We start from the raw sequence: 62,737 nt of genomic DNA, 5'->3' as shown, positions 1-62,737 counted from the left end.
TCGCGTATAAACTATCTTTTTGTTGAATAGTCATAAAATGAACATCCGTTTTCGACGTAAGTGATTGCAATGTAAATAATAATGTGTCAAACTGGAACATGCAGACGATTTAAGCATGCAGCAAAGGATTATTTAACAATGTTAATCAGTGAAACGTTACATATATTTTGGACAGACATAGGATAGCATCGTTCTTTTGTCAAAAACCATGCTAAGAATATTCTGGAAACAGAAGGATCAGATTTCACAGATCATAACCGTGTAAATGGGTTAGTGTTTTGTTTTCTAAATAAAACCTAGCTTATTGTATGTTTTTTAAAGTACACTTAAAACTTAAAAGGTAAGGACAGTTTAGTTATTGTTACTCTTGGTTTATTTTTGTTACAGTTAGATTTAGTTGACAATTTCAGATCATCACAGTATTTTTGTTCGGGGTAGTAAAATAAATAACACATGGGTTTGTGAGTAACAGTAAAAATATCATCCCTCGTAAAAATACTGTTACCCTTGGCTACGCCTCGGGTAACAGTATTTTCCTCGGGATGATATTTTTACTGTTACCCACAAACCCATGTGTTATTTATATACTAATGTCGTATGTTTTATATGTAGTTTCGACTAACTTTAATCGATCACCCCGGTTTTTTTACGATTTCATGTGTGCAAGTTAGCACAAGTTGTGTCCATAGTTACGATGTAACGCCGGCCGGAGCAACCATTATTCTAAAGCTTTGCCTGACTTTATAGTGCCCCTAGTTTTGCATAAAAATACGCTTAGTCGTAAAGATATTTTTCCGGGAAAGTCCTTGACAGTAGCGTAACGTCTTGATGTCATTTCCGTCAAATTTCACTACTGTAAAGCTTCCGGTTACAAAGTTGTCATCAAATTTGTCAATAGCAACAGAGTGACATGACGTCAAGGGAAAGCGTCGCTGATATCATACGCGGGATTGGGTAACACACCAAAACAGGTACGGGAAATGGGAGAAACTGGCTTTAGACACAAATTAGTATTTCATTTGCTTATAAGTGGAACGATCGGTTCTGGAATGGTGTGACTTCAATTTCAACAGAACATTCGACTTGCCGAGCAGGAGTTGTTAGACCGAAAAATGTGGAAAGAGTTCTACCTCTAGTTATGGAAGATCGTCGCTTAACTATAAGGGCGATTGCTGGGAAACTTGTTGTTTCGCTGTCTGCCGTGTATAATATTCTTACAAATGATTTAGATATGTCTAAATTAAGCGCAAAATGAGTGTCAAGATTAATATCGGATCATGACTAGACACGTCCTGATGACTGTTTTGAACCGTTTCTGAGTAGGTGATTCGTTTTAAAACCACATTGTAACGCTTGATGAAACTTGGTTGTAGCACTACGACCCTGAATCCAAAATACAGTCATCCATGTAGATATCCCCGCAGGCACCACCCCAAAAAAGCTAAAGTTACCAGAAACGGCGGCAAGCAAATGCTCGTATTATTCATGGATAGAAAGAGCATGATTCTGCAACACCAGATTCCCGACAGGAAACCCATTAAAATAAGTTAAAAATGATATTAGACATAGATCTGTGGAAAAATCATCAATATTGCAAAAACTCAGTATGCTTGCATTTGCGTATTTTAGAATCTGAGGAGGGATAATCTCGCACGTGCATTAATGAAGAAACGTCCCGTTTACCATTCGGGAAAGGGATTCTCCACCACTGGATTTGTAGTGAAATAAATTTTCTAGTGATGCATTTTTTATATATTTTATTAATTTCTATTATCAACTTTTACACGGACTTCGCGAATAAAGTCGAAACAAAGATTTTGTCAGTAAACCATCGTCCGACCTCTACAAGGCACAATTAAAGTAGGTATTTGTATAACGTGCAGAGATAAAATATTCCAAACAGAGACTGAACTAAAACAGTGTCATCCCATTTAAAAATATTTAGTCCACATTAGCCATACACTAACAAAATATCTTACCTTTCATTTATGCTTTATCTAACATGAACAGTGCAATTAGTTTTATTATTATTATTTACAAGCCTTTTAAACACAAAGTTTCATTTTTTGTTTACACTAGTCTTGTTCCACATTTCACACAGTTGTTAACGTAATGTTTAACACTATGTTATACGCCGCCGCTTTGTCATTATTAAAAATTTTTTTTTATCTATTTCACAAATTTATCATCCTCCAATGTTTATAATTATGCCTGTTTTTATTTGAATCAGTCTTGACAGTTACGTACAAACAAGTTTATTAATAAAAAAACTTTTAATCACATGTAGTCAAAGCGACTAAGGGATTCATACATGTACAGATACTATCAGTTTTAGAATAAAGAACAAGTGATAGTTCTGCTATATTCTTATATGCTCTCACGTGTACCTCCTGAACCTTCTAATGATTATCAAGCGTTAGTATATTAATTAAAGACCTTACCTTTACATATTTCTGGAAATAATGTTGATCCTAATTTACCAAGAAGGTCGTACTTCTGTATCACAACACTAGAGTAATTTTGAGTCTGGGCTAATTTGAACCTTGATTTCATGTTTTTGTCTATTTGCACAAAATATTTGTAAACTTTTCCAACTGAAAAATCAATCTCCTTGTAAAAAGTATAAGGGATATCAACTCCGTCAGATATCCAAATGATTACATTTATATTTTCTGAGTTGACATGGAAGAACTGACTGATGTCAAATGTTAGAAGTTTACTTGATGCTGTTGTTGGAAAGTTACTTCTTGAATTTACGTCGAAAGTGAAAACAATTGGCGGTGGCTTACGCATTAATTCATCTCCAAATTCATCATATAACATATTAACGACGGAAAATATTTTAACTGTACTATTTTTCGTATAAAGCATTCCCCCTAAGAGAGCCTGTACGTCCATGAACTCAATTTCAAATTTATCATGATAGTGTTCATATATTATTGCTATGTTTCTTTTGTCTGTATTACTGCAACCTGTAAATAATAACATTTTATTTATAATAAAATTAAGTATGGAATTTTATACCCGAATCAGTATTACCTTATATTTACTTTATGCTTTTCAGTGGATTACTGATTTATCCGTGAAAATTATATTTAATAATTTCACAGTGAAAGTTATCAAAATATAATTTCACACTTTTCAAAGATGAGACTAGTTTTTTTAAGATTTTCCCCATGCGGTACCTGTATTTTATTATTATTGACAATTCTAACATTGTCAGGGCTGTTTAGAGAAAAGCAAAGCTGCAACTGATAAATAACTGAAATTTCAAAAGTAATAAAAAGAAGAAAATTTACTTCAATTCATTCAAATTATCAATCACTAAATATCATCTCTAAATTTTTGTTTCATTTTTACAATATGAAAAATACAATTCCTTTCACATGCAGAACTGCTCTTAATGACATTTGGGCATATTTAAGTATCCTACGAGCAATAACTGCCTAATAACTTGAAAAGCAATGACAGACATCAGCCCGAAGAATAAGTAAATAACCCAGCGTTCGTAAGTTTGTAATGCAGCCTTTCAAAAAGTCCATGTGTTCCAATTTCATAGCCGCTTTTTTAATGTTTACACATCTGTCAACACTTATTTATTGTCTGTTATAATCCTCAAAAAAGTTTTCTTTCATCTTAAAAGGTGTATGACTAACAAATCCAAATGATATCCCTCTGAATTAAACACAGTTAATTTCCTCCCATGGAATACACAACTTTTAAAAATGGCGGCCGTTTACACAGAGCCAAGTCTAATATAAATTTGCCGTAAGTAACAGAAATATGGATGGATGGTTTGACTTTTTCTCAAAATAGAATTGTTTGATTTTATTATTAAAACAAACAATCTTTCATATTATTTGGATAAAATGAATAATATCATCACCATTTAACGTTGATTGTCGAACTTATTTTAAGCCCAAGGCTTCTTGTGTTTTATGAGAAATTCGACTAAAAGAGAGGCTACCAATGGGGTAAACAGATTTTAATATTAAAGTTAATTTCAAGAAAATTTCGTTTTAACTTATTTTTAAGCATAAAATAAAAAGAAAATACATCATCTCCACTTTGAAGAGAGTATCAAGATGAGCTAGAAGTACGGTCAATTGATTTGAGAGTTACATTATTTTTTATATTGTGACATTATCTAAGCGATCCTTTTTTGAACGAAAAATATGTCCAGTTTGAGTCACATAATTATTAGATATATTAATGGCTAAATATTGCTAAATTTTACAACAAAAATGTAGACTTCTTACAAATTTGATAAAATCAAAACAACATGGCAAAACTATAATTCAACCAGTATCTGTAGCAGAAACTTTTATAAATTGTTTCAAACATCTTCTTAATAAGTAGTCTTATGCGTTATTGTGATTAAAGCGCTTTCAAGCGAATGTTTTAAAAGATTGAAGTAAGGTATATCTATATACGTTCCAAACATTTTTAATGGAAACTATCATTTAATTTGAACTTGTATGGTAAGCTGGATATCATTATCTATTTTTCAACAATAATCAATAGGGTAATTTTGAGTGATTTAGAGGTTCCTTATTTCTTAAAACAGCCCTTAATTTTATACAAGTTTGAGTAAGTGTCCACTCTTCCAAAACCATACGGTAAATATTGTTTACATTTTGCAACAGTTACTGAGTTATCTCAAATGTGTTTGCAAAAAAAAATCTCAAATTGTAATAAATTAGGTTTCAGAAATATTAAGGTGGGCTATAGAGACCACTCATATTTTACGCTTTCGCTCAAGAAAAGCCATTCTCGTTAAATTTAATGAGAACAACCTACTTACTGATTAAAAGCTATCACATCGTGTCCTTTATTGTGTAACAAATCAACTTATGTGATAAACAGTTACAAAAAAATGCTCATGAATTAGAATCTATGATAATGAATAAAGTTTAAAACTATATAAGCCGCGTCACGACAAAACCAACATAATGCGTTTGCGACCAGCATGGATCCAGACCAGCCTGCGCATCCGCGTAGTCTGACCAGGATCCATGCTGTTCGCTTAACAACCCTTTTACAAGTAGAGAAACTGATAGCGAACAGCATGGATCCTGATCAGACTTCGCCTCAGGCTGGTCCAGATCCATGCTGGTCGCAAACGCACTATGTTGGTTTTGTCGTGACGCGGCTCATATTTTATTCCAGTTTTCTTTACCACAATGTTCTTCATCTGCTCCATCACCACAATCATATATTCCATTACACACATACATATACGGTACACAATAACTGTTTGGACATTTGAAATAATATCTCGGGCAGGTGAAGTTGTCTGAAAATCATACACAGATTCGTAACCCGGTATTAGATTTAAGGAATGCTGGGTAGCATTGTAATAAATGTTTGTATATAACGCTAACCAAACTTTTTATATAAAAGATGCACATTCTTAAATATTTTTAATTGAATCGAACAGAAAATTAAATGAATAACCATGTGTGTGACAATTTCTGTACTTGAAAAATAAAAAATTAACATATTATTTTTCGAAATTAGATTTTAAAAAACGATATACCATTAAAAGTAACAGGTTCCATATGAATTGTTCAATATTTGTCGATATAGACGTTTTCATGAATTTATCCTGATTGGTTATATTTTGAAAATCAGTCTTAAAAGCTGCAATTAAAGCTTAAAACTTGATCTGATTTATTAAATAATTATTGATATATTTTTTTATCAACTCACATACCACAATTTAGAAGATGGCTGAATGATCGACAACCGGTTATTATCCCTTTATTGTCTCTACTGTAAAGGCATTTTATTGATACATCAACTGCATCAACATGACTCTGACAGAAAATCCTTGCGGTGGGATAGATACCCGCTAAAATGATGCCAGATATACAGTAATATATCCATTCAGTTAATCGTTAAGACGAATGAACAGTTATTAAATTGCTTTGGTTAGTTTCTCCAATTTCTAGAATAATGGTTTAGTTTTTTTTATAGTTTCAATTAACTTTTTGTGTAAGATTACAATAATTTCCAAAAAAGTTTAAACAATACAATATCTTTGCTCAGTTATTATTAAATATTGTTACCTTTCTTACACACAGCTTGACCAATTTGAAACCTGTTGGGTTTATCTTTCACACTATCCGTCGTTTGTATGATAAACGACCCATCATTGAACATCTGCATCATGACGAAGGATCCGTTGACAGGTCTGAATCATAATTTACGAATGGTCATAAAATGCGTTCAGAATATAGAATTATGATTTGTGTCGTTATTCTTAATGGGTGCTAACGTGTGTCAAATTATAAATTAAAATTCTAATAATAAACGTTTTGAGTTTCTTTCTTTATTCATTACCTACATCTTCTACACTACTTACATGATAAAGGATTTAAGAAACTAAAAATCCAATAATTTGACATTGAGAGGCAGAGACGGTCCATGACACCCCACATTTCATTTAGGTTGCAATCAAACATTTTATACAAATGTATTTACAAAATTCATGTGAGCAGCTTATTGATATAATCATATGTGTGTGTTTAAAGAGACACTTTATCACAATTAATGCTCACTGTCCATTACAATTTGTTATTTTAGCACATTTGGTCTATTCAAAAAGTACTCATTTTCAAATTTATTTCTCAGATAATATTGCACAGGCTAGGACATTTAAGTAATGCACGGAGTTCATCTTCCAACTAACTTTGGGCAAATATTACAGTGTCTATTCTTTCAAGGGATTGCTTTAAGTTTATGTTAAGAGCATCCTGCCAGTTTCTACAGATAATTGTTGTGAAGACAACGTGATAAACAATTCATTGTTTGTACTACATAACTTTGTGCTCTATTTGAGTATTTAATATCAGCATGTTGGAACAAAAATTTGCAATGTGTGATTGATTTGAATTATTCTATTCTTGTCAACATTTTAATTAGATTTATAAAGATCTTGTTTTATAAAGAAATCTTGAAAAAAAATACATACACTTTTCCTTCAACGTTAGAAGTGCTATCTCGTGAGGGAAGCTCATATTCAAACACGTTTATATGGTATGTCAAATTTTCAAGCTCGGCTACTCTGATATCTTCGCGTTGTGGGAGCTCCGTTATCTTAATGATTTACAAAAAATAAGTACTCAAAATATATATTAAATTATCACTTTATATATTAATATTTTGAACAGTTAAAGTCAAGAAGATTAAAATGACTAAAAATAAAAGCAGAAACATAAAAACATATAGGAGGAATGATCCAGACATACCCGGAATTAAGGCATTAATTTAATAATATAAATAAAATGTTCATATAACAAACACTATATATCCTTATTTCAAGGACTCGAGAATTAACAATTAAACAAATTATGGCCACCACATGAATATGTTAGCAAGAATAGTAATTCACATACGGCGCAGTTTAAACCTTGTCACAACTCCATAAGCGTTAACGTAAAAAAACATACTAAAATATTTTCAAAGTATTTGCCGATGTACGCAGTATAGGTCGATGCTTTATTACCCATTTGGTTATTAATTATGTTCAAATACCATAAGGTGTCCTTTGTTCGGAAAATCCCGGATGTAATCCACCGAAAGTGTGCTAGCAACTTAAACCTATGACTATTTAACTGTCGTTTGAATTTATTGTGTGTGTGTGTGTGTGTGTGTGTGTGCGTGCGTGCGTGTGTGTGTGTGTGTGTGTGTGTGTGTGTGTGTGTGTGTGTGTGTGAGGGGGGGGGGGGTGCGGGGGTAAAATCATACGCATCTTGAAGTGTGCTACATTTCCTTATATTATTTAATTTCATAAAAATGTGCATGATAAAATCAAATAAAAAAAATAAGATGTAAGAAAAAATATATATTTTTTGGTTTCGTTTTCCGACGCTTATAATTCCTGTATTAGAAAAGCAAATGAATCCATCGGCTTTGATTGACTTTATTTCAATAAGAATAAGTTTTGGATAAATTTAATAAATACTTTAAACTAATCTTAGATACATCCAAATCATCAATTAGATTTTATTTTAAAAATCACATCAAAATTTTTGCAAGGCTGCACACGACAGCAAATTTCTTTTATCTTTCAAAGCCACGGCGACGGAGAACGTTAACGTCATGCGCATTTTGTTATCCCGCCAACGATATGTATTGGTATTATCTCAACAGCTATATTTCCATCTATTAGGCTTTTGTTTGACTAACAAAATGCTTGTGTTCGTTTTTCTTTTGTCATTTTAGTTGTTTCTGAAGGATACTATTCGGACTGTCGACAAATGTTTATTCAAGTGTCGCTTTCCTGATGCGTTAATGGCGACGATTTTGAATAAATAAACGTATTCACCAAAAACCTGCAAATATGATTGCATAATAATCCAATGTTCAAATGATGTTAAATTTTACCATGATTTTCACGGTTTTACACAAGCCTGCGGCAAGCGTTGGTCAAGATCAATTTTTGCATCCAGCACTTTTAAATGTCATCGAATGTCGCGCCGCTATAACGTTTCCATGGTTATATAAGGCGATCTAAGACGGTACTGGATGACATTAAATCAATGATATTTTTCAATTAAAAAGATGAATCATCAAACTCTGACTAGGTATATATTAAATGAAGAAAACATGACATTTGTCAGAATTATAAACTAATACCGTGTAATTCTGCATCTTTCCTCGTATAATCATATCTAATATAATATACATGTATTATACTACAATATATATAACTTTCATAATAAATATACAGACTCAGATTTAAACACGCTGATGATTACTTATATTGATAAGACTTTTTAACAAAACTTCAAATTCCACTTAAGGTGAAGAATTCTTCTGCGATTAATAACATATGCATAGATAGATAAACAAACATTAATGAGCCGCGCCATGACAAAACCAACATAATGGGTTTGCGACCAGCATGAATCCTGATCAGCCTGCGCGTTCGCGCAGTCTGATCAGGATCCATGCTGTTCGCTATCAGTTTCTCTACTTGTAATCGGGTTTGTAAGCGAACAGTATGGATCCTGATCAGACCGCGCGGATGCGCAGGCTGGTCTGGATCCATGCTGGTCGCAATCTCATTACGTTGGATTTGTCGTGACGCGGCTCATTTGTAGAAGCATCTTATCCGAAACCCTTTTAGTCCAGTCATTCTAGCTCAAAATAGAGCCAAACCTCAAACAAATTGCAACAGAAAATATTTTGAGTGTTTTGAAATCCCAGACCTATATTGTATAACATATCAAAAGTCTAGAAAAATCTAAATTGGAGAATGTTTTCAAAAATTGAGATCAAATATATGGGTATCATTGTATTTATTTTTTTAATTTGAACTCAATGTAATACACACATACAATTTTCCAATCAGTTTTATATATAATATGCATAAAAATATAGCTTAATCTATCCCTATAGTAACATAAAGTAATCAAAAAGTTGTTTTTGTTTAAAGAAACTACTTTTACCTTTCTAAAATTTATTAATTAACTTAAGTGGGTGGGGTAATATTATATTTTTACATTGCTGTAGATCAACAATTTATTGAAAGCTCTATGTTATATGATATTAAACAGAAAATACATAATGGTTTACGTACATGTGAAAACTGTCAAGTTTCAACGTTTTATGAATTTAATTTACATTCCATCAATATTTAATGCATATATTGAAATATTTATATTAACATTGTACAGCTAGTGGGTGGGGTAATTTTATACAAAATAAAGAAACATTAAGGAAATCTATATTATCTATGATAATAATATTGAGTTTTATATTAACTTGAATACTTTCAAGCACATCTGTTGTATTTTTTTCTGAGTCATTATATAACATCATGACATTGGGTCAAAAGAGGTGACATTGACCTTTTGGAAGGTCAATTTCAAATATTTGATACATTTGAGCATAAAATGTAAAAAAAAATATTTGCAAATTTTAATTTGTAAAATATCTTCGCTAAGCATAAGCACAAGAATGTCATGACTTTTACAAAGCGTCACTCGCTTCTGTAATTTCTGGTCGACCAATCTTTCACTTTTTATCACTAGATGGTAGCACCTGAAATTCTTCTGATATATCTTTTCCAGTTCTGAAATTAGAGGAGCATTAACATGTTTGATGGTAAAGAGCATCGGCTACAAGCAAGTCATGAACCTGTTCTATCCTTACTCTCACTGTATCAGATAAACAGTCATTCCTCTGCATACATGTATAATAATATTCAAAATAGTAGGTTCTAGTGTCCTTACTGGCTAAAAACATCACACTTCCTTGTTTTACCCTTACTTATTAAAGATTGACCACAATATAAACAATCTGTTTTGTATGAAAACTTATCAGTCATTGATCACAATGGTGGTATCAGTGTTCTATTTTTCTGTCTTAGTGTCTCTTTTAGTGTAATGTGGGTTACAGTACATCTTTCTACACTCAATGTGAATATATTATTCTGATTCAACTTTTAAACTGTCATTTTATTTCTCACTGGCAGCATTTATTCCCTTGCATTCTTTTTCGTTGCCTTTAACTGTCTTTGTATGATCATCAAACAGCCGTTAACAAATCCGACAGGAGTTCATCTTGAAAAAAAAACACAACAATAACTGATATTGTAAGATTTATAAAATCTGTTTTTTACATTATAATGGAGTTTGATCCAGAATTACCCAAAATTTGTTTATAATTCTGATAACTTTTTATGTTTTCTTCATTAGATTTATAAATGCGCAAAGATCGATTTTTCTTCTATTTAATTGCCAAATATAATTGATTATAAACATCCAGTACCGTCTCAGGCCGCCTTAAATAACCCTGGATACGCCACAGCAGCGCAACTCAAAGAACACGACGTTCGTTGAAATTTATAATACACCAAAGTGCCCGACACAAAAAGGGATCATGTCCAATATTTGCCGAAGGTTAATGTAAAGCCTGCTAAAATTTCACGTCGTTTGAACATTGTATTATTGTGTAATCATTTGTAATTGCAACGTTTATTTATGCAAAAACGTCTTCATTAAGGCGTCGGAAAACGGCACTTTCATAAACATTTGTCAACTGTTTAGACAGCCTACCATAGAAACATCTAATATGATAAAAGAAATTCGACACAAGTATTTTGTTAGTCATGCATACAAAACTTTTTGAGGGGTAAAGAAGTTTTTTTACCAGACTGTTGGAGTAATTTTAAAGATAAATACACATCTTTTGCGGCATAGAAGAATACGCGTGAAGTTAACGCTCTCTGTCGCTGTGGCGATTGAAAAATAAAAATATGCTGTCATATGCGGCCTTGCACAATTTCAATGCAATTTAAAAAAATGAATTCTAATTGACGCTTATATGCTGTTTTTCATACTTTATTTGTTTTATTTTACATGCACGTTTTATCTAATTAAATTAAATGAATCATATATTTAATGCCTTCAACTTTAAGATGATCATGTGTATGAATCACAGCAATCAAAGCAATTAGCAGTTGAATAGTCATAGGTTTAGGTTGTTAGTACACTTACAGTGAATGGCATCGGGAGGATTCCCTATGTATAAGAACAATAGAACATCAACCTTTTTTGCATAATAAGACAAATCCTATGTTTGCTAGTCGTAAGTAATCCCACACCATCGTACGTTTGCTTATGACCTGTCGTGCGATTGTCAATGATGACTGGTCTTACGATAATCGCAGAAGTAAATTTATACGTGCAAAATGGTTTTGGTCGCAGACAATCGCTGATGATCGTCAGTTTTACAAGTCGCCGGTGGTCGCAAGTAATCTTAAGCTCTAGTGTGACTGGGGTTTTAGGATGACGTAATTTTACAGTTATGAATGAAGTTGTAATTTCATACGCTGTTGTTCGAAAATAGTTTCGGTTGTAATGGCATAAATTCCCATTTAAAATTAAGATAAAGAATTCAAAATATAATGTTATATCGTAAAATATGCAAGAAAAATATGTGACATATGTTTGCGGTTCGGATCGGAATATCCGTCCCTCGGTAACCCGCCCATGTGCGGTAACTCGGCAAGCCTCGTTACCGCCCAAGTTATTATTTTTATTTTCTAAGGTTTTTATCTAAAATTATAAATATAAAATACCTGCTGGTTAAAGTCTTTGGAAGTAATGTAAAGATAAAGTCACATATTGAGTTAAAAAATGTCACCTTTAGATTTTAAGCATTTGTAATGCCCATCCGTGCATGCATTCAAAAATATTTGTACTGATATGTTACTATATGGAACTTATGACACACTTTAAAAGTTTGCTTATATGAAAAATATCATTAAAGTGATTTTGTGTGTCTCAACTATGCATCTTTACCTTTAACTCGTATACATCACAGTGTCCTCAGAACACATGATCGGGCATACCCATTGGCTCTGGTGTGTTGATGAAATCTGTAACATAGAAATTACTTCAAGTTTGAAAGGATTAGAATCTTATTTTCATATTTACGTGAAATAAGGTTCTATAGAATTCACAGATGTTTTTATTGTTACATGTATTTGCTTAAATTTTGATTTTCAAAAGTGATAAAATTATACTATAGTCAACTTAGGTGTGCATTCCGAAAGAAATACTAATATATCGCTGTGAATTAATCTTATACAAGTAATGCACTTTTTCAAATTCGCGCAGGTGCTATTGTATGCATAAAAGATTTTCTTTTAAATTATGGATCAACTGTGCATGTTTACCTTGAACTCATACACATCGCCAATCATGAACCATAACTAGAAATCACGTTTGTTTATTGATAAATTTTTCATGTCACCTTTTCATGTATAAATTTCTTCTATGTCTATTAAAAACTGAAAATAATTTCAGATATATTGAATTATGCATACGACGCTCTATTTCCTCCATGTTTAATATTCACTTAAACTAGTAAAAGATAATGTTTGATATTTGTGTTATATATGTAAAAATATTACAAATGTAAGCACAGGAAAGCAAACTTACTCATTTAGTGTACATATAGTTTACTGGATTTTTTTTATTTTCAAAATCAAGCATACATCAAAGAAGACTTCCTCAAAGCGGTACCCCTGAAATAATAATAACATTACATACATTATATATGTAAAACAATTTAAAAAAAAAACTATTAAAAAATACAAAAAAACACCTTGAATACACATTTAACAATAAAACATGATTAAAGTATTCAAAACTTATTTAACGTAATTCGTCATAAATAAAGTGACGTTGGCGTTCCATAGTTTAAAAATACTGTCGAAATTAACTTGTTATAAATACACATTTTAGGGCGTTTTTGAATGTTTACTAAGACAGGAGTTGATCAGAGTTGTGATTTATATAAATTAAACTGTTTTCCATGAAAAGTATAATACAGATCGCTTGAAACACCTGTTGACCTTCAATGGATAAAGAACTGGTAAAACAAGTAATAATTTTCAACAAATACTCATAATAAACCTACGACCCCACATTAATAATTCCTATTATGATCTGTAATCTTTTAAGGAAAATATACTAACCCACTTTACAGTGTACTTTACTGACATTTATTTTGTTTACACTTATTTTGTTGTTGTTGTCGCCATTATGCAGTCGCTATTCTGAGTATCGGAGACGCTTTGTTCGCCTATGGAAGACCGTTATCGTCAGAAAAAAATCACAAAAAATAACGCGATAAAAACCCGTTTTTTTCTATGTTGCGCAACTTAGATTTTGCTAGACTTTTGATATGATTCATGTTATTCCATATACTTTCTATACCAGGTAAAATATTTTCTGTTGCAATTTGTTTGAGGTCGATTTACAGACTGACTAGACTATTTGTCACTTAAATATCATAAAAACAAGTATTATTTTAATTTGTTATTCGTTCGGTTATGTTATACAAAAAGTAACTGGTTATAATTTAGTAATAGAAACCGATATACAAAAAATATGTTAAAAATAAAGAATAAAGATATTATGAGAAACCCTTTGTTAATAATACTTTTCGTTGCTCACTCTATCACCGTTAATGACACCAATGGAAATGATGAAACTTTATGTAAAAAGAAAACAGTTGCGTTACTTAAAGGACATAAAAAATATATTGAACTCATAGATACATATGTCATGTATTATCAATCTATTAAAATGAATAAGGTGTTTTGTACTGAACCTGTTTTTCTATTGCTACATTATCAAGTAAATCTTCATGTAATCATATATCAGCTACATATTCCTAACATATGAGCTGCGTCACGACAAAACCAACATAATGGGTTTGCGACCAGCATGGATCCAGACCAGCTTGCGCATCCGCGCAGTCTGATCAGGATCCATGCTGTTTGCTATCAGTTTCTCTACTTGTTATAGGGTTTGTAAGCGAACAGCATGGATTCTGATCAGACTTCGCGGAAGCGCAGGCTGGTCTGGATCCATGCTTGTCGCAAACGCACTATGTTTGCTTTGTCGTGACGCGGCTCATATTATGTACCTTCTGCATGCACTTATAACCAGCAGACAGCGCCTCGTCTACTCCAGGGTTAGTTATTTCATATTCAGTATCTGATATTTGCTTCCAGTCCGTGTTTGAGTACGTCGTTATAATTGTATTGTTTTCATGAACGTAATCAAAGTCACAGTATACGGACACTTTATGCTCTGAAGAAAGATAACATGTTTAGATAGAATTGTACGATGTATAAAAATATATAACGAGATAAATTTGACATATATTATATAGAGGATATTTGTTTAGTTCAGTGTAAGATCGGAATAAATTTCACCGAGTGAGCACCAAAAGGTATATTTCACGAGTGGCGCAGCCACGAGTGAAATATGAAATTTTGGTGTTCACAAGGTGAAATATTATAAGAATCTTACACCGGCTACCGGTACAGACCGGAATATCTAGCTCTAGGGTAACTTTTAACAGCGGTAACGAGGCTCTGCCGAGTTTCCGCTAAACAGTTTCCCGAGATCTAGATATTCCCGTCTGTACCAATAGCCGGTGTTTGATTCTTTTTCTTACATATTACATGTCAATTTCTTTCGGAACAGAAATAATGAAAACTGATATTCTCATTACGCCCTTTTTTCTATTAGTAGCGTATGAACATACAACTTCATTCATAACAGAAAAATGACGTTATCCTAAGAACGCGATTCATTCATAAAAGTCGCGCGTCAATGACGTCATTTAAAGCACGCGACTTGTCTTACATGGGGGGTGTAAGACAGAGTTTTCTAGCACCGGTGTAAACGGTAGATATTCCTGTCTGAGATGCAAAAAATTATGATCTTACACTAAACTAAACAAATGTTCTTTTTATTACATGCAAATAAACGTTTTAAAAAGACATAATACTGAATGAAAATCGCGCCAAATAATAATACAACGTGACGTCATTTACGACGTCACGTCATTAAGTTGGTACCCCGTACTGTGTACGCTAGTATTTCACTGAAACAACGTTAGGGGCTTAAATTCAAAACAGTGAAATTATCAAAGTGGTAATTTCACTGTTTCAAAGAGTGAAATTACCAGTTTTATATCACTGATATATTTGTATAAACCACCGAAAAGCATGTAATAAATATATCTAAGTATCTTATTATTAAAACATGTCAATTATAATCTGAATTTATTAACCTGTCAATTATGAAAATATTATAGCTAGAGGCTCGCATAATACTTATTTTATTCAACTCGTTCAATAAATTCAGTATTAAACTTACACTCATTCAATATCCTCTATATTTCAATTACTATAGTATTCGATTCCACTTCGGTCTGTATAATTTACGATAATTAATATGGAGCATATGGCTAATGATTTGAAAAGTCACACTATTTTAAAGTTTATGTTCTCTTCATTTCCGCAATAGCACAGTCGGTTGAGTGATTACCTAATAATATATGAGAGGTATGTGGTTCGATCCCTACTTCTGCCATTGTTTAATTACCTATTCTTTCTTTTTTTAAAGAATGTTTAAATGAATAGGGCTTGCAAAATTGTCTACACTGTTATGGAATAACTAAGAAACACACATTTGTCTGTTTTCTGCTGAATTTTACGCATTTAAATTACATGTATTGATTTCAATATTAATTCTTAAACCATGAAATTAAAAAAAAATGAGTATAGTCTTTTCCAAAATAAGTGCAAACATATTTAAAACAAAAATAAAGAACAACTAAAATACCCAAATCATATCTTCAATAATGTTGAAAACATAAATAAGAAAAAAAAAACATACGTGGTCTCGATCTGTGAGCACTTGCATTTGACATTTAGAAGTTATAAACCGGTAGTTTACCCTATTGCACTATAAAGGTCAATATAACTATTTCATAGAAAGAAATTAAATGTAATCATATCATAACGGAGATTACCGGACATTTATCGAAGATTGATGTATTATGTGCATTGACCGCATAATCAGTATGTAATTGACAGGTTAATAAAATCAAACAATACAAGTATGAAAATGGAAAGTCACGTTATTGTGCTTTTTGTGAATACTAATTTAACCCTGAAATATGAAAAATGGGTTTTTCGTCCAATATTTCATTTATTTTTAAAAAACATTTTTCACTTCGAATATAAATCTATATAATAGAAAATAAGAATGTATTAACAGTCTCAGAATGATTGGCCTTTTTATCAGATTTTGTGATCTATTATTCGTTTTTTTCAATCAGCAAATTAATAGTGATAGCTATTCGCCGATGATATGGCAATTATTGGCCATTCTGTTGAAGATTTGCAGGCCAGTTTAGACAAATTATACGAGTACTGCCAGTACTGGGGCCTACAAGTCAACACATCTAAGACCAAGATAGTGGTGTTTCGTCGTAGGGGTGGGCTAAAATGTAATGAGCGCTGGCATTTCAATAATGTGCCTCTAGAAATAGTTAATGACTTCAACTACCTAGGGGTGGTGATTAATTATACCGGCTCATTCGTATTAAATAACCAGTACATAGTCGGAAAGGCCTTAAAAGCCTCAAATATACTGCTAAATAATATAAAACAATATGAACTCAGCCCTTCGATATCGCTTCAATTGTTTGATGCTTTTGTGGGATCTATCTTAAACTATGCCTGCCCGGTTTGGGGCTTCACTAAGTCCAAAGAGTTAGAACGTGTACATCTCAAATACTGTAAAACGATTTTGGGCGTTAAATTAAGTACAAGTAACGTATCGGTCTACGGGGAATTAGGGAGGTATCCGTTATTTATCATTAGGTACACACATATAATAAAGTATTGGTTTAAATTACTGAATACGGATAACATTATATTAACACCGTGACAAATGTGAAAATGGCACAAATAACTGGCCATGTAAAATTAAAAAACTGCTTGCGGTACTTGGTTTTGCCGAAATATGGAATTTTCCCGATAGTGTATTGTTAAAACAGTTCTTACCTGTTTTTAAACAAAGACTTATCGATTGTTATTTACAAGAATGGCGTGCAGATGTATCTAGTAATGGTGTGCTCAGTCATCTATATTCATATGTAAAAGATCAGTTCTGTTATGAATTATATTTAGATAAGATTAATTGTAAATCTTTTAGAAGCGCTCTTACACGCCTTCGAGTGTCCTCCCACAGACTTAGAATTGAGTCCGGAAGGTATGGTCGAGGCCGTGTGGAACGCCACGAAAGAACTTGTCAATTCTGTGATACTAACGAACTCGAAGACGAATATCATTTTGTTTTAAAATGCAGTGCTTATGAAAATCTACGTAGTCAATATATTAAGCGATATTTTTACATTAGGCCTAGTATGGCCAAATTTATAGAACTACTACAATCTAAAAGTCATAAAGTACTTACAAACTTATGTTATTATTTAAAAAAGGCAAACATCAAACGAAATGATTACTTCAGAAATCTTCAATAGTATTATGATGCAGTTTTGATTATATATACCTTGATGTTTTTTTCAGTATATTATTATATAAATAATTTATCAAACAAATTCGATTAAAAGTGAAGTTATAGTTTGTTCTCCGCTTGAATTTAGTATTCTTCATTATTCATTTACAGAAGTAATTTAAAGAAATGGATATATAATTGATTAATGGAGTTTTGTCAGTGTAATGTATCACATTGTATGTATTAAATATCCCATTGCTCAGTATTGTATTGATTTGTTTTTTCTTTATGTGTAATTGTAAAATATGTGACCTATAATTATATTTAAAAATGCTTGTTATAACGATGTACCTATGTGTGTACAAGTTATGAAATAAACTCTGTTCTGTTCTGTTCTGATAATAGAAATAAGCCGCGTAACGACAAAACCAACATACTGGGTTTACGACCAGCATGGATCCAGACCAGCCTGCGCATCCGCGCAGTCTGATCAGGATCCATGCTGTTCGCTTACCAACCCTTTAACAAGTAGAGAAACTGATAGCGAGCAGCATGGATCCTGATCAGACTGCGCGGATGCGCAGGCTTGTCTGGATTCATGCTGGTCGCAAACCCATTATGTTGGTTTTGTCGTGACGCGGCTCAAATATTTACCTCCTACAATATAATAATTACTCTTGGTAAAACCATCATTCCATAACTGGTCGCAAGTAGTATACGTCATATCACAAAATTGTTCATCTTCTCCATTGATGCAGTCTGCATGCATGTCACATACCAAACGATTAGAGATACAAGTGTCGTCTGCACAACTGAATGCGTCTTTGTTACAGCCATTATATTTTTCAATCCAATCTTTTTTCAACAGATAAATAATAAAATAAGCTCGAACAGTTTCTTAAAATTAATTCCATACTTGACAAAATATGCCATTAAAACAGTTTGACTGTGTAAAATATCAAAGTTCTGAAAAATGAATTTTAAGCAGCTCATATAGCCACTTCTCATGCCCCTAACGTAATGAATTGCTATGGTCAAATTAGGTTTTAGCACTGGAATCATTGCAATTAATCATTACTGCATTAGAAATGTATGTTGAACTTTTTTTATTGGCATACAGCCTTTGTACGTCGTTGCGATGTCTTGTAAAGGCAGATTCTTTGATAAAAAATTATCTTAGACAGCTGCATTCCAAAAAGAAGAATTAATTCATCAAACTTTTCAGTTATATTTATAACTACTGTTTAAATGCATATTTAAAATGATGATTGGAAGCCCATACTTCGAAAATTTAAAAAGTTATTTTTACCATGAACTGTAAATAACACTATTGTCTGGATAGAATTGAAAACGGTTAACACCCTTGTCTTAAACTGTTGATGCTTTTATTTTTCTATTTCAATTTAACTTATATGTTTTAATTTTTTTCTTTAGCTTTAAATGTTGTTAAAAAGGGCGTAGTCTCGTAAAAATTTAGATACAATACAATATTTTAGTTTAATTCTGAACTTTTGAAAAAAAAATTGTGGATTTTAATAATAAACTCCTTTTGAGTTATACATGTTTATATGTACACACATTTAGCACTTTAAAGTATATAATATTTTAAACATGTAAACTTATCTTCAAATACATTTTATAAAGGACAAAAATCTAAATATACAGCTGTAAAATCAAAGTACTATAAAAAGACAAGAAGAAATGTTTTTTTTTAAATGTAGTCTATGAATAATTGTCCGCGAGGAGGGGTAATTTATCTAAACCATAGCAAATGAACAACAGTTTACGTAAACCAACGATTTTTAATGAACAAACTCGATTAAACTGTGCCTTCAAAATATTCACTTTCACCTAAATGTTTATTTTAATGTGTATTTTTAAACCATATGTAAGTAAAAGTCAATGTATTAAAGATTTGACAGTACGTCCTGAAACTTGATTACATTTATTATCCATTTAGCGACTCTGGAGGGAACGAATACATACATAATTTTTTGAAACGTATCTGATTTCTTTTGCGATTTAGGTATACTCTATAACCTTAAAACTAATGTTTAAAATCTAAATTCTAAATCAGAAAAACAATAATTCTGCTGTTATCAATGAGTAGCGATTATGCAAAAATTATTCAAAAATCCAAACCGCAATCTCGCTCGTCGCTCCCGTCTTTACAATCGTCATTTCCATTACAAGCATTATCTCGGGAAATACATTGTCCATTTGAACATGTAAATTCATATTCAGATTGTCTGCAAGGTCCAACCTCTGTAAAAAAACAAATTCACATGTATGTCTCGTCAATGATAAACGAAAAGAAAACAATATTGTTCATTTTTTTTTACCACTTATTAAATATCATATGAAAGTTATCATAAATGCTTTGTCTATTTACGATCTATATTCTGTTCTACTTGTCTGAAATATGATAATAAAAACAGATAAAATACATGTACATAGAGATGTTTAGATATATACATAACATAAACATCATGTTTTATTTGAAATATTTCAAGCGTTTTTTAAGTAAATAATGGAATGTAAATCAATGTAAATGGGAATATAATTTGTACCACATTCCTCATCTTCAGCATCGTCACAATCGACTTCGAAATTGCAAAATTTGCTTATATGAATACACCAGCCATCATTACACTTAAACTCGTCATCATTACAGTTGTTTGGACCTTAAAAAAGATAATTGAATGTAAAACATATTTGTCGTTAAAAGTGGTGAAGTCGCGTTAGCCAATATAATTAGGTATTTATGTACAGGTTAGTTTTTATCATGACCTATCAAAGCAACTTGTGGCTCAAAAATGAAGTAGAATATCAAATCCTAACACAGAACGGACCGTTCTTGAAATAAAATAGTATGACGTTTAACTTTGATGATGAGAAACAACTTTACATAATGAAAGTTTGGTAGTCACTAGTGAATTGTTTATTTTCAATTCCATTTCGACAGCAAGATAGCATTTTACAAAAATGATGTGATTGCATTATGTGGCTGAACATGCATATATGGATGAACATGATTCATGAAATTCTTCTTCACACTATTTTGACAATTATTAAACAGCTAAATTAAAATGATCTACGCTGTTGTCATAGACTTAGCCTAGAAAAACGTAGTTATTTAAAATTTGATATTTTATGATTTTAAAGTTTAGAATTACTCACGAGAGGTACAGTTGTTTTCATCCGAGGCATCGGAACATTCTTTCACCCCATTGCAAAGGGCCATCTGTGAAATATATTCACCACCTCCACATTTAAACAATGTATGCGAGCCGGATGACGACTGGTACACTTGATATTTTATTTTCGGGTTATCTGTGTAAATTTTAAAAATATATGTATACAATGCAAAAAAAAAAAAAGAAATTTATCATGATCACGAAATATTTTAATAAAAAAAAAATTCCGCCCCACCCCCCCCCTCCCCCCCCCAAAAAAAAAAAGAAAAAAAAAAGAAAGAAAGAAAAAGACAGCAACAACAAACCTTTTACATTTTCGCGAATAAAAGGAATGATCAGATTTATCACTACACAATACTAATGTGGAAGTGACGTTGCATTTTTGTGTGTACACAAAAGTTTACGCCCTTTGTCTAAATAGGTGAAACGGGGTATTTTATAAGTGAATATGATTTAAGATAAGAAATAGAATTAAGTCAATAGGATGCCATACAAAATAAATTTTGTCATGAGTTCGAGCCTCACAAGTTGTCTAACCTTTTTTTTTCTTTCCCATTTTTATTTTATTTTTCACATTAGATGCAATTGAATTGGAATATAAAGGCAGTATTGTTATAATATCGAATAATTTAGATATACCGGAAATAATCATTTTCGTCCTGTGTGGTGTGTAATAAATAGTAGTCATAGTACTTTTTTGCAGTGCACAAACTTTCGTGCCAACTTAACTATAGTTGAAACAATGTATGTACATGTATGCATTCCGTATCAGATTGCACCAAATTGCTAAATATAGCAACATTTAAAAACAAAAGTGAAATTAGAAGTTAACTAACACAGCACTAACAATCTTTACAAGAAGAAAAGATATTCTTTACTCGATTGATAATTATACAGAATTTTTTGGGAACGAACTCGACTGTCTTGCACTGATATGCGACTAAAAATGTACTTATTTATTAAAATAAAGTAAAAGAAAAAAAATGTAAATTTCTTGTAAATAGTATAATTGTGTTATACCTATTTCTTCAGGTCCTAGGGTTTTCTCGCATGCAAACACGTGAAGTGGTTGAACAGAATTATCAGAGATGGAACTTGTTTTCCAAGGGCTTTCGTTTTCGAGTGGAAATAAAGACATCACAGCTATTCGTAGATTTAATATTCCTTTAGGCTCCCCTTTATCCCTAAAAAGTTGAAACACATGCCTCGTATAATGCATAATATTGTATAATACGAAACGGAAACATTTAATAGGAAGGGATAGCATGAAATTATCTTGTTGAAATATTCAAAATGTGCAATTTTAAAGTGTAAAAGATGAGAAGTCTATCAATTTGATTTTCAACATGCATATTGCCGAGTAATAGGATTGTATGCTTAAATGTATCCATATTTTATAAACAACCTTTAACTTGTATTTACAGACATATAGTCAAATACAATTTTAAAAAATATGATATGAAATACGAGTACGCAGTACATATCTTTGATACGGCAACAAAATTAAAGTTACCTGCACAAATGTATAGAACATGTTTACCAAATCTATCAAGCCAGTCAATCAAATTAGAACTTAAGCTATCTTAACTTTAAGTGTTACATGTATAAGTGATATTAGAGAATGACAATTTGTTTTGCTGCAAATCTGTTGAGCACCATATCATGTACTAAATAGTCTGTTTAACCAATGCGTGTGCGCGCGTATGCACGTCTGTGTGCATTTGTAAATCATGCTTCCCATTTTTTCTAAAGTGCTTTATTAAATACAAAACTATAAGTTGAATGAATAGTGTAAGTATTAGATGTAAGTCATATCTGATATAGAACTATCTACTTAATATATCTACTTAAACATTAATATGTTTTGCATAATTATAATTAAACAAGAAGTTATCATGAACAACTATGATGTAAAATAATGTGTTATCTCGTTCGTTCGTTCGTTCGTTCGTTCGTATGATTTGATTCAGTAAACATTTACCATGCAGAAAAAGTAAGCGGAGTTCTGTCTGTCCAATACTCCATTAAACCATGTCCAGCATTTTTATCAGGCTTTACATGTAGACCTGTGAACATAATAATAGTTAATTAAGCTTAATGTTAATTGAAACATTAATTGTTTCTTTTATAAGTCGCTGTTGCGTAATGATACATGTTTTTTTCCAAATTACGACATTTTATGAAGAATTGCGTTATTTTCACTATTTAAAATACATCAAGATCTCTGTTACAAAGAATTATAATGGACTTTGGATCTTGACTGGAAATATGTATAGCAAAAATAATATTTTATGTTTGAATTTATCTGTAACACTTACAGATACTGGAACAATTGCAATACATTAGCAAAGGTTTTTCATTAAGTTTTACCTATTGCTATTGGCAATTTAGTAATGATCTGTATTGCTAACAAGATGTTATATATAAGTAAGCTATCAAATATTTCAAATAGATAAATATATTTCAGAGTTCAGGCAATAACGAAAGTAGAAATAATGTTTATATAAAAGATTACTTAATATGATTTAATATCAAGACAAACATACCACCGAATTTTAGAAAACTTAAGATATTTTATATACATGTATTAAATCAGAGTTTTTTTTATAGATTATGTCATACCTATGCTATGGGCTTAATCTTAACGCCGAAACAGTACTGTTTTTATTTTAACACTAGAAATGTGTCCATAGGACACGGATGCCCCCACACGCCACTGTTCTGTCAATCTTATGACTCTTAGTCAAATATTTTTTGGACTACATGTGCCACAAGTTGAAAACTAAAAATCAACAAAGGGCCATAATTCTGTTAAATTTGGTCGCAGCAAAAATTCCTTCCTTTACTACCATCTACACATTAAGGTTGTTCATCCCTGGAAGTTTAAGCAAAATCTGCCATCCGGTTTAAGAGGAGTTGCGTTCACAAAATTTCTACATAGTATATAGTGAAAAAATCAACAAAGGGCCATAATTCTGTAAAATTTGGTCGCAGCGAAAATTCCTTCCTTTACTACCATCTACACCTGAAGGTTGTTCATCCCTGTAAGTTTAAGCAAAATCTGCCATCCGGTTTAAGAAGAGTTGCGTTCACAAAATTTCTACATAGTATATAGTGAAAAAATCAACAAAGGGCCATAATTCTGTAAAATTTAGTCGCAGCAAAAATTCCTTCCTTTACTACCATCTACACATTAAGGTTGTTCATCCCTGTAAGTTTAAGCAAAATCTGCCATCCGGTTTAAGAGGAGTTGCGTTCACAAAATTTCTACATAGTATCTAGTGAAAAAATCAACAAAGGGCCATAATTCTGTTAAATTTGGTCGCAGCAAAAATTCCTTCCTTTACTACCATCTACACATTAAGGTTGTTCATCCCTGTAAGTTAAAGCAAAATCTGCCATCCGGTTTAAGAGGAGTTGCGTTCACAAAATTTCTACATAGTATCTAGTGAAAAAATCAACAAAGGGCCATAATTCTGTTAAATTTGGTCGCAGCGAAAATTCCTTCCTTTACTACCATCTACACATTAAGGTTGTTCATCCCTGTAAGTTTAAGCAAAATCTGCCATCCGGTTTAAGAGAAGTTGCGTTCACAAGATTTCGGGACGTACGGACGGACGGACTGACGGACGGACAAGTGCAACGCTATATGCTCCCACATTGTGGGGGCATAAAAACTATTAATATTATGGATTAATTGAACAATCAATGTTTCTGTGTGATACTTACCTATAAATGAGGAAGCCATTGAAGGGTTTGCACTTTCTACGATGTTCTGTTCCAGAACAGCTTTTCGGTGCCGTTCCAGCAGTAGGGCACGCAGAAACTGCTGTTCTGAAACTGATTTCAGATTGACCAATAACAACCCGGAATTTATACAAGTTCTTGAAGTTTGCAACCAAGTTTCACGATGCATTACTCTTAAAAAGTAGCACTTTTTAAACTCATTGACACAAACTGCAAAAGAACAATTTACTACGTAAGAAATTTATCAAATCAAAAAATCGGTTAGATTTGTCAAGGTGTAAATGAAGTCAATAGTTTCATCACCTGTAAGCTATTCAGAAAATTGACGTTCTTTTAAAAATGGCCATATTTACGCAGGTGGTCCTTTGTACAAAAGTCAGGAGGTGAAAGCCTTTTTGTTCTAAGTTTCCATAGTTTTAATCCTTGTGTCAAAATTAAATTAAACATATCCCATTAATATTCGTACAAATTAGCATGGTCTTTCACCGAAAGGTTCTTCAGAGCAGCAACATTACCTCTGACAGCGGCAGTTTTGTACCGATCGGAACTCAAAAATCTACTTATGTTAGTTTAACTTGGCATTTCTTACTAGACATTCTTATAACTTATTATTTTGACATCACAGAAACCAATGCATCTGACAAATCCACGAGTATATATGCATATTAGTTTTGAACAGTTTCACGTCAATTTAATTTAGTGTTAAATGATACATTGTAAAAAGCATGCACATTTAATCTACAGACATTGCATATGAAAATTAAACGAAATATTATCATTTTAAAGAAAATAAAAAGAAAAAGAAAATGATTTTGATTCTTGTGAAATTTTAGGTGTTTTATAATGATGTAAATTCAGTATTATTGTAGTCCTTCAAGTGGTTTTGGTTGGATTCTTAACTTGCAAAGCCTGTATCGGCCAATAAGCATTTGAAACAATAGTTTAATAATAGATTAATTTGTTTTACTCAATGTCCCAAGAACATCATCACCACTTGATATATTTTATCACTCACCCATACTAACTAATGAAGTTTTTTTTCAAAACATAGCCGCTATGAAGTATACTTCAAATGGAAAAAAGAAATGAAACATCTTTGGCCATTGTGCCTTGACTTTGTATCTTTTATATTTATAGTTTCAGATCGAAGAGGATAACATTTGGAATGACACAAATAATAATACGGCATTTTACATTATATAGAGCAATTCAGTTAATTAACGTTTACCTTCGTCTGGACCCTTCTCTTCATCTGAAATGAAAATAAAATATGGAATATCATCCGGAGACTTTGTATGTCGCTTCGGACAGCGTCTCTCGTTACCTCCTTTTATTTTATACCTAGAGACATTTTAAAACAAAAGAGTTCCAATATACTTATCTTCCATAAGTTATTTCGGAAACTGAATGACGGATGAATATGTAATTTTTACAAAAGAGACCATGCCTCCTACAGTTTTGAGTCCTGTCAAGGTGCACGGCTATGATGGGAATCAAAGTGAAAAATAGTCCGGGTACTGTATTTGTCACTTTCATAATACCGATTTGTCAATCTATTGAAAGGTATTCGCGCTTTATCATTTTTATTTTTAGGAGAAAATTTATAGGTATATAATAAAGTCCATCATCATTTCATAATAGTAATAATACTAACCCTAAATGTAAGTATGTTATACTCGTACAGTAAGTAATTCATACAATTTAGAGTTTATGTCAAACTATGATATTTAATTTCATATTTCACTCTGCTAAAAATATTTAAAGTTCCAATATGGTAAAAACAAAATAAGAGCGTTGATATGTTACAATTTGTACTGTAAAAGGGTAAGAAAATAGAATGTAACATACTTGTTTATAACTTTTGTATATTTTTAGAACGAATTGAAAGCAATATTTTTCGTTGTACCTATGAGCGTATAAATGCAACTTTCAAATAAGGAAAGAAGACAAAAAGAGAGGCCAATCGTCATTTCTATCACTAAAATCATACTCTGCATACTTACATTTAACTTTAATTGTGTCTTCTCTCGGTACGAACTTATATTTAAGCTGGAAGCCCTCTGGAAAAAGGTCCGAACTATACATTATGTTATAAACAGGCCTATATACAACGTTAGTTGGTCCTGCTACTAAAGGAATAACTCCGTGCGGTCGATTTGCATTGCAAAACTTCTTTTCATCCGCAATGAAAGGTCCAATTATCTGAAATAACGTATCTGAAAATAAAAGAAAACAAGCAATTATCATAGTATTGCAAGCAATCCATAAGTCCCCTACCGGTTAGAACCCCAGCAACACTCTGATGGGTCATTGGCCATTCAATTTTACCAATGAATGAATGAATAAATGAATGAATGAATAAATGAACTTAAATCTTTTCAGTTCTAAGTGTGTCTATATCATAGTTATGTGTTAGTTTCCCTGTCAAGTAAGGAAATATGTTTATACAACAGATAATCAAAAAGTTCGATTTTCTCAGGATGAGTAAATATAACAAATGTTTCAACATTTCTCTATTATAAGTACATTTGTTGGAAAAAATCTTTTAAAGTGATTTCAGGAAACAGTTTTTATGAACAGACAGACAGACAGACAGACTGAAAGAGACTCTAAAGTTATTTCTTTAAACATCCCTTTTACCTAAATATAACAGAGGAGATAACTCTTGAAATAAAGATGCTAGACTTATGAACATTGTCATACATGATGTCACAAAGAAGACAAGTAATAAATAACTAAATGAGAACGGTGATCCCATTTTTTTCCGTTTAAAATGTTTCTGTTTCCTGTTATCATATTCTAACAACATACCAATTTTAAAGATATTCTATAGAATAGTTTTAATTTTTCCTATATGTCTATATGAAAACTCCAGAAAACTCCTGAAATATCTGCGGTTTTTACAAAAATGTTATTTGCTACTATATATCAGAACAAACTGCAACATCAAAAACTTTTACATAATTTTACTAAGAATGTTAATATTATAGAAAGATAAGCCCAATATTTGATTGTGGATTATATATGAAGCATTATGCATCAGCTTACTTTTTAAGGAAATTCTGACATAATTTCTTTTTAAAATATTTCACCTGAGTTACAGCTGATGTCAAAATCTTGAATTTCTATAAACATTTCGATCGAATTTGTTGATGAATTCAAACTCCACGTGTACAAAAGGCGATCAATTTCATAGTCCTTTCTTCCCATAAAATTGTACGAAATCAAACTCATTTCGGGAAAAGTACACTTTTTCCGCGGATCACTGTCATCGCATACTGCATAATCTGCATAATGATAAGATTTATTTAATATCACGGTGGACCATTCGCCATATTTTATTCATTTATGACCACGAGCTTTAAATCAACATGCCTCCAGATTCATTTTTTAAAATGTATTTAAAAGTAAACAATAAGAGTAATTTACACATTACAATCCATGAAAATTATTAAAAAAGAGGTCAAAATATGCAATAATACCCCTTGTCATGCAGTAGATAAATGGTGAAGAATCATTTAACGCGCAAAACATGTCAATTATTTCTTTTTTTAAATCTTAGAACATCGAAAGCCTTGTAAATATACAATAACAATTTCGTCCGATTCAATCTCAATTACAAAAATGAAATTGTCATAGATATTTAGAAGTTTAAGACGTATTGGGCAACATGAACAAACACTAAAATGCCCATTCACGGTCTTTTTAATACCATAAATAATAAAAAAATATCAAGTTTTATACCTGCTTTTGTGATATAGACCTTGAATCCTCTATCTATATATCTCATGCTTCTCGTAGAACAAGCTAACAATGTCAAATAAGCAACGTTGCTTTTCATGGAAAACGCTGGGAAATTTCCATTGCTGCTACTTTTTATTCGATAAATGTCCGAATCATTACGAGTAATTACTGATAGCAGGTCATCAGTTACGTCATACATTGTGAGAGTAATAACATCTTCACAAAGGCGATTATTAAAAAAAATGTCTTCCGTTGCCTTGTATAGAAAACAGATAATTAAAATTTAAAATTACGGAGCCACGTAAGACACACACGAATGTATTATGTAAACACATTTTTATAAAGATGTGAATATGAGTACTATACAAAACTCAGTCAATTGCAGAAAAATGAACAAGAATAATATTTCTATTCAAAATACATATTTTGGAAATAAAATTAAAATATAGTTTTAGATATCTACATATTATGTTCAAACGTTGTTTTTACAAAATTAAATAAAAAATAAATTAAAGTAAGGAAATTACAATACTCATATTTTAAAAAGATTAACAAAAACAATATAAAATAAGGTCGAATTTATCAATCGAGGTTATTTATTTATAAATTATTAGGTTTAAAAAAATGTTAACCTGAGATTTCCGCAAGGAAATAAATGCAAACTGAAGCACATCATTATGGGAAGGAAGCTGAATTCTCCAAGCATATATTGCATTAAAATCAGTTGTAAGAGGATAGTTGAAGTTGACGAAGTCGCCAGATTCAGTAACGTTTGTTGTTGTTCCGTTGAATAAAATACGTCTGTCCGAATCAAGTTGAAATGTCGTTGATTTACCTTGTACAAAGATATTTGTCTTTATCATATTCTTTTTATATTTTCTGGAAGCTCAACATACTGATATTTTAACAATCAACTTGGAGAAAAAATCTTTTTGGAAAAACAATTACCCCTTTAAAAAGTGAAATTTATTTGCAAATAATTTAGCTTAAACCATTTTCTTTTAAAGAAAGCTGTAACACATAAAAATATTCAAAATCAAAATAAAGAAATAACTAGATTTTACAGAAATGGAAAGAATGACGATAAGTTTTGTTGCTATTGGGAAGACGTACAGTGAAGCGGATTTGTAAAATGCGCCTGTTCTTTAAAGCTCGATGTTTGAGTAAGACATATGGGTTGTGATATAATTAATGTATGGATACCGTATCTAAATAGACAACAGAAAGAGAGTGGTTCTTTTTCAGATGTCCGCTTGTGATTATGGCTGGGGTACTATCGGTGGTCTTTGTCAAAGTGACATATATTTGGACATGTGTTTGCATCTTAATAAAGACTAATACAATATCACAATATTGAGCTACACAGACTTATCTTATGTTTCTTCATTTTAAAAAATAAGTTTAAAGGTTCTGAAAAAGGAGAAACTATCACAACCTGTACTTCTGCATCCGAGTACTTCAAACTTTAGGCATGGTTCAGTTCCAATTTCAAAGCTTGTAGGAAAAATCCGAAGAAATCGTGTATGGAATGAATCACTGAATATGAAGTACTGCGGTTCTCCAGTTACCATAGATTCGTCATAAGTAAACGGCTGTGATAGATAATATATAAGAAACTGATACATTCAAACAATATAATTTAAAACTGAGAAAAAACGTAATTCTATTAATAAAATATGCAAACTTAAATATTAATCATGTTAAACAACCTTAGCCCAATGTGACATAAGTATTTGATAAAACATATCTTCCAAAAATATTTTTGTATTCATCATGATTTTAACAAGACAAAATCCTGTAAGTAATTACCTTTTCATTGTACAAACTATAGGAACTTGTGCTTGAATTTGTAGAGTATTCAACATAAAACGATTTGCAGCCTCGCTTCACTAGATTTTTAATGTACACATTGTTGACGTAATTTACAACTTCTTCGTTCCAGTTTGTTACCACTAACCCGTCAACAGTCGTAAGGTTTACAAAATCAACCTGTACCAGTTATCAATTATAAGTAAATAGCGGCAACCATCAGTTTATTTGAAGTTTAATCTTAAAAGTATGTAAGCGTTCTAATTATATCAAGATTAATTAAAATGGTAAATCAATATCTGATCAATGTTTATAAATCAAAGAAAAATATATATTAATCGCATTTAAAACTTCAATGGACTTAAAAATATCAGAGTGAACATTTATAAAAGTAAGTAGTTATATTCTGATACTTTTTGTCAATTAAAATCGTAAATAAATTGCCATTACCATACCTGAATGTATGGTTTTATATCTAAAGAATCAGAACACCATCCAGACAAGGAAGGGCGGCAATCTGTTGGTCTGTGAGAGTGTTGCCATGACGACGCTGTTATTTGACTGTCCGAAATTATATAGTCACCAATACCTAACTCCTGGTTACACCTCTCGTGGTTAAATTCTGAAACGATAATTAAAACGATTATCCTAATTTTGATACATGTAACTAAAATAACGAGTTTTTACTGCTTTTCACTTTTTATAATTTTTTGAATTATTATTGAATTTTAAAAGAAACTGGTTTAAGCTAATTATTTGCAAATAAATTAATATCTAAAAATATTTTTTTTAGAGTATTTGTTATCTTAGTCTTTTTGTATTACTCCCAAATTATAGACAAATATATTTATCATAAAACATGTTATTATCCAAAATAGAGAATATCTTTTGTATATTAAACAGTACTGAAACAATTTGTTACCCGTTTGCCAAAGTGTTGTGTTGATAAAATTGAGAACTTGTGAATCGTCACCAGATGCTATACTGTTTTCATACAAATCATTCACTGCAATTTGAAATTGTTAAGTAAACTAAAATGCATATGCATATGAATTTTTGATAACTAATTTATGAATTTTTAGTCAAAGTATTCATAAATCGGAGGTAAATATCGATATATCTCAAGAATTATTTCATATGTTCTATGATTCTTTACGTCACTTTCAAATGTATTTTTTTTTGTCAAATTATGTCATTATTGACGGTTTTTGTGTCTTTAATGATAAAACAATCGTGTCACGGATATTTAAACTTCAGATTTAAATTTGTTTCCGTGACAAATTTTACAATCTTACGTTTCTTTTAGATATTACATAATTTAAGCTAGATAGCGCAGAAACCTTAAGCTGACATGTTCAACTCTAATGTTTGCTTCCTAGAACTAACCAGTAGTAGACATTTGCGGCTTATAATGAGGAACAGGGATTGAGGATCGAGGACAAGTTATATAAAGGGATAATCTCAGAATAATCTAACATTTAATAATAAACACGGTTTCTAAGTAACGGATAAAATCAGCATTGTCAACGATAATTTGTGTTTGTATTGCGTGATATTGTCTTCAGGAGAATAATATTATTCCTGTGGCTCTACTTAAGGTGAGCTGTCCCATCAATAGCCCTGACCGACATTTGTAGTCGCATTTGTTTAATGAGTACATCGTTTCAAATAAAAACATGGAATTAAAGCCTGAATCCCGTCTTATACTGACGATACACGTATACCTTTTTCAAATAATGTTCTGAACGATAGTGTTCAGTGCCTTTTGGGATGTTTTATTTAAAGAATAATGTAAGTGTTTCGGGTGTCTCTTAACGTAACTCGAAGAACTTGTATCTATGTGTACATTTGAAATACCTTTCTGTGAGAATCGTGGTGGGATTATAAACAAGCAAAATCCTACCGAAATGAATGAACCAGATATTAAGTAAGCATGCTTAAGAGAAACGATGAAACTATATAATTAGTTACATCATAAATCGGATTCTTAATATATTTTGACATCGTGTAAAAAATAGCTTTCAAACCCTGGGTAAATTGCAATAAAATTCATCATCAGTGAATAATGTTTAATGTATCGAAGGCAAGCAATAGTCCATCTCTGTTTAGATCGTGCACTGTTAAGAGAACTTGTTCAGGTCCTACAATAGACAGGCTATCAGTATATGACTAAAAAGTGTTGAAATATCTGGAAAAAAGTGATCCCTCGGAAGCATTACAAACAGCAAAAGAAATCATGAAAATGCAGACTCGGTTTGATTTGGTTGTACATGATGTAAAAAGTGCAACAACCCTCACGCCCCCTAGCACCGGCTTAAGCGGGACTCAACTCCAACACTTAATAGATCTGGACTCAATTATCCTCAAGGACCAGAAAAATATAACAACACTATATAAACACTATATAAATATCGCGTTAAACTCCGAATCAGTATCTCACTCCATTTAAATTTCACACTTCAACATTTTCAAATTATTGCCAGCCCTTTAGGCCGTACAACGTATTGAAAGACGTCTTTTGAGTTAACGATTTAGTAAAAAAACAAAAGTTAAGTGCAGTCCCAATGGAAAGACCGGGCATGTAAGCCAAGGGCAAGCTTAAGCGGCTCACATGCAGCAGTCATTGCTAGGTCAAGCTCCGATAAATCTTAACAGATGTATAAATGAGGGCCAACACGGACAGCTGACCAGCAGCTTCGCTCCCGCCTAGTACCAAGACAACTCGAACTAAGACCAGTCCACATGAACTGCACAACTGAGGCCGTAGCCAAGACGTCAAGATATCGGTGCTCAAGCTGCCAAACGTATTGACATGATCAAAGGACGAAACTATTGATGCACTAGACAAAACAACAGTCAGCGCAAACGCCATTGGCTGAGCTAAACAGAAAAGTTCAGAATCAATTTAGGAAACTTGGTATCAGTTCGTCTTGCAATTACTAAAATAAAAATTAAAATGTAAGAAAAAAAAACACAACCGCCTCCGTGGTCAAGGGGTTAGAGTCGATGACTTCTTATCCAGTTACCTCTGACCTGGGTACGATCCCCGGGAGATCCTTTGGTAGTTTAGCGCGGAGGAAGGTAGTCTAGTACTGTTGTAACTCTTTAGGAACGATGGTTAGGAAACTACCCGCCTATATGACTGAAATACTGTCGGGAAAAGGCGTAAAATGAAAGAAACAAAAAAAAAACAGAAAAAAACACGGTAAGATATCCAGGCCTTAGTTCAAGTGCTCATAATATGTGTTGAGATGACCCCTAAATATCAACGTAACTGTTCCTCGCTAATCGTTCCCGACATTATGTCGCAAATGTCTATTAGAAATTTTATAAGGAAACATGGCAGTGACATCTGTAGCGCTCGAAGTTGCGATACATGGGTCTAGAGGTAAATACTTTAACCACTAGGCTTCCGCTATCTCTTATTCATGACAATAGTTGCCAGGTCCATACACCATTGCATCTGACTATAAAGCTCTTAATATTCCCCTTCTACTTGACCATAATATATATTAGTAGTTACTTATTTAAGGTTTGGATATTATGACCTCTTAAAACAATGAATGACACAAGCTTCCAATCAAGACATTTAATAAGGTAATAAATAAAGTAATGATTAATGTAACCTTGATTACGATCCAACGATACAATAGCTATAAAGGATTTGTTGAGCATCTTTATGAAATGTTCATAAGGAAACTCTGCGTTGTCTAAACTCTTTAACTCGAACACTAACGTAACAAATCTCCCATAATGTGACCTACAAGAAATAAATATACACATAAACAAGTATATGACACGATATAAACCTTAGCTATTCAAACTATAATTAACTTTCGTATTGTAAACTAACAAAGGCGAATAATAGGTAACTGTAGTTATGTATACGTTTATATATATGTGAACAATATTATTCAACTCACACAATTTACATTAATTTGTAAAATAAAAAAGAATGGCAATTGTTCACCCCTTCTCTTCTACATAGTGTTTATAAGATATATTGGCTGGGTTAAGCTCAATTAATTATATTGTTTAATCATTGTTTAAATATGTTATGTTATGTTATTTTACTGCCAATTATATAATGTCAAATTTTGTTGAATCGTCATTTAAAGATGTAATAAATGACATAAACACAATTCAATTGCTGATGTTGCTTCTCGTAATGATGTCTGTATTTCAATCAATATACTAGAGAACAAGCTTCGAAATGGCATCATTTCAAGAGTTTTAATGAATGTGTGTCTACATATCATTACAAGTAGACTTTGTTTAAACATCACATATTAGGATTAAATGATACGCACATTATAGATTTGTGAAAGTGACGTATTACAATAAGTAACATTCTAACATGCTTTGATTAAAATAATGGTCATGAAAAATGTTTTGATACCGCATTATTACAGCACTAAATAGTAGTTTTAGTTTCTGTTTTACTATGCGTAAATAATGAAAATCAATCCCCCAGGCAGGGCCAATTTTGACACCAGGGGCAAAATTTGAACAACTTTGGTATAATTATTATATATCAAATATCAAAGCTCTAAAGACAAAGAGATTTTTTTTATTTTTTAATTGATGTACATAGTGAAAGTCAATGACACCCCCTGTGGGACCGATTTTAACCCCAGGGGTAAAATATGTACAATCTCCGTAGAGGTTGACTACACAATGCCTTATGCCGAACATCTTACCTCTAGCATTTGTCAATTTAATTCAGAGAAGAACTATTCATACATGTAGAAGGAAAACCTATCGTCCTTGGGGAAGGACAATTTTGACACTAGGGGCAAAATTAAAAAAAAAACTTTGGTAGAGGACCTTAAGATGACATTTTATAGCAAATATAAAAGCTCTAAGCCTTGTACCTTCAGACAAGAAGATGTTTAAGGTGTTACTATATGTACATTGTGAAAATCAATGACCCCCGGGACGGGGCTAATTTAAACACCAGGGACATAATTTGAACACTTTTGGTAGAGGACCTATAGATGATATTATATAGCAAATATCAAAGCTCTGAAGACAAGAAGATCTTTTACGTTTTTAGTATATGCACATATTGAAAGTCATTGACTCCCCCCCCCCTCCCCCGGTGGGACCAATTTCGACCCCATGGCTACAATATGAACAACCCCCGTAGAGGTTCACTACGCAATGTCTCAAGCCAAATATCTAACCTCTAGCCTTTGTCAATCTTATTCAGAGAAGAACTATACATACATGTAGAAGGAAAACCTATCGTCTTTGGGGCAGAGCAATTTTGACACTAGGGGCAAAATTTTAAAAAATAACTTTGATGGAGGACCTTTAGATGATATAATATACCAAATATAAAAGCTCTAAGTCTTGTTCCTTCAGACAAGAATATTTTAAGTTTTAACAATATGTAAACAGTGAAAATCAATGAACGCCGGGGCGGGCCAATTTTTTCCAAAAGCTTTTATTTGAACAATCTTTGTAGAGGTTTACTGCACAATGTTTCATGCAAAATATCTACTCTATATCCTTTGTCAATTAAGAGAAGATGAATTTTTTATGATTTTACTATATAAAATCAATGACCCCCGAGACAAGGTCAATTTTGTTTCCAGGCTATATTTTGAACAATCTTGGTAAAGATATACCAGACAATGCCTTATGCAAAAATATCTATGCTCTATGCCTTGTGGGTTTTTACAACAGGAATTTTAAATTTAATATTTCATAATTCCTTCTGGTTGCCATGGCAATCAGATTTCTGCATGGAATAAAATTGTTTAAACAACTTCACCCAAGCATCAGTCCTGCCAAGTTTGGTTGTAATTTGACTAGTGGTTTTTCACAAGAAGATTTTTAAAGTTCACTATAAAATCTAAAATCTATATAACACGCATACACATACGCACACACGCACGCACGCACACATACAGGTGAATTGCTATATGCCACTGCATGACAGATGCTGCGGTGGCATAAAAAGTTATTTTTTACTGTCACATACTTAAGACATCCGAAAATCACTGGGTATGACGCTATTGTAGAATTAGCGGGAATGTTATATCTGCATTTGAAGGCTCCATCGCTCGTAAAGCTCCATTTGTCTTCTCCAATAAAAATGTTTTTCAAGTACCCTTTTAAGATAAAAGCTATTTGATATTTTTTTTGCGTATTTATGTATTAATGTTATTTTGGTGAATTTATACATGCTTTGATATCTACGGAGCTAATTCGGTTTTACGAAATATTAATTCGTAAATACGACATGTAAATACATTTTTACGAAACGTTAATTCGTTTTTACGAAATATTACTTTGTTTTTACGAAATATTAATTCGTTTTTACGAAATAATAATTTGTTTTTACGAAATATTAATTCGGTTTTACGAAATCTTATTTAAGGTCATTGTGAGCTTGACAAAGAACCTACAAATCTCATAAAGGGGTCATTTACAACCTTGGATAAAAAACCTTGCGATTATAAGCCGAATGGTTCTCAAGTTATTATATTACAGTGAACAGGGTTTTTGAGTGAGAAGTCATTCTCTATCCAAAATATCCTCTTTTTCCCCATTGTCAAGTACATGTTCCTATCAGCAATGTTTTAATTTTTGAGGCAATTAATCTTTTCTGACATGTTTCTTTAAAAAAAGAAACATGCTATATTATTTCTTTCTTTTATCATATACATAAGTAAAACTAAAGGGACGGGGGTCTAGATTTTCACTAATCTAATTAATTCAAAAAAGTACATTTCCTTACAATTTATGTATGGCCAATGTGCGATCATAAAAACATAATATTTTATTTCAAAACTCAATAATATCGAAAAATGAAACAGAACAAAAAATGTCCGTGTTGTGATTTGAAGCACAGAACAAAAGTTTTTAACAAAAGTTTCTTAGCGCGTGTACTATCACGGCAGTGGCGGCAACGATATTGACAGGCCATTATTTTAATTAATATACAATAGTGTTAAGTTATAAAACTTGGGGAGAAAAAAAATCACTATTCATTGCATTGACATGCCTTAAATTAAGTCAGGAACTTAGTTTCGAGGCCTTCTTTATAAATATTACCACAACTTTTTGAAACCCTAAGAAGAATTCAATTCGTTTTTGAATTCGTTTTTACGAAATATTATTTCGTATTTATAAATAATTATTTTGTAATTACGAAATAACATTTCGTTTTTACCAATTAATATTTCGTAATAACGAAAAAAAATTCGTAATTACTAAATAATATTTCATAAAAACGAATAAATAGTTTGTAATTACGAAGTAATATTTCGTAAAAACAAATTAATATTTCGTAAAATGAATTAATATTTCGTACATGTAATTACAAATTAATATTTCGTATTTACGAAATAATATTTCGTAATTGCGAAATAATATTTCATAATTGCGGATTAATATTTCGTAAAAACAAATAAATATTTCGTAATTACGAATTATTTTTTCGTAATTACGAATTATTATTTCGTAAAAACGAATTAAGTTCCGGGGAAAAAAGTGTGGAAAATGTCAACTGTAGATATCAGATTATTTCTGTTATAATATACAAATTAATTGTACACATAATTTGTACAAGAAACAAAGAACTTATTGAATTTTATTGAAATATGATAAAATTGTCCAATTTCGGATAAGTTATCTTTTATGTTTTAATAACAATCTGAAATACAATTGCAATACCGTAATATATCTTGTCTAATTCCGTAAAAAGTACTCCAGACACTAACATACTCTGTCTTGCATCAAGCATTACCGTTATATCTTCACAAACGTCGTTGATGCCATGTTCAAAATTATCTGGTTTAAAATTAATTTTAGCGAATTATAATAAACATCAGGTCAAATCCAATAAAAACGTGAACTCTGATGAAAAAAAAGTATTTGACCTTTTATTTTATTTCTATCAAAGTTAGTATACACTTTCCTAATAGAAACTCTGTTAATGTGTTCCGAAAAATAAGTAAGTAAACACTAACTTTAACATATGATTGAGTATTTTCAAGTGACAAAATTAAAGTTAGTTATCCTTTCATAAAGAAACTCTTTCAGTGAGTTCGCATAATAAGTAAATACACACTTACAAGAACATGTGATAAAGTATGTTCAAGTGAACAAACATCTATAAAACTGCAATAGAAACGGACAAAACATCTTTTGAGATAAAATCCTAATCGTCTTCAGACATGATAACCATAATGTGTGCTCTCTACAGATCAGTACATTGAGTTTTAATCATTTATATCTTACATTTACCGATTTCTTTTTCACCACATTGGCTGGTTATTAAACTTGTTTGAACAAAACCTTGTCCATAACCTGGGAACTCATATTGATCTGAAAAGTTTTAAAAATAAGTCCCAACTTAAAAAAAACTGTTACTGTTAATTAATTGTATAACATTAATCGTTCAAACTGTTGAAAATGGTATGTTATGAAACAGTTCTTTTCTTAGCAATATTGATGTTGTTTTGTAATTAAATAAAATACAAATATATGACTTTTCGATATAACAATACATCATAAGGGGTAATACATACCTATCAAAGTTTTAACTTTTTCTGGAAAAAAATATATAGTTGTGTAAAAATGATACATCAATTACACATATATTGTCAAAATTAATGAAAAGAAAATGTATTTTAAAATATTTCGATGTAATGTTAGATATTCCAATTTCGAAATCATGTTTGCAGATAGAAGTACATGTACTAAGTTGCGTTTGGTTATTTACTTATTTACCTTCGTTTATGTCGTCACTGAATTTGTGAGACATATAATAGCAGTATTCCAGTTGAAAATATGGCAACCATTCTCCTGAACTGTTCAATACACGTGCTGACAATGGTATAGGAAAACGTTCTAGTGTGACTGTAAAGTTATCTATTTCTGGACAGTCCGGCATTGTATATGTTAAATCCTTCAACACAAAAAAACTCTAGTTAAGATATTAGCATATAAAATGGAAATATTCAAGTTAAGAGACCATTTTGAAAAACAACATTATAAACCTATTTAATAAATGTTTTGACTTAAATAGAAACATGTGACTACGAAGTATAATATTTATCAAGATTTGATGAAAATGTATATCTACCTTTAACACTAAAAAAGGGTAGTAACTTTCAAATTGTATTTTGTTCAGTATGTTTTCGTGGCTGCAGTAAATGAACTGTAAATCTGAAACAAGCGTGAATACTCTACTTAAGCCTAATTGCGTATAATAAAACCTTTCAATACAATAAAATAAAATAAAAAATAATAATAACAAAAGCTGAAATTGCTTTTAAAATGCTTAGAAATATTCAATATTAAAGTTCAAAATGTATTAAGAATGATCTGTGTTTAAATTCAACTGCGTCTTGATTACAATGATTAAAATCATAAAATTAAACACCACACATAAAATTAGTGTTGTTCTAAAACGAATAATTTTTAAGCCAATTACTTGTAAAAATCGTGCAGGCTATCTTAGGTAAAACGTATACAAATAAATAATTGAAACTAAGTTTGAATAAAATTATACAATTTTGCACATATTATGAACGTATGAAAATGAATCAAAATTGAAAGCTATTTAATGTGGTACCAGTAAATTCTTTTGTCTCCAACAAATTAAAGTAGGGAACACGACCGTCAACATTGTAATGTAACAATGGAGGCAAACAAACTGACATATTATGCCTGCTAAATCCTGAAACAAAGACAATACAGATAAAAGCAAAATGTTTACTTACTTTTTTCAAATAATTTAAATGAAAAGTTAACCTCGAATACATGTGTTCTTAAATCACTTAAACAAAAGGCAAGAGAGATGTTGATTCAATTTGTGTCAGTAATTTTCAGTCAACAAAACAAATATAATACTCAAAGGTATTAGAGGTTTTTTATTGCAAGTCACCTTAATTACTTAATGCTCTATTTCATACAATGCAATTAACGTTGGTCGGCTTATTGCTCTGATATTTTGTGATTGTCATCTTTTTATTATTAATTTATTTCCCATCAATTAAAATAAAGCCTCAAGAAAGAAAATATTGCAAATTATTTTATTGAATTATCAGAATGGAATTGTCTGTCAGGACTAACGTGATAAGAGGAATCGTTTACGTTTACCTGAGGGACATCTATTATCAGTTCCAAATATTCCATAAGGGCCTTGAAACCAAGAATAATCTGTACGTATCAAATATTCCCCTAATTTGTAGCAGAAATTAAATTGCACTGTGTATCTACTAAAAGGTCCAAGTACTGCAGTCTCATTTCCATGTGGATTCAAGTTTTTCCACGCATGTTGACAGCTCGCGTGATAAACGTGACGATCATCTAATGGTGATGACGTTGTTATATTTATATAACCAGTCTTCCAACGTTTAGAAGGACCTTCTGGACAACCATCCTTAGACATTGGCAATGCAAATGGTCCAGGCGGAAATGTACTGACATGATAACCTACATAATGAATTATCATATGATAATTCATTTATTTCAAACTAAAATTCAAGATTGACAATTTGAAAAAAAGAAAATTAATATAGTTTAGTTACAACAGAAAAATGTTTAATTATTGAGAATGAAATACGTAAACTTCAGCAGGAAAAGAAAAACAATATTGTTACCAACAAATGAAGATATAAATATCAAATTAAGTTAGAAATAACCAAACGATTTTTGTTCTTTAAAGCTATTAAACTAATATTCGGTCTCGCAAGATATCAATTTTCAAACGCTGTAAGTAGCAAAATAAAAAGCTCCAGAAAGCTACTACAATATAATAGTCCGTATATATATATATATATAATAACTTAAATATACCAGGTCATATGCACGAAGAAAACGCTCTGGTGTAGTCGTTAAAAATACTGGAGCGGCAATCAAGAGACCCGTGGTTTGTGTGGTTTTTTAATATACAATTATCTACATGTAAACTCGTATAAGGACGAATAAACAGTATTTTAAGGAAAGCGACGTCACATTGTTAAGATTTGACGAAACTTTTTGTTTTTGAGTTACAAGGTAAATGGCAGACGCAATTTATTTTTCAATGTAGACTAATTATATAGGAATATATTGGAAAAGCACATATTATAATTTAATCATTTGATGTTTATGATTGATATCATAAATAATGAAAAATAATGAAAACATTTTAAAGGAAGAATATATTTCATAATTGTTTTTATTTCGCTAAATTAGCCAAAAATAAATAATTACAAAAATGGACTAATATATATGAAAAGGTAAATAAATGATCAGTATATCTTTAAACAGCTACACATGCTATATATGACTGTTGCTTTCAATTTGTTTTCCTTAATTATATAAAGACACACATAAAGCTGTATTTGTTCATATCATGTTTTAAATAATGTTATCAAAGTAAACAAAAACTCGCTTAAAATTATGATCATACTATCAACAAGTACTATCCCTCTCTTCTATGTTAAAATACGCTTGACTTTCAAACGATACAAAAGTGCATTTACATTAAAATGCGACACGTAGATATATCTTTCTTTATAATAATCGCTAAAGGTGAACGAAACTTTGCTTATGTCATTATTTAAGCACTGAACTCCTAATTTAGATGTGAATGCAAAATCTATGGTTAATGTTCTCTTTCTATGTTCATGCTTTGAGACTTTATTAAACGTGGCGACTTTTTCAGCATTAAATTGAGACAACAGGGTGTTAAATACCCATGTGTTACGTAATATTACACAATTTGTACTTTACACTTTCCTTTGATTATGTACACGGGGATAAGTGCCAAACAGACGGACACGTGACCGGTTGTTTTTAGCTAGTTTACAATAACATTCAACCAGTACGTTTAAGTACCATGGCACTCCTTATAACATCAATTATGATGGTCATCATATAATAATTTAACTTATACATATCTTATCAATATTTGGATCTAATTTGTGAAGTAACAAATAGAATGGGATGCATTTACGTCGAATTGAAACTGTGCTACGAAATACAGGATAAAATATGTGTTATTTCGCAACCAACCTGGGAAATGGTTTTAACTTCTAAATATTTTGTAACATTACTTACACATGTATATGTGACAGAATGGCATCACAGTGAAATCGGATAAAAGATAAAATCAGGCTAACTGAATACTAAAAAACATGTTCATAAACATGCATTATTAAATGTTTTGGACTTTTTTTTCCAATATGATCATTAAATTCGATTTCATAATTACGTTATATAAAAGTTAATGTCTTTAGTTTTTTTATATTATATATTTATATAAGTATATTTTTATATATATAAACTATTTCAAGAAGAATAAGGAGAGTCTTTTTTATAATAAATATATTTCCATATATCTTAAGGGCGACCATTTTTTACAACAATTATTTCAATGATTTTTAAGTCCGACGTGTTCGCAAAAGGAATTCTTAAAAACATATTTTCAATATATACAATATAATTATTTTATGTCCTCCAATTGTTGAAGAGAATAGTAAAATAACATGCAAAAAAAACGCAAATATATAATTTATACAAATACAAATATTTACATGAAATGATAAAGAACAAAACGTATTATTATAACATAGCATTAATAACAACCCAAGGGAGACAATTTCCTAAAATTGCGTCAAGATTTATAGTAATAATGTTACAAAGATGCAAAATTAAACATTCTTCAAAAATAAAATACTGACATATATTGCATATATTTTATGAAAGCCTCCATTTGCCTAAGAAACAATTCTATCATATACTGTGACAGTCGCAAAATTTAGTAATTGCCGAAACGAAAAAGAACTGAGCAGCGAATAAAACGTGATTTTACGTTTTTTATTTTTACTAATTCTATTGCATTGCAATATTGCAATATATTTCCTTGTTGACTAAAGCTAAAACAATACTTAACTTAAAATACATCTAGTCACTTACAAAGCCTAAACAAATATTTAAGACACGAACAAAGCCGGGCATTATAATAAATCACAGAGTTATACTTTCTAAACCCTACAGTTGGTTTCTCTCATCTTGTAGTCTAGATACACATTTATTCCGATACAGTTCAAAATAAATAACCACATGCGCTTTACATAAAAGCCAAAACAGGCAAATATTAGCTCCTTGACACACAGTTCTTATATGCTGGTATGGCATGAGACCTTGCAAAGTTACGTTTCTTTAATTGATATACCACTCATGAACTTGCTGTTTAACATTGTTTTTTTCACATTTGTTTTGTTTCTCCGGGAACGTACCACCATAGGAGTAAACGTCTAGTAAATGGAGAAAATTAAATTTACTTATAGAGAATATATCATATCACTTGTTTATCCCCGTTCAAATATTTTGGCGTCCGCGCCGAAGCGCGACGCCCTTTATGGAATGCATTCAGTTTTTGTGTGAGGGCAAATGCAATTTGTCGGCCCTTTCCGTGACTATGTTCCGATTAGTGAAAGAGGAGTATTTGTTTATTGATTTTTAAAAACGAAACGGTCATTTGTTTTGAAGCAATACAACAAAATAGTAGATTATTCTCCAAATAAATTAATTAACACTAGGTCTTTATTTTTCACCAATGTCAAATAGCTTTTATATATTTGATTCGCATGAACATGATACTAGTAATTTCCTCATACCCTCATACCTGTGTAACATTTAGGTAACAGTTTTCTGTTAAATTGATACCATATCAACATGCCAGGCAAATTTATTCATGATCTTTAATGTACCATTACTTTTGTCAACGCGTATAACAAAAAAAATCATGAATTTGGTCTTTTTGATATTCATCCCAAATTTTTCATTCCAGTGTGTTTTCTACTTTCAGATTTATATTGGACTTGAAATATAACTACTGTTTCTTAAGTCCCTGGTATTAATAGAAACATTTATTTTATTTGACATGAAAAAATTGATGTAATATTACTATATCAGCCTCTTTAGTTACCGTTTTATATAATACTGTTTGTGTATTTTTTCCATTTACAATAATAAAAACAGCCTTTCTTCATTACAAATTAATGTTTTGTATGATCCAAATAAGATACATTTACGTAATATTCTAATCTTTAGCAAGCCTATGGAAGTTATGATGAACATTGCCTTTCATCCGCCTATTAATTTATGATATACAATTCTTGCAAAAACAAATTAACCATTCAAAATTTTATGAGAAGATATCTGTACATCAGATGTCTACAAGATTATCCTCACTTGCTTTTTTGCTTAAACGCCCTTTGATGCTTTGCATCAATGCATTGTTTGTATAAGTCTGTTTTGCAATATATTTATGAGGAAACCTGCAAATCTGACCAAAAAATATCAGTTTGCGCCTTGCAATTTCAGCTTAAGTGGGAAACATACCTACTGTATTAAACGAGATAACTGTCGATGTAATGCCGGGAATATTTTGTATAGTTACACTTAATACATTCTCTATGCGCTCTCTCCAAGCGTAACAAAGGCGATGACTGAACGGAATTTTATAGGTCGCAACCATATAAAATATTTGGTAAAACAACCGTTTCATAAATGGTCGTAAGCGTCGAAAGTATTAAACCATCTTTGGTGGGACCACAATTGAGAATACCATAAAATGTTGACCTTAATGTATTTACTTCTTCATTTACGGAAGGAAACATGCATAGATTATTTGCACAAAGTCAAAGTGTTCCGAGATGTTTGTATTGGTTTCCATATGGAAAAGGTGAGTTCCCAAGTAAAAAATATTGTCCGTTCACATAATTATCGGGGGCAAAGTATTTCAAAACACATCATTTAGAAGCATTGTGTTCGTATCGCTATTTTGATGCATATCTGTAACATTTACTATATACTTTTAAATGAAATATTGAGAAATATTGATGAAATAAAATGCGTATTTTCATTTAATTTCCGTATTTTCACTGTAAAAATTTATTTTTCACTGCAATGAAACATATTTTCCGTATTTTCACTGGTGTCTTGCCCGACTACTTTCTTTTAAATTCTGCCAGTACTCAAAATTTAAGGGAAAGTCTTTCAAATTTTAATGTCCAGAAAGAGAAAAATGTATATAATAAACAGAAAATTCAAGTTTTTTCTATAAATACATGATTTATTTTCATTTTGTGGCATGAAAATAACCATATTTCACTCGTGGCTACCGCCACTCATGAAATATTTATTTTCATACCACTCGATGAAAATAAATCATGTATTTATAGAAAAAACTTGAATATCCTCTATATATCTAACATTTGTTTTAAACCTTTTCGACAGAAGGAAACTAACACCATGCCATCTGCCATCGTTGGCGGTCTTATCGTTAAGTTGTTAATGCAGATCCCGATACCACTTTGTTCTACATCCATTATCAAGTTATTTATTAACACAATATAAAGCAGTGATGAGCTTTTTCTCCCCTGTCTTTTGCCTTGTAATATTTTAGTGGCTCTGACGTATATTCTTTATATTTTTACAACACTAGTCATATCGTAATATATACCACACCAACAAACGATGAAAAATATTGTCATCTATGTGACAATTATTACGTTTACACAAAAAGCCATCATGACTGACTATGTCATTTGCTTGACATGTGTTCACAGGGCTGGGAATCAAAACTGCGTTGAATCCTACAAAATGTAAACAAACGCCGCCATCTTGGAACGAAAACGTATGTTTTTGTATGTAACTCTTTTTGTTGGAAATGACTGAAAACCAGATATATGTATTAACACGCTACACTATTTTCCGCTTCGTTCGGTATATGTTGCTTGCACATCTATTTTGTAAAACAAAAGTTTTAGCGAACTTGCAACTCGAAGCGGAGCAGAATTTTTATTACGACGCATTTCATATTGCTTTATCTATCGTTTTTTCCTTCAAATAACATTTACCGAACGAAGCGGAAAATAGTGTAGCGTGTTAATACAAATATCTGGTTTTCAGTCATTTCCAACAAAAGAGTTATATTCAAAAACATACGTTTTTCGTTCCAAGATGGCGGCGTTTGTTTACGACGCAGTTTTGATTCCAAGCCCTGGTTCAAGTAGCATACATATACATAGCCATCTTGAAAATCGCCTAGTTGTTTATAACTATGTTGCAGTGTTGTATTGAAGAGCGTCCTAACAACACTCACTCATACAATTTAAGGACAGAAGGCATATGCGTAATAGCCCTAAAAGTATTCTGATCATCTTTGCTCATGAATTGCCACACAAAAATACCTTTCTTCATGCTTAATTGAATACGTCTTTCTCTTAGCATTAAATACATATTTTGCTAATTTGATAATAGAAAATATTGAAAATTGCTTCACAGTCTCTTTATAAATATAACGTAAACATGTTTTGCCTTTACACAAAGTAGAGATGTTATTGTTTGAACTCTACACAACTTTACTTGACCTGTAATAGGGAACGCAGCTTCCAATACATAATTTATGCATTCCTTTATTCAAGTTAGACATATTCAGTAAGAATTTCATAGATTTCAATAAATTTCTTTGATAAAAATATTTTACTCCAGGATTAGCATATCATATCTTTATAATAATAAGGTGAATAAAACTGACGGCGCATGAATGATGCTCCACCCAGAATAAAGTATTCGTAGAATAGTTTCTTTCCCACGTTTACATGATTGTATCACACATTCTCTCTGTCTCATTTTCTGTGACATTGACAAATGATTTAAGGATTTTGACAGTATAGCACCATTCAAGACATAGGTAACCTCAGCTTTCCAATTGGCATCATAACCAATAATATTTGATGGTGGATATAAATTTTCGAAATACAAACTCCATTGCTTACAATCTTGGCCACAAAGCTATAAAAACATTTTTGCTTTTATGTTAAAAGGTACATGATTTTGTTTTAATTTTACATTCAACTAACACAGAATTGTCTATGAACTTCTAGATGATCTTTTGCCCTACGCACGACAAAATACTACATCCGGTCGATTTTTCATAGCAACGGTCACGTCATAATCTCTCTCTCTGCTTGTTACGCATCTTTCGAAAATTTAAATACATAACTAAAAATACGGATACTGACTTAATTACTTGCAAAATGTATGTATATACATCTACATGTATTTACACAAATTTGAATAATTTTCACTTAAACTTTATCAAAATATGTAAATGTGTATTTATTTATTGACCTTAAACAAATTTGTATTGCATGTTTGTCTTTTCTTTAAATAAAACTTTCAAAGAAATATTGCTTTTGAAATTTTAAGCTATGGACAACATTATGCAAAATTAATATAAATTAACTTTATTTCCAAAAAGAAACATATGCTTAAAATAAATAGACACAAACTATAATCATAATATTACTTCTTAAATAGAGGAAAATAGAATCCCTAAGGAACGCCCACAACGACGAAATTGTAAAAAATGTTGTAGACTCGGTCCCATTGAGCCTGTTCATGGACGATACTGGAAAGTGCAAGTTACTGTCCATGCCAAATAGCACCGGCTTAGGCAGAATTCAACATTTAAACACGAAACCGGTGAAATTTTGAATTTAGAAACATCAAAGAAAACTATCTTATAATATTTTGCAAATTTCTAAATTAAAGCTATTTATAATTATATTTCCAATGTGCTAAAATAGAATCTAATGTTTAAAAGCTTACCTTTTATGTTCGTAAACTGAAGTGTTATTAAAAGTTTTAAAAATGATATTTTATTTATCCCTGCCATAACTGCTTCCACTAAATATCTGGTGAAAATAAAATGCTTTATGCCGTGTGTTATTATCTATTTCCTATGATATCATCTAAAATACCTGTGGGAAATATGAACGCGACCTTTTTCGCGTTTTTGCTTTTTCATCTGAATGAAACAGCACAGGTGAAATCCCTTACGTGAAGATATATTAACGGAAAAGCAACAAATTAGACGAAAAATTTAGTATTTGTTTGTTACAAATTCAGAACGTTTTGTCGTTTCAAAATTTTAGTCAATGTGTTTTGCACTATATATCTATAACCATAGAACATCAAATAATATCTATAATTGACATACCCTTTTTTATTTGCAGAAATGATTTGTGTATATGGGTTATGATGCTACGGGTATGTATTAAACGGATAATGATCTCAGCAAAACTTCTCTTTATGATCCTGAATTCAATTTTATTACATAATTTATGTATTGCTTTGTAGTTTTTAACTTGACCAATAAATGTTTGGTATATTACGCTACGATTATTATCATACACACAATTTGTATTAGATAGCTTAATACGCTATTCATTTAAAAACGCTATTTATATGATTATAATAATATAAAAAACAGTATTGATAAAGTTTATAGTAACCAACATCTGCTCATTTAGCAATAATTTAATAACATTTAATCAAGTGATATTTTAGTATTTCAAACAATATACCATCCGCGTCTCAGCTATGCCTTTTTTGTAAGGTTCTGTTGTCTTAAAAAATGTTTAATTAAATACATGATCGATTGGGGAAAAACAACATTTGAGGCTAGTAACACTTTCATTTTATTGCACTAATGTTGAAGATTTTAAAGTTTTTTTGCAACAGTTTTCATTCAAATTGGGTTAACATTGGCACAAAACAATCGACTTCCAATTTAATTATGGAAATATATCTTAATCATCCTTTGCAGAGTGTTTCACTTCATGTAATTATGTTGTTTTTTTCAAATTGTATGATTTTATGCCGTTTGACATCAGTGCATCTTTACATTAGTTTCATTTCGTATACGTTTTTGCTAACACTTATATATTTCAAGAGTTGACAACATTTTTAAGTCAATGATTAAAGTATTTCATCATATAAATCGCTAATAAAATGATGTTCTATTCAATGGTAATTTCCTGCTTTTGTTATTGTTTTATGGTTTCACATTTAGTCGGTCTTGCTCTCGTTTACTAGCGTTATATGGAAATATTTGTCGGAAATGTTCTCTTCTATGCTGGCCTATTTTATGGTAATCTAAGAAGTCACGTACAAATATACAGATTGAGAATATACTGTACAATAAAAAGAAGAAAAAATGAAGAACAACAACACAAACACAAAATAAAACAACAACTTAAGACATAAGCCAGTCCATTAAAAATTACAAATAAATGATTGACCTGTTTAAATTCTCAATAACACGGTCTAAAGATAACATTTAGTTGAAAAATTATCATGTTTATTTGCTGATGTATTTTCGTCTTACATGTAACAATAAAATATATCAAGAAGATACATGAATTCCACTCGCAACATACCATATTTCTAAAATGAGACATAATAAATATACTTAAAAAACTCTTATAATAACTTATTCCACTTATATTTTTGGCAGATGTGTATATGTTGTTCCATGTGCAAAGCATAAGATATTGGATATTTTTTAAATTTTTGGTCCGCAAAAGTGAGGGCTACTGCCACAACCATGATCGGAAAACTTTGCGGTGGGAGATAGACTGAAATATTACTTGAAGCCCAGAGGCAATTAGTATATCTGTTCAGTCTGTAAACAATGTCACATAACAAACATTCAATTATCTAAAAAAATGGCATTTTTTAAAAATTGTTTCGATGCGTTAGAACAATCTAATGTCATTGTTTCTATCAGTGGCTTGTTTTATTTAAACATACGTCATTTGTCACATTGACATACACTTGACTGTGATAATGAACGCTGGCAGCTGGGAGTAATTTTGTCGTTTCCTTAATAATTACCTCCAACATAATTTTCCGATAATACACAAAATGATGATATTATCTAATTAACGCACATTAGATTGTAAAGTATTGTTAATTGTTGCTGGTCATATCAATCAATAGAATTGTGATTCATTTGGGCCATGTCAACAACAAAGCATTAAGTTAACTAATAATTGTTATATGCCATTGCATCAAATAATTAGAAATGCTCTTTTAGTGTTTGTAATACTCAATGCATTCTGTTTGAAACTTAACGAGTCTTGTATATAAATAAACTATACGAAATTGCACGCCATATTGACAATGATTAAAAAATGTAATACTATAGGAAAACTTTATTTCTCTGCTTTCTACGGAATTCCATAAACGACAGCCTACTGTTTACTGTCAACTGCCTACTGTCAACTGCTTACTGTCAACTGCCTTCTGTCAACTGCTTACTTTAAACTGCTTAATGCTTACAGCGACTGTGAATGCTTACCGTTAGTTGATTAATGCCTACTGCTACACCTGTTTTATACCTCTAATACCCGATTAATGACCTGAAAGTAAATGTTGACTTTTTATGTCCTTCTTCCCAATGTGTTTATATGTTACAATAAGGCCGTTTGACACAGTATTGGTCAAGGAATTACTCAGTATCATTTATGAAGACTTTGACTGAAACCTTGGAACTTGTTACATTTATACATGTACATGTATAATTCTCGTTTTACTAAGCAGAAAAATAAGTATATATCTCTGCAGGCATCTGGAAATTTTCCAAATCATAGACCTGTGAACTTTATAGAAATGTTAAACTAACCAATATTACATTTTATTTTCTGTCATTAAATCTTGTTCGGTAATTTTGAGCTACCAAACATAACTGCTTGCTTAATTATTTATACATGTACATCCCTGTTCAAGCTTAGATACATCTACCATATAACATGTATATTATAATATTTGTTCATTTTAAATGATATTGACCCTACCCTATAACTATAGAGCTTAATGGTATTTTTAAATGGAGGCCTTGTAATGTCATGAACGTCTTTGTTTTTACATTTAAATCACAATGGTCAGTTATAAGTTCGCATTTTGAAAATAATGCTATGTTTCGTTAAAAAATAATCTAGGTAATGGTTCTCAAAACATAGATATATAGATTTTCTCGAATTACCAGTAGTTTCTTCTGGTAAACGTTAAACGTACTGGGAGAGTATACACAAATCATGGTCCAAATCATACATGGAACCGTTTAAATATTTCTATCTAAAAATGTTTAATACTTGTTCTGGTGATTGTAGACCGTACATTTATACCTTAATTCTACAAAGCATTAATTAGATTTGACTCAAGAAAATGTTACTTTTAAATTAGTAGATGTTAAAAAAGCATGATGAGTAACATGTCAATTATTGTGTTATAATTGGAAAGTCGATGCATAATAAAATCATTGAAAGATCTTTGAGTTACTTGGGCATTATTAATACAAAGCGTTGTTAGTATTTGTTTATCGATAAGATGAACAGCGGTATCCTAAATATGAGTCACTGTAATGCCTTCCGCATGTTATTTCTTAGATTTTGCAGTATTGCCTGTGTTACATTCTGATTTTTATAATTTATGATAAAGGCATTAAAACCACATGATAGAAAACAGATAAATCAATATATTGCTTTACGGCCGTCTTTATATTTCATTGCCTTAAGAAAAGTGTGTTTAGGTTAACTTGTAAAGCTGTTTTGAAGAAATATATTCAGTTAACTTGCCAGATATTGGAGCTTCATATGTATTTCTTATGGAGCTAATGATATAACGTAATCTTCATCTTCCTAATACATACTTTTCGCGATCCCATCCATTTAAAATTGATGGACTAAGACACTGTATAACCCATTACCCGATAAACATGCCTTTTAACGCCTTTTTCACCCCTTTTTTGTCTCAAATGATGAAAAAATACCTTATTTAGGTCCCCAACACTTATTTTGTTTGAGAAATGCTGTTTTTAAAAGTGACCACATTTTCGGCGCGGTCCCAACCAAAAGATACATCAGGGGGTTGCCAGAAGAAGGCACAAGACAATTTTGGACTTTTGAGAGGCTAAAAAAGGAAAAATGACCCAGATCGATCATAAGGTAACGTGTTAACAAAGCTGAAAAGCATTTGACTCTATCTCAATCCATTTAGAAGTTGCAGCATTTTGAAATCAATTTTGATGGAAAAAATCAACAACGCAAAATAGTGATTTTTGGCAATTTTGAGATGACCCCTCGTTGCCATGGTAACAGGAAAATTAAGCCTGGGCATGTTGTTACAAAGGCAATGGTTTAGTCAACATTTGTGCCAAGTTTGATTATAGTATTGAAGCAGTTTTTATAGTTTTACAGCAACTTGTAACTGGAGAATTTTCCATGAAAACAACCATTTTTAACAAAATGCTCATGAAGTAATAGGTTACATGTGGACAATGTTGAATATTGATTTTTTTAAACTGGTCATGTTACAACATTCAACAAACAAACTTTGCTTTATGGTAACCATATATATATAACAATATTCAATTCATTTTGTCATAATTTTTTTTTACGGGGAGCTAAACATAAACAAAATTACAAGAAAATTGTGATATTTTATTTTTAAAGAACTTTTTTATTTACAATCAAAACGAAAACAAAATACACTTATTGATGATAACACCACATAAAACGTATGTTTAGTCCCAATAATGAGACCAGTAAGCTAATATTTTCTTGTATACACCGTTATTTAAATAAAAATTATGATACGCCTGTAAAAAATCAAAATCTATATAAAATATTTTTATTTCATGCTTTCCAGTGTTTTATCGTAATATATCAGATTATTATATTCTGATAAACCACTAGTGAAATTTATAAAATATAATTTTCACTGTAGCCGAACTTTATTTGAATGCGGATGAAAAGAAAATCATAACTAAATGGATTAACAGGCAGAAATAAATGCCGTCATGTGTAAATTTTGCTTCTTTTGGAAAAGAAAGTCGATATTACCATACATCATGTTAAAAATGAAACAAAGTTAGAGAAAAACAGAACTATATTTCAAAATTGATGATGTGACATCATGATGCGATGACGTCAAAAAGGAGAATGCGCGACGTTACGCGTCAAAATCAGTAAAAAATATTAAAAATCACTAAAAAGCATGAAATAAAAAAAGAAAATTTATTTGTTTTACATATAAGATTGAAATATATTTTATTTGTGAACACCAGCTATTATATTTTCACTCGTGGCTACGGCACTCGTGAAAAAATTGCATCTGGTGTTCACTCAGTGAAATTATACATGTATTTCAATCTTACATGCAAAACAAACAAATATCCTCTATATAAAGTTTCGTGGAAAGCAATTAATATAAAAGCAGGATTATAATTAAAAGTTCTGTTATGAATCATATACATGTAGTTGTTATGAAATTATATTAATGTAAATATACTCTGCAATGTAAAGTGCTATACACGTTGTTAGAAAAGGTAACTAAAAATGCTTCATATCATATCATAGAAGCTCAACACTATCACGATGTCTTAGAACTGTTTACCATTGTCTTGTAAATTGAACTTGTCAAACCTCTAGAACCCTGATAGAAATAGTAATGACTTTCATTGGATGATTCTAGCAAATATGAAGGCAGAGTTGCTCATTTACTTGCGGTAATTGCAAAAAGAAAAAGAAAAAATAACCAACCTAAAAGTCCACTTTTAAGTGGGTTTGTTAATAAGATAATTATGAAAATTATATAAAAGATGGATTTTAAACAAACACGGCAAAAAAAAATATTATTGCATTAACATGATCATTTTGTCTATCAGAAATTTTTAAGTAAATTTAAATAGTTAAGAATCTATTATTTCTCATATATTTTTCAATAGCACAATTGAATTTAAACAAAAGAATAACGATGGCTTTTCATAAAGTAAAATAAACTGGTCCAATCTGTAATTTATCACTTCATGTTTGCAATCTTTATGTCATTGAAATATTGTACGTTTTTTGAAACAATTTGAATACAGCCAAGTTTGTCTTTGTTTATGCTTTCAGAAGGAAGCCGAGTTAAACTCGCCTTTAAGATCCAATACATTTATGTAGTCTTTTCCTCTTCCACTGTAATTTCAATATTTTCATACAGGTGTATTGGTTCTGTTACTTGTCTGTGAAGTCAATGAAAGTATAGGCTGTTCCTCCATTGAAATGTTTCTGTCAGATTTATCATCCTCTGTACTAGAATAAAATTGATTCTCTTATTAACCTTCAAAGCACATATCTTTGTAACATAAACTATCAAGAGTGCAATCAACTTAACAAAAATGCATAACATAACATCTTATAAGGAATTACACATTTATAAGCTATAACTTACAGTCAATGAAAAAACTGAACCTAAATGATCCCGTAAATGAACTCACACATTTTTGATTATAGGGATGCTTAGCCTAAATTTCACCAGTGACTTCACCAGTATATTACAGATATTCTTCTAGAAGTTATTACATTGTCAAATGAAAGTTTAATGAACTATAATTGTCAAGATCTACGCCTCTCAACCCAGGAATAGTGGTGGGCTCAAGCCCATCCATGTTGATTGTTGAACACAGATTCTTTGTGAATAAGTTATTATTAAGATGATTTACCCTAAAATGAGTCCTATATTCGACAATTTATCAATCACCTGTGCAAGAGGCACGTGGAACCATTTCATAACATAATCAATGCAGTGTACAATGGTGGGACATAAAAAAGTCATTGCAATGAATTCGAAATTACAAATTATTAGGCTTAATTATAAGATAATCCTTTTTAATTTACTTACCATTGTTTTCCCAGCAGCTTTTTTCAACAAAATGGCAGATGCACATGTGTGTACATTCGGAATACTTCTATTTGAACCATACATAGACTTAGACTGTCAATAAGCAGTAAGCAGTAGGCAGTGAGCAGCAGGCTGTCCAGTTAGCAGTAGTCAGTGAGCAGTAGGCTGTCGTTTATGGAATTCCGTAGCTTTCAATGCAAACATGCTACCAACAGACATTAACAAGCGATTTTAGAAAATGTTCCGATTCTGCAACACTTTCTTTTGAACGGCAGTACATTTATCTTAAACCTATCATTTCAGTTATCAAGTTTATTATTCAGTTTATTTCAAATTGTTATGCATGTTATGTATGCATTTCAATTATCATTTACTAATGATCATTTGCTATTCTTTTCACTCAAATAAAGGTGCAGAGTCAGGTGACTGTATTACTTTCGTTTCTGCCTTGATATTTTACAAAAAATAAGTGTGTTTGGTGTGAACATGTGTTGAAATAAAAAATAAAATGAAAAAAAAAATGAGAATTCTGTTGATGAATTTCAGACAGGCGGTTAGACAATTAAATGTGATGTTATTACTTTACGTTAGTTCTTAATTTAATTTATAATCATTTGATTCATAATTCAAAACTGAATTTTTCATGTATTTTCATGGAAGCTAATACCTATTTCTATGCTTTAATTACTCAATTTTCAAGGTATTGATGAAAATAAACTGCAAAAGAGAATTTTGAATTCAAAGTTAAATCGGTTGATGTGCGCAAAAAGTCATCAAGAAGCACGATAGGGTTTTGATATTTAACTACAGGTTTTAACATAGGATGTTTGTCCTGGTAGATATAATAATACATAATAATATATTTTTATTCACAAAAGGCCACAAACCCATGAGTGTCAGGGTATACAATCAATCATTTTAGAAATAAATAAAGGTCAATGGTGACATATAACAATGACATTTAACAGTCTCTAAAAGTCACGTTATATCTTAGTTTCGTGTAGACATTTTATGTAACAATTTCTTAATAAGATTGATTATGATGTATGCAATTAATCTTTAAACAATGAAAATATATTGTATTATGGTATATTCGAATCGTTCGGCATTATCAGCAGAATGACAGTATTGTCGGTTATAAGTAGTAAAATAAAACATCTTTTAACTAGGTCAGACTTAATAGGTTTAATATTTATGTCCTCTTTGAGGAAAGAAATGCAAGTTAATGTTTTGGAAAATGATAAATATTGAACATGCTATTAACCAACATGCCTTTGAGTTAAGTTAATGAGCTGAATACAGGGAAGTCGACGGTCGATATACCGTTTAAAGTGAATTTAATAAAAGATATGACACAGTTTTCTTCTAATTTTGAATAAAATAGAAGTAACGAAGCCACATAATTTCGGTCTTAAAACTAGGTCGTTGGAATAACTGACATATTTACTACGATATAATTGTGTCAAATTACAGTTTTAAAGTTTTCAACATAGAATAAATTCGCAACAATTATGTTAATGTCACTCTGTTAGTTTAATATTATCAACTATAATATATTATGTTTATAGTATTAATGTATAAAAGTATATTTAAAATTATAATGAACGAGATTAGGTGATAAACATTTTATAAGATTTCATGATTTTCCTATTTAAAACATCAATTAACCTATACAACTGCTTTCTCGATTAAGGCAAATGTATACAAAGAATATATATTCTATATTTGAATGTGAACCAACGTTTTTAAATAAAGCACATAAAAAAGAAAATCAACAGCAACAAACATAAATCACTCTTCTACATTATGCGTTTTGTATTAATTTTTAATAAGTAAATAATCTTATAAATGATATGTCATATTGTATTTTTAACTATAGTTTGTTTATGAAGGAATCGGAAGTTAGACTTTTACAAATAAAAAAAGAAGATTACAAAATATCCATGTAAAAATGTGTGTGCTCACCCATCTATCATATTAGTTACACATAACAAAGTTTAGAACATGGATTCCCGTTATTTCAACCTTGTTCAAAGAGAAACTTTAAAGATGTCCAGACATAAAAGCAAATTAACTTGTTTTAACTATAATAGAATGACAGTTTGGGGCCGTTTGGATTTTTCTGATAAAGCATTAATTTTTCCAGAAAAAAAGAAGCACAGGAAAGAAAAACAAAAATGGCACATGTAGGGTTTCTGGATGACAAAATGGTAACGCATAATTAATCGATATCTAAACTAGTATAATACCTTTTTATTTCTTTTATGCGTTTTAAATTTTTATTTTTTGAGAAAGTGTAACACAAGTTAAGAGGAAAGTAGATGTTAATAGAAAAAAATCTTCGCTTATTAGAAACAATTTACTTCTATTCGAAATAATCTGCCATTCTTTTTATTGTGAAAGAAGCCAGAATTTACGTTGACATTTGGATATCAAATTTTTTATGCGCTTATAACAAATGATTCGCAAATTGAGTAGGACATAGTGATTAAGTAGAAAAATAATTATGTACCATGAAATGTATGCTTTATCAATTGTTGTTTTGCCAAGTCTTAAGGCCAATTACCAAATACATATATGCACAAATTACCATTAGAGTGACCGAAAGTAATTTCTGGCATACATATAAACTATGCTTAAATGTTATATTTTAAATATTGATAATTGATACACAGTCTCTTTGTGCAAGCGTGTTTTGACTACACACACAGTATTTTTAAACTATACACGCTAAAGGTGGTGGCAACAATATATAGTTTTTTGTGTATTTTTTTAAGGGCCAACATTACCTGACCTGTAGTAGGAGATGTAGCTTCCCACTCGCAGTTTTTACATTTTCATATTAAAATTCCACATATAGAGAAAGAATTACATAGATTTCAACATGTTTCTGGGACAAATATATTTAATGTAAGATTAGTATAGTACATTATTAAAGATATGCTTTGCTCATTCTTGCGTCAAATATTTTTGTCACAGAAATTCATTGCCAGCTATGCTTTGTTTTACCAAATATGTCCAATTAGAATAAAATAAAGAATAAATTATGTATTGGAAGTTGTGTTCCCTATTATAGGTCATGTAGAATTTGTATTTTCTTAAGAACAAACTTCCGGTTTCTTTAAATAGCACTATATATTCATATTTTAGAGTTTTAAACACAACATATCCTCTTTATGTGAAGTTTAAACATGTTTATTTTATACTTACAAAGAGACTGTGTAGCAAGTATAGATATTTTCAAATATGAAATTTGAGCATATGTCACGGGTTCACTCAGTCGGTAGAGCTTATATTACTGCCGCAGCTGATAAGCTGTCCGCGAAAACAACATTTATAATACTTGATGGAAAATCATGGGTCCTTTGGAATGGATTGGAAACTGTGTAAAAGTAAAAAGATATATCAAAGATATATAACAATATTTATTGAAAATTTTACAATGTACGTCTATATATAATAAACTGTTAATGGTGAATGCCATGAAATAATATAATAACAAAGTACATGTATACAAAATATGAAATGATGACATGAACGATTCCTTTTACAAAGTTGAGCTTTAAAATACTTATTAAGAACATAGTTTAATACAAATAACTTATACTTATTACTAGAGTGAAATGCACAATAAGAATTTATCACTAACCTGTGAAGTAAAAAGATATATCAAAGATATATAACAATATTTATTGAAAAGTTTACAATGTACGTCTATTTATAATAAACGGTTAATGGTGAATGCAATGAAGCATTGCATTCGTGTACAATGTAAACGGGTCACAGGTTAGATAGAAAGCGACTTATTATTATGTAATAGGTTATGAAGAAAGAAAAAGTATAGATTGGAAAAGCTAATTCGGCTACTGTATAGGTATACAGGAATGGTTTATAAGACTGTTTTGACAATAGTAATAATAAGGGGAATAAAAAATAAAAACAACACGCATGATTTATTCAATTATTTATTTATTTAATATATTTATCAATTCAAACACATAACTCTTTTATTTTACATTTCGCCCTACGACACACTCCCCCTACTTTATAAATGGCGTCCCGACATTTCCAAACCTAAATATAAAAGGAATAAAAAATATGATGATATATGAGATGAAATGGCATATAAAATGAAAGTGACTTTGAAACATGAAAGTATTTAAATATATCAACGACATAGTACTACCTTATCGAGTTTGTCTGAAACAAAACGGTACTAGTAAGTATAATAATTGTACTTGAAGTAGGATCAGGATAGTGTTCTAACAAAATCACCAGCACATGTCCTGAAATGACAAACAAAAACAACAGGTATGATTAATGATAATTACAAGTGAACAACGTCATCGGCACACACATACAATTGATGTTCTCTGGATCATCTGAAATGATTCAAAAATTTGCAAATTAATGGCACTAATATAATGTTCATTTCCTATCAATACCATCAAGATATGCCTCTGTTTTACAACGTTTCTGAAAAAGAAAAATCAACAAAATTCATTCAAAATAGAGAACAAAAGATTTAAACAATCTCACTTACATAAATATTCATCCTTTAGATAATCATGCTCACTAAATCACTCAAACAATATGAATCAGACAATAGTACCATACATGTTTGTACATATCTTGAAGCCAAGGTTCAATAGCCATATCTATCAGGTGCTCTCGATGTGCGTTTCGGTCTTGAAGAAGGAAGGAGTCCTGGCGAGCCTGTAGATCGTCTCATAGGAATAACATACGGCCTTACAGTATTGTTTGCAACCTGATCTTCGGCAGGTGTGTTCGGGTCCTCATCTGTTTCAATGGCATCTGTGACATGAATGGCAAAAGGAAATTACGATGAAGTGTTCTTGTCTTCTTGTACCTTGTCCCTTCACGCTTCACTTGATAGACAGGTATGTCATTGTTAGGCTGGCTAATGACGATGTACGGGCTGTGTTCCCATTTATCGGCCAGTTTCTGTTTGCCTCTGATGGAAACGTTTTTGACAAGAACTCGATCTCCTGGAGCGAGAACAGAACTTCGAGCTCTCTCATCATACTTGGCCTTGTTGAGCTGACCCGTCTTACTTGCTATCAATCTAGCTTTTTCGTACGCTGTTTTGAGACGTTCATGTAGCTTAACCACGTACTCTGAATGTTTGCTGGCAGACAAAGTGTCTGTGGGTAAACCCAAGAAGGCATCAATGGCAAGTCTGGGATGTCTGCCGAACATCAGATAGTAAGGAGAGAACCCCGTACTCTCATGATGTGTGGCATTGTAGGCATGGACTAATGTAGGCACATGCGCTTTCCAATCAGCCTTTTGATTATCTTCAAGGGTCCCCAGCATCTTGAGCAACGTTTGGTTAAAGCGTTCGGTCATCCCGTTGCCCATGGCATGGTATGGCGTGGTTCGACTCTTCTCGATACCGGCAAGTTGACAGAGTTCCTTGATCAAATGGGATTCGAAGTTCTGGCCCTGGTCGCTGTGAATCCGTGCTGGAAAACCATAGTGAACTACAAAGTTCTCAAAGAGAACCTTTGCAGTTGTCTTTGCCGTCTGGTTCCTTGTAGGGTACGCCTGAGCATATCGGCTAAAATGATCAGTGATGACCAGCACGTCTTCATAGCCTCCTTTTGATCTCTCAAGTGACAGAAAATCGATGCAGACTTCTTCCATTGGGTATGATGACTGTATCGGGACGAGTTGTGCTTTAGCAGGTAGGTGTTTTCTTCTCAAACATCGTCCACATTTTCTCACCATACCAGCAATATAGGAGTCCATGCCAGGCCAAAACCGTTCTTTAATAAGAGATGTCGTCCTATCCCGACCTTGGTGGCCAAGGTCATCATGCAAAGCCTTGAAAATATCTTCCTTTAGGTTTTCTGGAAGGACGAGTTGCAACCTCTCTTCACCAAAGATTCGATGTCTTCTGTACAGGACTCCTTGCATCAGAATAAGATAATTCCAGTCGCGCACATAAGCATTAATCCCCGAAAATCTGCGTCCGTCCGGCTTAGTCGGAATCGAACCTTTCCTAAGGTGATCAATGATGTACGCGATAAGAATATCTTGATTTTGTGCCTTAATCCAGTCTGTATTACAAAGGCAGTTCTGAAGAACGACATCAGCTGGAATATCTGAGGTGCTTGTGTTGTTATCACTAGGGAGTTGGACGTTGTCTATGAAAGGTCCTGTATCAATTGTGGCAGCAAGACTTAATGCTTTAACAGTCTCCTGGGTAAGTGAATGTTGACGTCTCGATAAACCGTCTGCATCGGCATTCTGCAATCCACTTCTATAAGTTGGCGTGTAGTTATAGTTAGCCAGAGCTGCAATCCATCTTTGACTTGTTGCATCCAGCTTGGCTGTGGTGTTGACATAAGTGAGAGGATTATTATCCGTCACTACCTCGAATTTCCCGCCATACAAATAGTCGTGAAACTTTTCAGTCACGGCCCATTTGAGAGCAAGAAATTCGAGCTTATGTGCAGGATAATTCCTCTCGGATGGCTTCAAGCTCCGACTGGCGTATGCTATCACTCGATCTTTTTCATCTTGCTTCTGATACAGCACAGCTCCAAGACCTACACTAGAAGCATCCGTGTGAACCTTGAATGGTTTACTGTAATCGGCATAGGCTAGAATCGGAGGACAGGTAAGTATCTCTTTCACTTTTTCAAAAGCAAGTTGGTGTTCATCTTCCCACTTAAATGGCGTTTTCTTTACAGGTTTCTTTTGATTTAACTTTTGTTTCTTTGTAGGATGACCGATTAGAAGATTGTTGAGTGGACGAACTATTGACGCGAAGCCTTTGATGAATCTCCGATAATATCCCGAGAACCCAAGGAATTGACGTACTTCTTTCACAGATTTTGGAATTGGCCATGATTTTACTGCTTGTATCTTTTCAGGATCTGCTTGAATTCCATATTTTGATATAACGTGTCCTAAATATGTTGTCTGTGTCTTAAAGAATTCACATTTTGAAGGCTTGATTGTTAAATTGTATTCAGCTAATTTTCCAAAAACGGCATCTAATCTTTTGATGTGTGTTTCGACGTCTTTGCTAAAAATAATGATATCATCCAAGTAAATGAGGCAGTCGCGCAAATTCATATGGCCCATACAACGTTCCATCAGTCTTTGGAAAGTGGCAGGTGCATTACACAAGCCAAAGGGCATTCTGTTACACTCATAGAATCCTAAACCACTTCCAACCTGAAATGCTGTCTTTTCCTTGTCCTCTTCTCGAACTTCGACCTGCCAGTAACCCGATTTGAGGTCCAGCTTAGAGAAATATTGAGAGCCTGAGAGTAACTGTAATGTGTCTTCAATCCGCGGAATAGCATATGCATCCTTCTTTGTGCGTTGGTTCAACTTTCGGAAATCGATGCAGAAACGAATTTTCCCATCCTTCTTTCGTACGATCACTACGTTGGATGACCACGGACTATTTGATTCTCTAATGGTGTTGCTGTCTAACATCTCCTGTAGATGTTCTCTTACTTCGTTAAAAAGTGCTGGAGGTACACGGCGATATGGCTCTTTAAATGGTGTATTATCTGTTAGCTCTATAATATGCTTCACGGCTGAAGTGTGGCCTAAGGCAGTTGAAGACTTCGGAAAGATACAGTGCCACTTTCGAAACAGATCGAAAACCTTTTCTTTCTGTTCTGCTGTTAAATTGGTATCTTCTAGGTCTACATCAAAAGTATTTGTTGTTGAATTATGTTGAATGTCATCGTTTTTATTCATTATTTCTTCTTCTTTTTCAGGTGATGTCTGTTGCTGTATAGTCACAACGGATGGAGGTAAGTTCTTTTTATAATTCATGTTTTCTCTTTCAGATATATCTATGTTCCTCATATG

General features: G+C 31.6%; 1 long non-coding RNA gene across 2 annotated transcripts; it reads right to left on the bottom strand.

Annotated features, from left to right (window-relative positions):
- Positions 1–10,183: 10,183 nt before the first annotated feature.
- On the bottom strand, positions 10,184–13,785 carry LOC132745055 (uncharacterized). 2 transcript variants are annotated; one of them, XR_009627780.1, is made up of 3 exons: positions 12,695–13,785; positions 12,318–12,394; positions 10,184–10,574 (listed from the first exon to the last, which is right to left on the bottom strand). It is a non-coding gene; the product is annotated as an uncharacterized LOC132745055 (long non-coding RNA). The 2 variants fall into 2 exon arrangements; XR_009627779.1 differs by having other exon boundaries at positions 12,960–13,785.
- Between the last annotated feature and the right edge of the window lie 48,952 nt (positions 13,786–62,737).

Source organism: Ruditapes philippinarum, unplaced genomic scaffold (genome assembly GCF_026571515.1).
Source record: "Ruditapes philippinarum isolate M1 unplaced genomic scaffold, ASM2657151v2 ctg2578_1_1_1_1, whole genome shotgun sequence".
Classification (NCBI taxonomy): domain Eukaryota; kingdom Metazoa; phylum Mollusca; class Bivalvia; order Venerida; family Veneridae; genus Ruditapes; species Ruditapes philippinarum.
Note: the sequence above shows the minus strand (reverse complement) of the source record. Positions and strands in the feature narration are given on the sequence as shown.